At 34.2% G+C, this 72,089-nt stretch overlaps 3 protein-coding genes across 6 annotated transcripts; 1 reads left to right on the top strand and 2 right to left on the bottom strand.

Annotated features, from left to right (window-relative positions):
- Positions 1-84: 84 nt before the first annotated feature.
- On the bottom strand, positions 85-18,938 carry LOC111061850 (phenoloxidase-activating factor 2). Of its 2 annotated transcripts, none has more exons than XM_039425787.1 (6): positions 18,604-18,938; positions 12,953-13,173; positions 9,424-9,756; positions 6,303-6,571; positions 2,670-2,833; positions 85-1,058 (listed from the first exon to the last, which is right to left on the bottom strand). In XM_039425787.1, exons 2-6 carry the CDS (start codon positions 13,162-13,164, stop codon positions 864-866), a joined length of 1,173 nt encoding a protein of 390 aa, XP_039281721.1. In that variant the 5' UTR covers positions 13,165-13,173; positions 18,604-18,938; the 3' UTR covers positions 85-863. The 2 variants fall into 2 exon arrangements, with proteins under 2 accessions (XP_039281721.1, XP_039281722.1); XM_039425788.1 differs by having other exon boundaries at positions 18,443-18,615.
- Positions 18,939-30,936: 11,998 nt separating this feature from the next.
- On the top strand, positions 30,937-38,427 carry LOC120350847. Of its 2 annotated transcripts, none has more exons than XM_039425784.1 (3): positions 30,937-31,080; positions 33,390-33,549; positions 38,273-38,427. In XM_039425784.1, exons 1-3 carry the CDS (start codon positions 31,063-31,065, stop codon positions 38,401-38,403), a joined length of 309 nt encoding a protein of 102 aa, XP_039281718.1. In that variant the 5' UTR covers positions 30,937-31,062; the 3' UTR covers positions 38,404-38,427. The 2 variants fall into 2 exon arrangements, 1 of the variants encoding a protein (XP_039281718.1); XR_005571053.1 differs by lacking the exon at positions 30,937-31,080 and adding an exon at positions 31,332-31,799 and having other exon boundaries at positions 38,273-38,368.
- A 4,789-nt stretch (positions 38,428-43,216) lies between these two features.
- LOC111061867 (phenoloxidase-activating factor 2) lies at positions 43,217-59,795 on the bottom strand. Of its 2 annotated transcripts, none has more exons than XM_022349564.2 (6): positions 59,325-59,795; positions 52,816-53,340; positions 50,576-50,866; positions 48,814-49,082; positions 45,082-45,245; positions 43,217-43,902 (listed from the first exon to the last, which is right to left on the bottom strand). In XM_022349564.2, exons 2-6 carry the CDS (start codon positions 53,337-53,339, stop codon positions 43,699-43,701), a joined length of 1,452 nt encoding a protein of 483 aa, XP_022205256.2. In that variant the 5' UTR covers position 53,340; positions 59,325-59,795; the 3' UTR covers positions 43,217-43,698. The 2 variants fall into 2 exon arrangements, with proteins under 2 accessions (XP_022205256.2, XP_039281717.1); XM_039425783.1 differs by lacking the exon at positions 59,325-59,795 and adding an exon at positions 56,369-56,462.
- Positions 59,796-72,089: the final 12,294 nt, after the last annotated feature.

Below are 72,089 nucleotides of genomic sequence, written 5' to 3'. Positions count from 1 at the left end.
AAGCGAAGCGGGCTATAGTTGCTGTATATTTAAATAAATTGTGATATTTGCTCACATATACTGACGATCATAGTACAAATTGTGTTTTTTTTATTCTCCACTTCAGTCTTTAACACTGCAAACTTGTGTTGTCCTTCAATGAAACATAGAAAATTTAGTACAGGACAATAATATCGGGATGAGACTGTAAGAACTACTACCAGCGTCACATATAGTTTCATGAAAATGAACTACTTGGACTATCGGCTTGAGTTACCAATAAAATTTGGAATATAAACGCCCTATATCATGGAATATCTACTCATGTTATCTTTCCTCTTTGATTCTACATAATTAAACACATTCAATAACTTTTGAGATGGCCTCAAGATGTGAAATTGAATAATTTCTTCAATTCAAGACTACTGTGACTGTGTACCTTACTCCTAGAGACTGTAATATGGCATGATGATAATAATAGAAACATTGATTTACATTTTTTATTCATAAAAGCTTACTATACTGTACATACTATTAGAGTAAAAACAACAGACATTAGACCAAAATAGTCAAGAGATTATTTAAATAGATCATTCGATTCACGTACAATTTCAAGTTAAAAACTCATCAACCAGAGTTTTAAAGTTCTCTGATCAATAAAAAAATTTAATTGTAAGAAATATTTAATATGTCAACCCAAAAAAAAATCATGGGTCATATATTCATCTTTAAAATAGTTTCTAAAAGCTTAGCAAGATACATTTAAATAATTTAAAAACACAGATCAATTAAAATATCTTATTTCGACATTATCTTAATAAATTATAATATTTTTGTACAATTACATTAAACCTACTCTGACTTTTCCTGGAAAAGCGAGTCATTTAAAACGTATAAGCTACAGTATTCAAGTTCAAATTGCTCATTTGCAAATTGATCCATTCCCTAAATCCAGGTACATTGACATATACTCCGGGAACAGTGGTACTGCATCCGATACCCCAGGCCACTATGCCCACTTGCTGATATCTGTCTCTGGTGCCCGGGATTGGACAAACTAGGGGGCTTCCACCATCACCCTGCAACATATTTCCAACATGTTTACTCATTTTTCCAAAGTTTTCCAATAGCATAAGGTATATCAATAGAGAAATATCAATGTTTATAGCACTTGTTCAGTTCAGTATTATATTCTTATAATCCCTCATATTTGCTGGAAGAATGGAAGGAACAAGGAAAAGAGGCCGCCCTAGAACACGCAGGCTTCAGGGTATGGAGAAATATTTATCGTGCTTGGGAATGAGAAATTGGAAGAGGCGGGCATGCCAGCGAGATGATTGGAGGCGAATTGTCGAGGAGGCCAAGGTCCACACAGGGCTGCAGCGCTTCGTAAGTAAGTAGTCCCTCATATTTTCTCGAATTCTGTGGTTTGGAGCCCAACTAAGATCGTTACAATCATCTTAAGTTCTTCATTGACAAGGTGTGATGACACTAAAATTGGGAAAGATGACACTAACTAGGTATAGTACCAATAAAAAATCAATTGTATACTTATAATAACTTCAAAGTGAAAAAAACACTCACATATTTTGGTGTGGCGACTCACGTTTCGTGCTAACGACACTAAAGTTTTTATAAGGTTATGAGGGTGAGTATTTGGTCAGAGTGCGGGTGGAGGGGAGTTTTGGCGGTTGATGGAGGAGGATTTAAATGAGTTTGTCAAACAGAGTGTGGGAGGAAAAGTTGATTTGAACAAACTCGTTCAAATCCTCCTCCATCAACCGCCAAAACTCCCCTCCACCCCCACTCTGACCAAATACTAACCGCATAACCTTATGAATACTTTAGTTTCTGTTTGGCTTGAGATGGGAAACACCAGCACGAAACGGTCATCCCCACACCAAAGAATGTGAGTGTTTTTTTCACTTTTAAGTTATATAAGAATAGGTACAATAGTAATAATTCCAGTGAAAACAAGATGGATAACCAACAACAACAATTCAATGTTCATTTTAATAACTAGCATATAAATATAAATTACCATTAGTTATAATATGGTAAGGTTACAATTTTTAAAAAGTTATTGTAAGTCCCTCAAAAACTTGCTATGAATTTTATATTTTCCAGTTGATTGATACAGACCGGTTTGTTAAACCGGTTTTATCTGAAATTTCTATTTCATCAGATCCAATTACAAAATCAGTACCGTACTAATCAATTTAGTTAAAATCATTAAATTTGAGTTTGAATTAATTATTCATTTTTCATATATAATTATTCGTTCTTAAATACTTCTTAGAATTTTGACAAATTTCAATAGATTACTCAAATCAAATCAAATTTATTTATTCATTTAAAATACAATGAAATTTACATACAAAATAGTGAGTGTGAGATATTCATTTTGTGAATTTTCTATGGATAAAACTTTAGGTTGGTACTGAATAATTTTTCTATAAGTATGCTATTTACGTGAAAATCTTTATACTCGAATTAACGAAGCAGTTTCAAAAACTTTCATCAACTTGAGTCCTGATACAGCACATCAAAACTAGTCCACCTCCTATTATAATGAATACTGTTAGCCTATATATAGAGGATAGTAACAATAGCAATATCTAATTATTGTGCTTTGAAATGAAAGTAACATTTTAGGAGGATTCCGAACTATTTGAAAGTTGGAAAATGACCTTGCAAGTATCCTTGCCGGTGACGCCACCAGCACAGACGAAGCTGTAATGCAGCCTGAATTTGGCTCCCAGCCGCGTTTTCCGCAGCTCCTCCTCGCACCTTTGGTGAGGCACCATCGGCAGATCCACCTTTTTAAGTATTGTCTGGTATTCACCGCCACTATCTGTAAAACAAATCCATCATCAATAAATCATCCATCTCAAACTCATCATAAAATAGGCGTATATGAGTCGTATAGTTTCAAAACGTGTTTTATTGTTTACCAAAAATCAAAATGGAGTTTTTGATGCCAGCGCATTCTTTAGTCAATTTCTCATCTATTAATGTGGATATTTTGTTCCAAAAATCTTCTTGTATTAAAAACGGGCTTTGAAAATCGATGTTTATTCCAAAAAAGGTCTTATCCTCTGCAAGTTTGTTCCAAAATATGTCTTCTCCAAGTTCATTCCAAAACGTTTCTAAATCAACCAAAAATGGCTACTTCAGTGAACAGTTCATTCCAAATCAAGTCTCATCCATATCTTATTGTTGCTCTATGAAAATATAGTTGAGAATATTGTTTTATTTCCTTGTCGGTTGGTAAACCTCATAGTTTCAATTATTGTGCAATCGTTTCCTAAACTGTATGTAGTAGTAAGTTAAAGTAATACTCTTTTGCTTTATTGGGCCAGTTCAATTGCAGCCATCTAAATGGCACTTTGAAATAAACCATTCAAAGAGAATTATCCTCACACGGAATGATAAATTGAAAAAATTGTTGGTGAGGGGTGAGAGTCTTTATCGAAGTGACATTGGACAGTCAAAATCTTTATTGAAGTCAAGAATGACAACAAATGATATTCAACTCAATGCTCTGCCTGATGGCAATCCTGTGAAAGTTGCCAAAATAAATTATGTACATAAGCTTGAAGCACTTTGGTGAAAAATGGAGAGAGATTCCACATCTCTCCTTTTATGAGGACGTTTGCTGCCTGCTGGATCTGCCACAGAAAATGGAGATGACCAAGGGCTCATGAATGAGTTATGTTGTGAAGAAGACAGCATTGATGATCGAGTTGTTAGAGAACTCAGGGTCTGAGTCGTGAACACATTTTTTCTTGTATAATGATATGAATGAATGAGATCCAATTCAGCTACTTTCATTACTTCCACTTTTTACTCTTCAGGTTTTACTTATAAGGACTTCAACTTTTTATGCTTAAAAATAACTTTTCTAGTACCTTTTATTATTTTCATGCATTGTTCAATATTCATAACATTTTACTTATACGGTACTCAACTTTACACTTTTGATACTCATTATTGTATCTTAAATGTGAAATAAAATACATTCTCTATAACAAACATCTTGTATTGAACTCAATATAACAAACTAGACTGTTTTTAACAACATAATATTGTATTAACTTGATATGTGAATCATCATCTGGTATATGGCACTCATCATGATGTTTTCTATAATAAAAATGTTGAATTTTTTATGAAAATCTTAGTTTTTATTACAGTCCACTTTTCAAACAAAGTCTTCTCCAAATTAGTGAGTCTGTTCCATAAAATGTCTTATCCATGCAAATTTGTTCAAAAATAGGTCTATTCCAAAGTTTGTTCCAGAACGTTCCTTATTCATTCTTTAATTCAAATTTAAGTGCAAATATGTTGAAATATGTTGTTGAAATATGGTGCAGGGCTAATGAACTTCTAGTTAATGTCTCAAAGAAAAGCTTCATTAACTTTTCGATCAGAGAGCAACAAGAACACGCATCACTTCAATTTAGAATGTGTGATGCTGCTGTTGAACGGGTGGAGAACACTAAGTTTCTTGGCGTATTCATTGATCAGTGCCTGACCTGGAGACCACATGTAGAGATCCTTATAAAGAAATTAAATTCAGCCATTTACACTCTTCACAAATTGGTTAGGATGTCTGATGAGAAAGTTGTTACCATGGCTTACCATGGCTACTTTGAACCCCTTTTAGTTTATGGTATAGTTGCATGGGGAGCTTCAATCCATGGACGTCGTGTCTTCCTCACCCAAAAGAGAGCCATCAGAGTGATGTTTCGTAAACCGCCACGCCATCCTTGCAGGGACTTATTCGCGACAGCGGGCATTCTTCCGGTTCCCTGCCTGTACATTTATTTTTTGGCGAGTATGGCACTGAAATGGAGAAGTGGCTGGACGACTGGTGCAGACATTCACTCTCACAACACACGCAACAGGGAGATCGTGAGACTGGATGCCCACAGAACCACGTTTTTTGAGGCGAGCCCACAGCATATGGCCAAAAAAGTGTATAATGCTATTCCAATTGAAATTCGAGAACTGAATTCTGAAATAGTTTTCAAGAAAAAATTGAAATTGTGGTTAAGTGAGAGATGTTTTTATGACATTGGTGAACTTTTGACTCAGTAATTTATTATTAGAATATTGTGATTAAGTAAAAACTTGAAATTTAAATTAACTGTATGATCTTTACTTTTCAGGTAATGGAGACTTTTGATTCCACTGTTTTTAGTTTATTCAACTACAATAATTCCATCTGTGATATTAACATTGTTTTTAATTATATAGACTATATTGCATTTATATTGAGGTGAAATTTGTAATGTATTTAAGATGTGTATTGTTTTGATGAAATGTTTATGACCTGTGTTAATATTGTATTACATACGATGCATAACATTAAAATAAAATTGAATTGAATTGAATTGAATTGAAGTGGATCAAACTTTGCAATACTCCAAAAGTCAACATTCTGAACTGTTCATAATTAGAAATACTTTCTTAGGAATACCATAATTTCTGCCAAGCAATAGTGGTAATACGTCAAAACGTTTTTTGTCATTCCTGAAAAATTTGAAAAAGTGGAGAAGACACATTTTGGAACTATACGACTCATATAGTATATTGTCCCATGTGCCACATCAGTATGCACATCAGTATTACTTCCTCTAATACAAATGACTATAAAAATTTGATTATATGAGTATAATACAAACTGGATATATAAAAATGAACTATTTTGCTATGACGTTGTATCAGGATATTGATGTGAATTAGAAAAATGTAATTGAAAAAATTGCTGCGATGAAGAAAAGTAAGCAAAATAAAAATTTGTTTTTGTAATAAAATGAAATTTATCCTGTTAGCAAGGTATTTTCAGATTGATTGATTTAAAATAATATTTTAATGTAATTCACCATAGTTATGCATAGGCCTAATTTACTAGGTTTCTTATACTGTCAAATAAATCATTCAGTTGATCCGAAATAACTGAATACAATAAATTAATCAAAATATGCTTTCTATTTACAATATCTCTTGTAGGGAAAATAGTTTCGTACGATTTAAATAAAAAACGATTGAATGAAATGCTCTTACCATACTGATAAAAAGCAATAATTATTTATCTTTGTGAGTTAAACGCTCAATGTACTTTGTCTATAGGCAATTAAGTATTTATTGTAGAATTTACTTGAGAAAATAACAGTTATTTATTGATATGAGTGAATTTTTTTCACTCTCAATTACAAATTGATAGTAGAAATATATTTTTATCAAGAGAAGTTGAAAAAACATCCTAAAAATCTGAAGTACCGTATATACTAGTATATATTATTATTAGTACTGACCATATCTATCCTTGCCCCACCCCGTAGCAATACACTCCTGGTCGTCGAAAACTGTGCTCTGATGAGGCAGGCAAACAGTGTTTATGTTTTCGGCCATAGTGAAAGGCTCACTTAGAACAACCAATGCCACATCATTGTAGAGTCCTCCTGAATAGAAGTCTTTGTGGGCAATTATCTTCATCACTCCTTGCTGTTGGTGAGATATCAGTTCGCTCTGTCGTTGAGTGTCCCATTCCCCTGCTCTTACAACTAGTTTCTTTGGATCACGTCTGCAAACAAATAGATCGAAGATTAGGGAAAAGTTTAAATGTAAATTATTGTGGAATCCACCCTAATAGGCCACACCACATATTAAGCGTATTTTCGAGTGTTTTTTTTTGCGGAAACCAAATCAGCCAATCGGAGAGCTTCCTGCCATCCTGTCCTGCCGACTCTTAAAATAGAACGCTCTCTGAAGATGCTTGAAAAAACGCTTAATATGGTCTGGTCTTTATAAAGTAGAAATTTGGAGTATAATAAAGGTAGAGTTTTTTCCCTTGAACATGACATAGAGCAGCATTGATATTGATAATCATCAATGACTTATATCAAAATGGCATTCATAAATATTTTTAAATAGAGGAAAAGCAACTAATTATAGGATTGTGATCATTTTCATCCATCTAAATGCCAGCAAATTACAAATATATTGAATACCGTGTACATCATATTGATGGGCCTACTATTGGAACTTTTCCAAAATAATTGAGAAACACTATAATTCTACTGTATTATCAATTCCAATTTTATTCAGCTAATTTACTAACAGGACTGCAGTTTCAAGTTTGATCAACAGAGAACAGCATATGATATGTTAGTGGCTTCAGCATGCAACTGTAGTCCTGTAAGTGAAAAAATAAACTGGGCTTGAAAATACAAACGGTGTTTCTCTATTTTATAATTGAAATTATTTTCTAGATTATGTACTTTTTTGAAGTAATCTTTTAACATTGATAGAAATCGTTTGTAAAAAAATAATCCATTCGTAAACAGCATAAAATAAAACATATTGTACAACAGTATGAACAGTATATGCTACTTCAAAAAACGAGGTACAGTAGGTACACCTAGAAGAAACTGAAGTATGTAGGGAAAAGTTTAAAACTGCATATAATACAACATTATTATTATTATTATTATTCTGCTGGTATGCTTCTTCACAACCAGATGGTTGGTCTTTAGAGTGCTTACGGATCCAAGTCAAGTAAGCGCACTTTACTATTGAGTTTGTTGACTGATGAATATAGTTCGTATTATACATGTAACAATAACATACAGTTGTAATTTGTTGACTATTGACAATATTAATGTATTATTGAAGTTCATATTAAACAAATATTAGTCGCAGTTGTTTGTCCCACTATTTTTCACTTAGTTGGTATGATGGTGTTGTGTAATAGTCACTAGTTTTCCTCACTGTTGTTTTCCGTGATGTTCAGGACCCTTCTTGTTATTGAACAGGTGTCTAAAACAACTGATTTCTGTAGTTGAGTGTACAGGTCAGGTGAAAGATTCAGTTGCTCTATGGATTTGTGAAGTGATTTTGGAATTACGGCTGTTGATGATATTACAATGGGAACTATGTAGACTCGCTCCTGATGCCACATCTGCTTTATTTCGTCACACAGAAGTTGATATTAGTTGAAGTTATTATTATTATTATTATTATTATTATTTTATTATTATTATTATTATTATTATTATTTTATTATTATTATTATTTTTATCATTATGAGGAATAAATAAAATTCAAACTTTTAATCGTAAAAATGTAGAAAATGAAGTTCAAAACTGTAAAAATGTATTGTTTTTTATAAATTATTTCTTTATTATTTTAAATTAATGAACTAAACATTTCATTGAATAATTAAGGGTCTCATGTAAAAAAATATTGTAAAAAATAAATTTTGAAACTGCAAATAAATAATTGAGGAGCTGGGTAGAAAAACGACCCGAGGCCACTCGTGTCGTTTTTCCGCAACACGCTTCATCCTATCCGTCATTAAATTCTGAACAGATTGGTACATAAAATGTTGTTGTATCTTGAAAAATGAGTGAGTTGTGAACATTTTTTGTTTGTGTGGCAAACCTGAAATAATTAATTATTCAGCTGACAAGCTGTGAGCCAGCAGCCAGTGAAATCCTTATTTTGTTTCCTTACAAAAGAAGAAGCTGATTCATTGATTGATTGAACGTACTTTACTTATGTATATTACAGTATATAATGGCTTAGACACTTATATACAATAGCTTACAATACAGCAAAATTATAGATGAATTTACATAATATAGACTAAGAAAAATAATTATTGAACTGTATATGATAAGAAAAAAAAGCAATTTGGAATAACTATACAAGATAATATTGTAATGCATCTACATAAATTGGCGGAGCTTTGGACATATCAACATCCATTCTTCGGAAAGAATATTAAAAATATCCTCCCAACTAACTCTCTACCAAATGAATGGTATAAGAAGATCATTAATACATCCAAGGGAACTAATTATCCTCTAGATGATGGAAATAATGAAAGAAGACGCTCCTGAAAAAGAATCCGATGCTGAAAACATTGGGGTGTATGAAATTCCCGAAAATCAGAACAGTACCATGTAACATTCCAGAGTCTTGATTATGGGAAGAAACGTGTTCAAGAAGAAAATATCATCTTTAATTGTTCATTTCTAATTGACATTTTTTAGATCTTTATTACCTACTTATTAATTATCCAATATCATGAGCAATATATTATCATTATCACTACTCTTGATACGGGTTTTTCATCATTTTATTGAACCTCTGAACATGTAACAACCAGGGTTATGGAAAAACGACCTGAGATAATACACCTTATATCCATTAATATCAGTTAGCCTTGGATTACTGGCTAATTATGAATAATATCATTGAGAATAGTATAAAAAGATCAATAAAGTTCAAATACTTGCAAGAATATTGCATTCTGATGAAATAATGAAGATGTGTACTAAATATTTCAAACTCAATTCACGCAAAACTTGATTTCTTGACTCAGGTCCTTTTTCCACCCAACTCCTCAATTGTCAAACCAAATATCCTTACCTGATGGTACAATGCGCGGCTGTCAGCACGACCTGGGGGTGGATGAGGGAGCCCCCGCACTGGTAGACCATGACCCCCATCTCCTCCCGCAAGATGGCCACCATCCAGGGGAACTCGCCGAACAGCGTGTCGCCATCTTCGTCGTTCTTCACCCGCACGGCCACTCCGTTCTCGTTGCGAAACCCGCAGCCCCGCCATTGTTGTTGCGGCGGAGGTGGGGTGTTGACCGTCGGAGGAGGGGGGTTATACCCAGGTGGCGACGCAGTCTGCGGGTTGCGCGGGATGTTTTTCCAACAGCACACGTCTATTGGGTTTTCGCAGTCTGGTTTCGTTCTGAAACATATCAATATAATATTTAAATACTTCATTAGAAAGCGATTTTCACCGCAGTGAATTACTACATAAAATTATTGTCTTATAAGGTGCATCATCGTTTGTGCGTAAACTTCCGCAGTCGACGACGACAAGCATTGTTGACATTTCATATTATACAATTTTAAAGTGTGCTAGAACAGCTGATCAAATAACTTTTATTATTATTTGTGCTTATTATTCAAGAGTCAAACACTATCGAGGAATTTCTCTCCTTGACTGCACCTACAAAATTTTTTCAAAGATCATATATAACAGGATTAAAGTTCAACTGGATGAGGAACTTGGTGAATATCAAGGTGGCTTCAGACCATGGAGAAGCTGTTCAGAACAAATAATCACGCTCAAACTAATCATGGCGTACTACAGAAGACGAAATAAGCCTCTTTCAATTGCATTCATAGATTTTAAAAAAGCATACGACTGCATCCACAGAAGATCAATGTTAAAAATTTTGAGACACTTAGGACTCCATCCAAAACTTATAAAAATGATAGAGCTAACACTGACGAATACAACGTCCAAGATCAAATTCAGAGGGGAACTGTCCAGATCTTTTGTAGTAGAAACAGGTTTGAGGCAAGGAGATGGCCTGTCGCCACTGTTGTTCAATTGTGCCCTGGAATATATAATGAGAGAATGGTATAAGATTAATCCAAAAAATATCAAAGTTGGAACTTCTAGAGATAATATAAATTTGAACTGCTTGGGATTTGCTGATGACCTTGCACTGCTTGCTAACAATATTCAAGAAACAAAGAAACAAATAAATACACTACAGACTATTTCTCAGAAGATTGGCCTTAAAATATCTTTTGAAAAAACAGAACTCATGCTAACTGATCCACCTCTTGCAAAGAAAATCCGTATAGGAGATCAAGAAATAAAGATTGTAGACAGTTTCAAATACCTATCTAGGTGAAATCATAACCTACAATCTCAATGAGAATCGAACGTGGGACAGTAGACTGAATAAGTTGAGAAGAGCACAGTATGCCACAAAGAACACTTACAACAAGAAATCACTATCAATAGCCACAAAATTGAAGCATTACAAGACAGTCACTCAACCGGTAATAACTTACGCAAGTGAAACCATCTTTAAAACTACCAATACCATCGCAATAGACAAATTACTAAAAATCGAAAGAAGAATCATCAGAACCTGTATTAACAAGAACTATCAAGTAGATGGACACTGGAGATTAGCTTCCAACGAAACTGTTTACAAAGAAATTGAACCTGTCACAAGTACAATAAAAAAAAAGCGAATATCTTTCTTCGGTCACCTGATTAGAGCTTCGGAGGACAGACTAAGCAGAAGAATTATTGAAAAGTTGTGGAAAAGTAAAACAATATAAAATGGATTGACGAACTCAAGGAGGATATGAGAGAGTTGAATATAACATTCGAAGATTTGAAGAACAAGTCGGACAACATCAGAATCCTGAAGGACAAACAGACCAGACTGCAGATCAAAGTCAGACACAGAATGGGAAGAGTGATTTCGGACGAGGAAAGGAAATTAATTTCTGAACGAATGAAGAAATATTGGGCTGAGAGAGGACGGAGTAAAGGTGGAAGATACTGACTACAGTGGTCCAATGAAGGCCATAAAATTATAATAAATAAATAAATATTCAAGAGTCAAACACTGCGACCAGTCAATATAGACATAAAAAGGGGGTGTGCTTGCAATTTATATTGTAGTTCTGATTTCTTAATATATTATTTAGGTACATAAGAGAAGTCCAGAACCAATTTATTTCTTCATGCAAAATTTCCTTCTGCTAGATACAGAGTGATACCTGATCTCAGATTGTAGAGCGCAGAGCACAAAAATACGTACAGAGGGATTTTGAATTCTACATATAAATGGTAACAATCGGCAATCGTCGGAAGATATTGTTGATCAAAAACTAAAATTAATCAAAATTGATTTTTTTTCAAATTTCACTAATTTTTGAAGAATCATACTCATACTCATACTCATACTCATACTCAGTACTCATTGGAGGTAGAGAGTTCTAATGATCTCAGTTTATTCAGAATTTTATAATCTAAAAAAAAGCGAGAGCAAATTTTTCAGTCCGATTACGAGATTTGGCAGAAATAGCTAAAAACTGGAAAATTAACCGAAAATACGAGGTTTTTGGGCCACTCTGTATCTAGCAGAAGGAAATTTTGCATGAAAAAATTGGTTCTGGACTTCTCTTATGTACCTAAATAATATATTATTAAGAAATCAGAACTACAATATAAATTGCATGCACCAATGTACCTATATAGTGACTGGACTGTAATAATTTCAACATATATTGCCATTTAAAAGTTTAAAAAAGTATAAACTCAACATTCCCCATTAAAACATAATTGAACATAATCTTTCAGGTTATTATTCAGACAAATTGGAATCCACCCAATCTGAGATCCTAACCCTGTTGTTGTCGAGCATGGCATTTTCGCACAAACAAGAACCCAGTAGCTTAAGATGTGTGAGAGTATGGTTGTCTACTGGGCTGAATACAGTATAACAGTTGGAGGTAGCACATCTTTTACAGGTAATTGTTTCAAACTTCTAATACAGTATATAGCCGGAGGCTAAATTGAACAGTTGTAAGGTTTTAAAAAAGCTTTGAAACTTCCACTTCTGTTTGTAAAGAGATGCCATATTGTTCATTCGAAATTTATAGAATGGTTGTTAAATACAAATAATAATATCCCTCACCAACAAGGTGGATCAGCTTCCACTAGGTGCCTTGTTTAAGGTTTTTCCACCTCAAAAAAAGGTTTCAAAAAATGGATCTATAATCTAGAAAAACTCTATTATGTATTGTTAATGTCTTAAAGAATCATGTAAAATCTGGGCAATCTAATTTTTATGTGAATAAATTTCAATTTATTGTGACATGGCTATCCTTTTTGTATAATGTAGCCCATGTACAGTCTTGTCGGCCCAAATGCCTAGTCAAAACTTAAAACTTATAGGATACTTCAGTACTGTATAACTCGGCTAATATATTATAATAAATCTAGCTCAGATTACTTGAAATATTATAAATTTGAAATAATTCTATATTAAAAAAGAGATCTGTAGGCTAATTATTTCTTATTTATTAGGTAATGAATCCAATATTTGAGAAAATGCTCAACATACTTGACATCAATGACGCCTTCCCCATCATCAATAATTGTTCGATTTAGGGCGCATTGGTAATACGGCACACAAATGCATTCGTCTGGATTCATAGGCATCTCCGGTGGTGGGGGGAACACATCTTTCACCAGTCTATTGTAATCTGGCAAATTGTTCTGGCCTGACGTTGAGCAGAATAGAAGAATCGAGGCAACCAGGAATTTACGCACCATCACAGGAATCTATTAGAAACAAAGGAATTAAAATTTTAATAATTCTCTGATAAATTGAAACTGTTATCATATATGCTTTAGAATATTATTGATCAGATAATAAAATCAATATATTCTCGTAACCTATTTTATCTCTACTAGAGGTATCATAATTTCAAGAAAAATATTAGAAAAACTACTCACGGTATCGGTTCAAATTACCTGTCGTAGCCTACCTCCGGTACTTATAGTGATAAATGGGTCAATAAAAGTATCAAAGTAGAAAATACAACATATTGTGTGTTTTCAATTCATGTAGGCGTACAGTATTTCTCTATACTTGAAAAGTATTGCAGATTACCAGACAATATTACGATACAGTTGTAGCAAATCAATCTGGCCACTGAACACTTTGAAAAATTTAGAATTTGTAATAATATATTAGGATACACACAATAAACAGTAATAAACCATACTATTAAATGAATTGAAAAAAACAACTTATCCTTTTCCACTACCTACAATTATCATGAAAGACAACAATAAAACACAAAAAACAGCTCACATTTTTTTACATTAGGTATATACATGTATAGGTATCCTATCTAAGGATCACAAACCGAAAAATAGTGTACCTAGGCTATACCGGAAGTTCTCACGTCAACTTGAGACTTGAATGTTAGAATAAAAAACAAATTATTATAAAAAACAAATAATTTGAATCTAGACAATTATTGAAAATAGACAATAATGGATGATTTCAAGTGAATTAATAAGCACAACAACCTGAAATTTGTTAGACAGATAATGATACCTAACATTAGTATTACTATTTATGCTAAAGACAAAAAATATGATATTGTTGTACAGTAACCCCTTGTAGTTGTAGTTGTTCATACACCCTACATATTGCCTGTGTGTATGAAATGTCTCACTAACACCCATCGATAAGATAAGATTTATTTTTCAACCTAGTACAATGTACAATACCTACACAGTTAAATATCGCCATAACAAGATAAAACTACATTGCATTCCCTGATTTATAGTTAATAAGATTATTTGCAAATTCTAGACTATTTTATAACACTATTGTAACCTAAATGATCCATTTATACTGAATGTGACATGTAGGCTAATAATATAATTTTTTTAACTTTGTTGTAGTTAAGACACTGTGTTTCCGTACTTGTAAATATTTGATAAAACACTCACTTTTGTTGGAGTACCTATTGAGGAATGCATCTCACTCCTGAAGAGGAGCTTCATCGGCCTCCAGAAGCTCCTATTCAGGAGTGAAATGCATTCCACAATACTCCAAGAAAAGTGAGTGTTTTTTTTAAATATTTACAAGTAACACAATGTCTTTACTACAACAAAGTTATTATATAGTGTTTCGTCATGGAAAGCAACATCAATATAATTTTGTTGGCTAATCTCCTTTTAGAATACAACTTATTTCTCCCCAGTACCACTTCCACCAATCTTTTTGAACACTTTGTAGGCTGTGAAACATTTTCTTCTGATGAATAAAAAGTAATGTAGCACTCATAGTGCGAGGGTAAAGCTTTTAGGCAGCTGCAGAAGTTTGATGGGATTCGGATTAACTTGCTAGAAATTCTCGAATACAGTACGGTAGCCTACAGTACGGTACAGATCGAAAAAGCTAATCTGTGGAATTAAAATTGTAAAATAAATACACTCTCTGATATAGACTGATTTAAAAAAATCTGTATGTGCATCAATGAACATTATTTCAATGGAAAAGTTAAGCCTAGTACGATTTGGTTGCTGGCAAACAAAGACTATTTACTGTATAATAAGCATGTCTTGAGTGGATGCTGTTGGATGCTCGGCAACCAAGTGTTATTGGCTCATCCAAGCTCACTCTTGAAAATTATTTAAAAATACGGCTATAATTGCAATTAATAAATTTGATCCATCTGTGTGGAATTGGTTTAAAGCAACAAATCCTATTAACTGACTGAATAATTATTTCATAGAATAAAGCTTTGAAGATTGCTTCAGATAAACATCTATCAAAACTCCTCATATTAATTATATAGAGTACATAGGTACTGAAATAAGATGCCAAGAAGACAAGAGGATACGTTAGCCTATACATGCCTCACTCTCATTTCTGTTGTGAAACTCGTATGATTGGATCAATTAACTTCGCTCTCTTGTGGAAACTTGGAATTAATAATTTGATCACGTTGTCTTCACAATGTTTCTGGATTTGAATCAGGATTTATTCATCTTCGTGTCCCTTTTTCAATTTTTACTTGTTTTTCCTCCTCATCCTATCAATTTGTATATTTCACCTTACAGTTTTTATAGATTCCAGTCTCTTTCCAAATACCTTTGGCCTACAGCCTTTTCTAGATGGAAAAGTAGTCTCTATACAGCTCTAATATTTGAGGCTTATCAATAAAATATAAGATATTATCTGATTGAGATTGTTTGCAACTCAAGTGAATGATATTAGTTTGACACTATAACTTAGCTGCGAGTAATATAGAAATACTCAAATAGTAATAAGTTAAAGAAAATTACAATACCCTATATTATATTCATATGAATTCAATAATATTATTATCACAATATTCATTTATACGATTCCATGGAAAATGTCTGAACATATCTATCATTGACACGACGGCAAAAATAAAAAACCAAGTTCAAGTAAAGATCCTTTAAAATTAAAGCCTTTATAGAACTCAATTATGACAAATTTATATTTTTCATTCGTCTTGTGGGAATAATGAATTTCATTAAAATTCACATGAATTGATCACAAGTGTGCCAATAATTAGAGATGAAAAAAGTGAACCTTCAAGCCAAAAATGGATAAAAAGTTAAATCAGCGCACTGTGTAGTAAGACAAATTATTTAGGATTTATTGAGAAATCACAAGCGTTTTTAAAACGGCAAAAGAGGAGGCTGATTCATACCAAGAGCTAAAAACAATGTAGTAATATATGAGGAATAATAAAATAATAAGCTGAAGTTATATTATATTTTAGTTGTATACTTTTGATATTTTAGATTTTTGGGGTTAATAGTCGATTAATAGATAATTCGATATTGAAAAAGTACCGTGGATAGGCGTGGGAGGTAAAAATTTTAAACTTGTGAAACATTTCAAAATTATTCACAAGTACGGTAACTAAGCTACTCATACGTGTCATGTTATTTTCATACAATATATGACACATTGTACTTCCTTGATAAATTGCAGGTTCAGTTTTTTCAATTTTTAGGAGAGATTCCGAGTTGCATGTAAGTGATAATAATATTCATTGATCATTTTATTCATAAAATAGCCGGGGAATTACAGAAACGTCATTATTATTCAGTACTATCGCTGTACTCATCCCAATTTTACTTGGCGGTATGTGAAATGTAAATTTTATGTTACTTGTTGGAAGCGCATTAACAGAACAATATAATTTGGAATCACCGTGTGCGTGCTAATCACTATTCAAGGCAATTCAGTTGCACCAGACATGAATAATTAGTATTTTTAAGATACGGTCACTTGACTTCTCATGGAAATTCCAAGTTCTAAATAATTGTTCGCAGAAAAAAAACAACAAAAAAGTTATTCATTTTATTTCAAGTAGTCGTCCTGTTATCTTTAAATCGGACATCAGTTTACACATAAATTTCAATATTAGTAAGACTATTGGAATTTTTTCCTCCATGGAAAAGGTTTACTACAATAATATACATATTGTAATCGAATTAATAACTCGGGTTTTTACTGTTACTTGACAGTTTAATTGCATTCAATGCTTATCCTACTGAGAATAATAATTATTGATGATAACTTATTGATTTTCGTATTTGAGTTACAAGTAAAGTAATAAATTTACATTTTATGTTATATTTCACTGTCATCTTTCACTTCAAGAGCCATCAGAAAGGTAAAAAAAATTATTTTTAATTAATCAATGAAGTTTCTTAATTTATGCATTTATATTGTAAGGGCCCCTTTACAATATATTGTACAGTATTCAAGCATTTTATGTATTAACAATATCAAATTCAACTAGATCATATAAATATACTTTTATCCTGCTACTATTATTTTCTAGGTTCAAGTATTCTCCAAAATAATATTTTTAGCCTACTAATGACGAAATATTGTCGAAAATATAGTTCCTTCAAAGTGAAGACCTTCTTAGATTGTAGAGTGACAACTGCGGATATGTCCTGTTTGATATAAATAAGCTACAGTAGAACTCATTTGGACCGGACCCCATTCAGTTGATCAAATATTCGGATAATTGTATTTTCCCACTAAAAAACGGGAAATTGATGAAAGAAAAACTCTATTAGATATACCAGTATTATTAACTTAAATTATAACCGGTTAAATTCTTTACTTTATATATATAAAAATTTGCTAAAAGGGTGTTGATGCTTCTTGAATATGTACAAAATTCGCAGAAATTATAGTTGAAATTTTGCATACTCCCTTCTAAAAGTGATCCGGATGATTGGCGATTCGGATAATCGGAGTTCGGATAATTGAAGCTGTACTGTAGTTTAAAAAATTATTGTCCAATTGTAAAACTAACATTATATTAACATAGGATTATTTAGCCTAATCCTGTTGTAACAAAAAAATCATGTGCTAGAATTAACGATTTTCAATATTTATACTATCAACCCAGATTCATTCAAATCTGGATTTTTTAAACCAGAAATAATAATAATGTGTCATATCTTACAGTATATATTATCTCAAAGTTTCCATGTTAGATTGTGTGTGACTGAAAGTATATAAAAGCCTACCGGTACCTAATGTACAACAGTGAAAGTCTCTGTGAGATAAAAGTCTCTGAGCCAGTTGCAAAAAAGCTTGTTAAATTTTAATCGTGATTAATTTAACAATAACCAATCAGGTAACTTTCTTCCTGAAAAAACCTCCTCTTTTTGGTTCTTGTGAAATGAATCACTATAAAAACGGGCTTTTATGCAACCGAGCCTCGGTGTGCGGTAAAGAGAGTAAATCCTAATTAATTGGTCAGCTTCAGGTCATTAATGTTTAATTTAATATTAATCATACCAAATCGTTATGAAGGATCTGGGGAATATACTTATTCCAGCATACCTCCCTTTTTAATATTATAATAATCATAATATTGTAGCTCTCAAGTCAATCAATTCAAAGCGATATTCAACAACTTCGACATTAATAATAACAGCATTCCTTTGTTGAAGAACGAAATCGTAGGTGATATTTAAATGTTAAGATAGATAAAATTAAAAGCATTATGACAATGTTTACCTTCAATCGAAATCAATCAACATCTTCTTATTTTATGAAATAAAACTCACAGAACAGTAGAATTTCACCTAGTTATTTAACAAAATACCCACAGAAAAGTTTTTAAAGGACTCTAGAAGCGGAAAACGTCAAAATAACAATGATAGAAACAGCTGTCTTACCTTACTGATACTAATCTGAGGGTTGAGTCAGTTGGAACCGAGCACTGATAAGATAAGCACTTATAAGATATTGTTGAAAACAATCAATGACTCATCACAGGAGGTCGATTCCCGATTACAGTGATAGTAAATCATTCAAAAGTGGATGGTAAACTTTCATTTGTTGAAGAATAGCACAGATTTGCAGAACAAAGATGAATGGAATTCTAGTAGATTCATCAGAAGCACATCACAACACTGGTCAACCTTCATTAGTGAAGAGCTCCGCTACACTGAAGAGTGAAGACTGGTTTTAGTAGAGGATGACCCGCCTCCAATGCCTAATAACCGAATATCTTACTCAGTCAACGCCGAATAGGTTTTCCTTGCTTTCATGATTTCTCTTTTCTTCGTGTGTCCAATTCTCTCTATCTCTTTCTCCACAATTCCTCAATAATTATACTTCAATCATGATGTACATATATTGCCTTTAGTTGCATTTAGCTGTAATTTCAGTTAGTTACCGTACCTTTTTATCCACTATTATTCCATGACATCATACAATATTTGGTTTCACACATTCTTATACATTCTACCTATTACATTATCATCTTCATTTATATTTAAGATAGACCTCACAAGAATAAACTGTCTTCAAACTCCGTCGACACACAACACAATACGTACCGTATTTTATTATCGTAGGTAGTTCAAAAATTGCTTTCATCTTCATTTCCATCAATAAATTCTTCACGATTTGTGAAATTAATTGAATGATATATAGTTATTTATTGTGAATTAGTGTATAACACGCATTATCTATAAACACGTATTTCTCCAGGGCTACCGTACTCAATTTGTTAGTTGAAAAATCATAATACCATGGTCCCCTTTAAAAAACGTTTTTATATAAAATAGAAAACAACCACTTGAAAATAGAGTTAACTTCCGAAACTGGTTGTTTTTTCATTCTATATCAAAGAGTTTTTAAAATGGTACTATGGTATTATTTTTCATCTAACATGCATTACTTGTATCTATAGAAACAAATAGAATATTCAATCTAATTTCTCTCCAATTATTTTTATTCTAACTCCTCCTCCTGCTCTTCAAATCCCTCCTCTCCTTCGTCCACCTCCTCTTTTCTACTTCTACCTCTTTTTCTTCTTCAACTTCCTCATCCTCCCTGTCTTTCGACCCCCTATTTTTTCTTATCTTTCTCCAACTTAACTTCTCTTCTACCTCACCTCCTGTTATTCTTCTTCCACCTCCTCCTCTTCTTCTACCAACTCCTTCACCAACTCTACCTCCTCCTCCTCTTCTCCTTCATCATCCTCCACTTATTATTTTTCCTCCTCGTCTCCTTTCGCCAGCACCTCTTTATTTTATAGCCCCTCTTCTCCATCCTTTTCTTTTTCCTTTCTCTCTACCTCTCCACCTTCAACTCTAGTTCCTTCTCCTCTTCATCCTCCTTCCCTCTTTCTCTTCATCTTCTTCTTCTTCTCTTATCCCATTCTCACTCTTCCTCCTCACTCTCTCACACTCTTTTTTCTTTTCCTCCTTTCTCTACCACCCTCACCACCAACTCTAGTTCCTCCTCCTCTTTTTCCTCCTTTTCCTTTACTCCTCATCTTCTTCTTCTTCAGTTATCTCTTTCTCACTCTCTTTCCATTTTTAAATAAATCCTTAGTTGAATTAATCAAATTAACGTTTTGGTAGAGAGTTAGTGGGAAGGATACTTCGAATATTCTTTCCGAAGAATGGACATTGATATGTCCAAAGCTTCGCCAATTTATGTAGATGCATAACAATATTGCTATTGTATATAAGTGTATAAGCCAGTATATATTGTAATCTACATAAATAAAGTACTCAATCAATCAATCAATCTACCCCCCTCTCTCACTCTCACTCTCTTTCCCCCACTCTCTCACACTTCTCACACACACTCTCTCTCTCTCACTCTCTCTCTCCCGTCACTTTGGTTCGAATAGTCAATAGTAGTTTGCAAACAAAGAGAATTGTGAGGATTGTACACCGTGTTGTAGTGTTGTAGTGTTGTAGTGTGTGTGTGTGCAGCAAAGACTTGTAATCTTGGCCGCCGGCCTTGGTGAATATAATTCAGATGTGTTGAAGAGTTGTAGACAACGTGAGTCGTAAGATTCCATCAAGAATCGAAACATTGCAAATAATAATTATAAATATAACTGTATGTAATATATTATACAGTGTATAACCCTCCTTCTCTCGCATGGCCCCCACTATAGTTTTGCAATCCACTATTATACTCGATAACACTTAGGCCTACCAAATAGTCAAGGCAGTTCATCAAGGTCAAATTGTAGGGTTTCCTTTTAATTTAATGATTTTTTTATAGGTGATGTTCAATCCTACTTACCGTACTACTTCAGTTAAGCCTCGAAGGCCAATTATACTGAGAAACAATATCGCTGTGGATAGGTTTCAGCATGGAGGAACGAATACTACATATTCGTCTAGTACCTCTGATTTTAGTGAGAGGCTGTTGTGTGAAGAATAGCTATATACTGGCGAATTATCTTACATATGTATTAATAGTGTACACATGTCTACAAGTATAATATCACGAGCCTGACAGAAAGAAGTGATGAGATTATGAGAAAGTCCAGCAATAGACTTGTTTCCGTATATCTATATGAATGCTGAGTTTGAAATGCAATGAATGACAGAAGCAATAGGGTGGAAAAGGATGGGAAAGTCCACTTGATTTAGACCCACCCGGTCTAAAAATAACAAGTTCTTAAAATTCTATTCTCTATGTATATACCACCTCACCTTCTACTTTTCTGAATACCTACTAATTTTCATTGGGTACTTTGACCTTTCTGCTAAAAATAACCGATTCTTTGGAAATAGCTTTGTGGGATTCCCACACACACTAAATTTTGCTGTAAATAGTGAAAATTCTGATTAGAGGTCCGAAATTCTTCACTCGTTCAATAGAGTAAACGGTAGAAATTCTCAAGTGACATGAAATACTGCAAAAGTCCGTTACGTAAAGGTTACTTCGTAATTTCGAAGTCACCAAAGGTTAAAATATATTATAGAGACTCGATTGTGGTTATTTATATCCTTCTGCAAATAAACCAGAAATAGACTACAACCATGAGAGTTACTGTGATTAAGCTACGTACGCTGAATCGTGAAGTTACGCTGAACCTACCGAAGTAATTTCTCTTCATGACTTATTCCTGAATTATATTTTTAGGATTCTGAATTTCTTGAATTACAGTAAATTCTTTAGTATGAACCAATACGGATATCTGGAAGGTAGAGGGACCGAGGAAGCTATGAAAACTTTACTTTCCAAAGTGAATAGCAGTCTCAATGTAGGGTTGAAATGCTCCGCAATTTTCCTGGACATTTCCAAAGCCTATGACTCCATAGAACATGAGTTGCTTTTAGAGAAGTTAAAAAATAGCGATAAGGGGAGTGACAAGGGAATGGTTTGCAACTTACTTACGAAATAGATATCAACAAGTAAGGGCGGTAGATAATAAAATGAGCGATTCAGGCTTAGTGAAGTATGGCATACCCCAAGGGTCAGTTTCGTTTAGTTTCAGTTTCAGTTTTACTCTTCCTAATCTACGTGAACGACTTATGTAATGGAAATCTTTCGGGGGAAATCGTATCCTTCGCAAACGACACTGCAATTTCCTATAATGGCCAAGATAAATTGGCAATTCATGGTAGAATGCAAGAAGACATGAAGTGTATTCACTGGTGGTTTTGTAAAAATAGATTATTGCTAAACGCAGATAAGTCAAATTTAGTTCAGTTTCAGCGCAGAAACAACAGATTAAATAATACCTTACCAACACTAAAATACCATAGGTTCAGTTGTGAGGATAACTTGCTTTATTGCCTTTGTGAAATACCTAATAAAGGAAACAGATTGTGTCAAGTACCTTGGTTTACTAATAGATAGTAGGCTTTCTTGGTATGAGTATATTATTCACAAAATTAAAATTGAAATTAGAAATGTTAATTTCCATAAGAAACTTTTACTTTTTGAAGAATATATGTCCAAAATACTTTCTAGTCCATTTATATCACACTTTAGTAGAATCGAGGATGAATTATGGACTTATTTGTTATGGAAGTGCATACTACATCACAAATTTAAAGTCAATTATTGTAGCACAAAAGCATTTTATAAGATTAATCTGTGGCAGGTGAAGGACCGAGCACTCACTACCTCTTCTCAGGTCCCTTAATATACTAACAGTCAGACATTCTTTCTTGTTTAAAGCAGTTCTAGATACATTCAAAAATAAAAATCAATTGATAACACAGCCTCATATCTCATATCATAATGTTCGATACAGAAACAGAATTCAAATTGATGGTATTCAATTATTTCTATAATCTAAGGTCGATATTTACCTGTTTGTATCTAATTTGATATTGTTATCATATGCTTGAAAACGTGAATTCTATATGTAATTTTGTGTAATTATTGTGTCATAGCACTTTTAATTTACATGACTTTTTCTGTTAGGTGAATAATAATAATGATCACTCAGAGTGTGCTGCCCGCACAAATACCTGTTTAATTGCTTTATGATTTTATATTTTTTATGTTCAATACTTTTTCTCTAGTAATTCTTTTTCAAAATTTTACAGTTTTTAAATTTATGTGTACCTAATATACAAGTATGACTATATTTTCATTTGATTTTTACTTATTTAATTTCATTTTTTTTTCTATTGTGAATAAAAGTATGAAGAAGGGCCCCACACAGGATTACCTTGGGGGTTTCATTTAGACTTTGATATACAATGTATTGTGCATGCGAAGGTGTTTGCTAAACCAGTTAGGAGTGTTTTTTCTGAAATATTTTGTACAATGTTTATTGATTGGTCGAATGAATATTATTATATTATTATATTATTATTTTGGAGCGATAGAATTTGACAACATGAATATGAATTTACGAAGGAATCACCTTATATATAATAGAATTTAGAAGAAATAATATTCTTTATTCATTCATTTATACAATAAGTAAATTATTAAAATGATAAGGAGAGGAAAAATAATTAAGGTAACCTTGTGCTATTCCTCTCCAAAATTTAGATACGGTAACCCATAGTCCGAAATAGGTTAAGTCTTGGTCAATTCACAAAATTTTCAGTCCTCAAGTATTTTCACAAAGTAGATTTTCAAATTTAGGGTGCTTCAAAACTAAACATAGGAGAAATATTTCACATTATTATAACTAGAATATGAATATGAAGTAGAATATGAATGAATATATACTCCCAGGTACCGTATAGCCTTTATTGACGAATTTAAAGTCTCTTTTGTTTATGATTCCAACGTAGAAAGTTATTTATAAAAATGTGGCAACTTTAAATTTACAGTACCTATTTTGTCCATGTTAAGAATTTATCTTGTCTAATCAATATTTTTAATAGGTGAATTGATGGGTTTGAAAACCTTAGAGAAACAGTTTTTTTCACGCACAAACTTGTAGTTTATATTTAGATTGCTGAATATATAAACAAGTACCTACCTCAATAATCTTGTAACATTCTGAGAAGAATGAACCTTCTAGCCATCCATATATAATTTAATTATATCAATTAAGTATACCTTATTACTTGATGAATATAGTTACTCAATTAATGGGTGAATATATAGTAGCTGCCACTCACTGGACGTGTACTATTCATCACATATAGTGCACACTACTGTAGCACACCGCATTATGATAATAATTCATGTATGGCAGGAACTCAGCACTTCGTGTATTTCAGGTCTTCTGACTTTCATGGCTCATGATTGAGACATAATCGAACAATAGTTATCGTCTAGGTACCTGGTTCTGAAAATATTTTCTATGATCATTTAAATTAAAAAAAAATACATGATTCCATAATAAATTTTCTACTGTTGATTAATTATTACCGGTAGTTGTCTGTAAGGTAATGGCTTCAATTAGGACTGCGCCAAAGGCTAAAAAATCTCTTTACTGTTGATATTTTTTGAATTCGATTTCTATTACACTAGCAAGTTATGAAAATAAATTAGTTTTCTCAGAAATAATTTTTTCCGATCATTACTTTTTGAGATAGAGATATAAACGCCAAAAGTTTAAATTTTTGGGGCACATAATTTCAAATTAGGTGAGAGATATAAATTCATAGGAATTTTGAGGATAAATTGTCCATGGTATTTTTGATCGAATAAAACAGAAATTTCTTGAAAATAGCTATTTTTGAGAAAGTAGTAAATCCATTCACAAAAAATGACCAAAAATTACTCAAATAAAAGTCATTTTTTGTTAATGGAATAACTTTTTTTAAATTGATATATTCAGGAAATTTCTATTTTATTCAATCAACATGGAGAATTTATCCTCAAAATTTCATGAATTCAACTTTTACCTAATTTGAAATTATGTGTCCCACAAATTTAAACTTTAGGTGATCATATCTCAAAAAGTAATAATTAGTGGGAAATTTTTTTCCAGAAAAAAACATTTTTATTTTGATAGTTTGATAGAATACAAATCGAAAACAGAAGTGTTTTAGCCTGTCGCACAGGCTTCACTTAGATTTGATATGACACTGTTTTTGCGGAGATATAAGCCTGTATAGTCCAGGCGCTGGCTTACATTGAGCATACATGAGAGAGGCAGAGAATTTGACTTCGGATTATTGTTAGGGGGTCTTTAGTGTATATATGAAACTCGATGTCGTCACGTCCCAGGGTGAGGATTGGGGGAGGGGGGTAAGTTGTAAAAAACGCGCGCTTATAAAATCGCCTGTTCTGCAGTTACTATTCATAGTACAGCTTTGAATGTTTTCTCAATATTATGTACACATAACTGGCTTTCAATATGGTCCTTTACATTTTTGCGATAAACCGCATAGTTTTTCAGTAAAAAAATAAAATATGTTGAAAAATCCATTTTTTTATTATGGACTTTTTGTTATTTCACGAATATTTAGGTCGTTAGCCGACTTAGAGGTAAAAGCTCTCAATAAACGTTATAGGCAGTTTCTTCCTAAATCCAATGATATATATAGTTCGGGGGTTACGATCATAGATGCGGTGGTGGGAGGGGGATAAGTAGCACTGTTACACTGCGGCGCGGTCCTCCCCCATGATTAATGAGCGTAGTGACCTGTCTATCGCATCGCTCCTACTAGTCTATGCATTCAAATTATGTATTTCAGGAACGCTATCTTATGTATTTTCAGTCGCTGAACACGATTTTTCAACTCTCAAGCCTCAATAATTTATAATTCTCATCATAATACACAAATTATGGTCAAAATTACAAACTTCATCTCATTATCATTATTTATGTGTTTCTCAGTCAATCAAAAACTTTTATTTCATAAAGAGAGAATATTTATTTGATTTAGTACAATGATCACTTTGGAATTGCGAAAGTCAAGTGATGGAGTAAGTTAAACATATAATATACGTCTCATAATTGATATATAATCTATGTAAATTCACATAAATTATAGATATGATTATTTAAAAAAGAGAACTTGATGAATTTTAATTGTAGTAAGGCTAAAACCGCTATGTTACTGATTTTTCATTGTTTCATAGCGATTTTATGGCCTATTCATCGATAAATTGAATGTATACTGAAAGTAAATCATTTACATATAATATACGTCTCATAATTGACATATGATTTATGTAAATTCACGTGAATTATAATATATATGCTTATTCTAAAAGAGAACTTGATGAATTGCAATTGTAGTAAGGCTAAAACCGTTGTGTTAATGATTTTTCATTGTTTCATAGCGATTTTATGGCCTATTCGTCAATAAATTGAATGTTTACTGAAAGTAAATGATTTACATGGATTATACTTCCAGAATTGACCTATTATTTATGTATATTTACATACATATACATTCAAGTATTCAAAAAAGAACTTGATGAATTCTAGTTATAGTTGAGCAAAAAGAATTGGGCTACTGATTTTTGTTTTATTAAAAGTGATTTCATGGCCTATTTCTCAATAAATTGAATGTATACTGAAAGTAAATCATTTACATATAATATACGTCTTATAATTGACATATATTTTATGTAAATTCACGTGAATTATATATATGTTTATTTAAAAAAGAGAACTTGATGAATTTCAATTGTAGTAAGGCTAAAACCGTTGTGTTACGGTAATGATTTTTCATTGTTTCATAGCGATTTTATGGCCTTTTCGTCAATAAATTGAATGTATACTGAAAGTAAATGATTTACAAGGATTATACTTTCCAGAATTGACCTATTATTTATGTATATTTACGTACAATATACATTCAAGTATTCAAAAAAGAACTTGATGAATTCTAGTTATAGTTGAGCAAAAAAATTGGGCTACTGATTCTTGTTTGATTAAAATAAGTGATTTCATAGCCTATTTCTTAATAAATTGAATGTATACTGAAAGTATATCATTTACATATTATAAACGTCTCATAATTGACATATAATTTATGTAAATTTACATAAATTATAGATACGGTTATTTAAAAATAAGTTGTTGATGAATTTTAATTGTAGTGAGGCTAAAACCGCTATGTTTCTGATTTTTCATTGTTTCATAGCGATTTTATGGCCTATTCGTGTATAAATTGAATGTATACTGGAAGTAAACCATTTACATATAATATACGTTCATAATTGACATATGATTGATGTAAATTCACGTGAATTATTCATATGTTTATTTAAAAAAGAGAACTTGATGAATTTTAATTGTAGTAAGGCTAAAACCGCTATGTTACTGATTTTTCATTGTTTCATAGCGATTTTATGGCCTATTCGTCAATAAATTGAATGTATACGGTACTGAAAGTAAATGATTTACAAGGATTATACTTTCCAGAATTGACCTATTATTCTTGTATATTTACATAGAATATATGAGTACATTCAATATTCAAAAAAGAACTTGATGAATTCTAGTTATAGTTGAGCAAAAAGAATTGGACTACTGATATTTGTTCGATTAAAAGTGATTTCATGGCCTATTTCTCAATAAATTGAATGTATACAGAAAGTAAATCATTTACATATAATAAATGTCTCACAATTGACATATAATTTATGTGAATTATAGATACGGTTATTTATAATGAAATTCTTGATGAATTTTAATTGTACTGAGGCTAAAGCCGCTATGTTACTGATTTGTCATTGTTTCATAGCGATTTTATGGCCTATTTGTCAATAAATTGTATGTATACTGAAAGTGAATCTGAAAGTGAAAATGAATGACAAATCCTTAAAATTCTATTTTCAGTAACTTGCATTCAATTTCCGACATGTGTTTCAACCTCTATTGACTGTCTACCACCCTATCTTCTTCCTACCTGAATTGCCATTATTTTTAGTCTATTGATCTTTCTGCTGAAACTAAACAATTCCTTGAAAATTCCCGTCTGCTTCCTATACAAACTACATTTTGTATGTTGAAGTCTAGAGTAAACTTTGTTGTTGAGAGGTCCGAAATTCGTTAAATAGAGGTAAATAAGCAGCTAAAACTCTAAAATGTCATGGGACCAAGTAAAAATTCGTTGTGTAGAGGTAACTGCAGGTTCGTTATAGAGAGGTTCGACTGTATAGTCTATGTTCTATGTTCATATTCTAAGTTCATAGTTCTATGAGTCAGTTTACACTTTGTGTAGATTCAAAGAACAAAGAATGGAAGACAGTTGTAGAAAAGATAGTTGGAAAAGGTGGAAGAGTGAGTGAGAGGTTGTAGGCAGCGCGAGAGCAAGATGAGTGAGAGAGAAGACCAAGAAAGGAATTGCTTGGACAATGAACTTTGCCAGATGGTCCTTGCTGAAGTGACTTTTTCTATAGCTGTTGACAAGTTGGAGAGAAATACATAGGCTACAAGAAATACATTCTTCTAACACTCTGCACTGCTATAGCCTACACAAACTCTTCTTCCTGACTTTTTGTCTTGCCCAGCTACCATAGAACTTTATTATTATAACTTGAACGACCCAATATTATACTCCAATCCATTTATTACTATAGTCTGAACTTGAAGTTTCTTCATAGAGTCAGAACTTGGATACATCTACAATTGAAAAATTCACGTAAATTTTTATTGATGTTGATTTATGATGGTCAACAGTTGACCATTTATCAATGGTCATATCTTATATGACCATATTTATCAATGATCTTATCAATGACATATCTACGAGAGTATGAAACATTACAATTTCGACTATTGTACTTTGTTCCTTCAATCGAATCAAATTAGCCCACAATAACATCTCAATGAAACTTAAATTAAAAATTCAATGTTTCTTTGCACAAGTGAAAGAAAGCATCATTATCATCATTGTAATCAATTCTCACTCATTTCTCCTCTCTATTCACTTCTCCCTCTTACATTTCTCTTATTCTCTCTTCCACCTACTCCTTCATTATCAATTATTGCACTTTTCACATATTATTTCTTTTTCTTCATCTTCATCAGAACCGGTACTTGCTCAGTTCCCCTCACTGCCACTTTTTGTTTAATTCTCTCATTTCTCTTCCTCCTCTCTCCTACTCCTAAATTTTCCCGTGATACAATAGGCTACCCATCAGCTCCAAATTTAAAATAAATAATTTCATTTGAATAATCTGTTGTTCACTCTCAATTCTACCTATAGTATAGCGATCGATAAGTATGATAAGTTTAAAATAAAAATCCACCAATGCTCAATTCGAATTATGTCTATGGAAATTCTAATTAAGCACAATGGATTTATTGGAAACTTTATTCTTCTCATTCTCTTCCATACCTGTTGCCTCAGATACACGAGTCATTCACATTGATCAATTGCATTCATTGCATGAATTGCATTCATCACATTGATGCGTGGATGCATTTGATTCAATGATAGTCGGTTCAGAGGCGTCAAGTCGACTTCGTGTCAACATTTATGAGCTGTTGGACTACTTTAACATTGAATCAAATGCATCTACTTGACCAAATCGACTTGACTCGTGTATGTGAGCCCTTATGGGAAAGTCACATTAAGCTAAATTCACTCGCTGCGAGTATCAGAAGTTGCGACTACCATAGGATTTTTCTATAAAAATCTCAATATCGATATGAAAAACTATAAAAAATCAATTTTTAAATTTTCCAAGTCGCAGTGGTATTCGCAAACTGGTGATACTCGCAGCGAGTGACTGTTTCTTTTCTTGCAGAATTTTTCCCAACTAAAATAAAATTCACCTGAGAGAACATTCTCATCTTGGCAAAAGATTTGCGGAAAATAGCCTGGCGTGTAATTATTTCATGAACTGATTTTTTACAAAACGTTATTTCAAATATTGACATCAAAGAAAATTTCGTTTATTTTAGGTATGAGAGTAGTATTAGGTATAATCACGAATATTTTAGAAAACTTCAAAATTACTTATACAATACTATTCATAATTAGTTAATTAATATTACTTAAATGGCAGAGTACAGTATTAATTTAAATGTTATTATTACTTTCCTTACCTATGGTAATAGTGCCCTATTACCATAGGTAAGGAAAGTATTGCTTTCCGAAAAAAATTAAGGTATCCCTATTTCTAAATTTCTATACGTTTCGAGGTCCCCTGAGTCAAAAAAGTGGTTTTTGGGTATTGGTCTGTGTGTGTGGTGTGTGTGTGTGTGTGTGTGTGGTGTGTGTGTGTGTGTGGTGTGTGTGTGTGTGTGTGTTGTGTGTGTGTGTGTGTTGTGTGTGTGTGTGTGTGTGGTGTGTGTGTGTGTGTGTGTGTGTGTGTGTGTGTGTGTGTGTGTGTGTGTGTGTGTGGTGTGTGTGGTGTGTGTGTGTGTGGTGTGTGTGTGTGTGTGTGTGTGTGTGTGTGTATGAGTGTATGTGCATCTGTGTACACGATATCTCATCTCCCAATTAACGGAATGACTTGAAATTTAGAACTATATTACTATATTTGGAACTATATAGATACTATTTGTATCTATATACTTGTATGTTAATAATAGAGGTACAAAATTGAACTGTATGTCGAATTGTCCTATTTGTAATATTCGTGAGAGAGAAGATATAGAACATTTCTTAGTATGCTGTCCAATGTATAACTCTATTCGTTCCTACTTTCTTGGCGAATTCATCCAAAATGTTGTGTCAGATGCCGACAAAGTAATGGTACTTCTATCAAATTTGAGTGGGAGGAAAATAAATAGAGTATTCCTTTATCTAGTAAAAGCAATTGATATTCGCTTCTTGATTTGTAGTGTTGATACTTGAGTACGTGATTTCACAAGTGGGATTTCCTGTAACTCATATAAAATATGTGTGATGAATGCTATTGCATGCCCCAAGTAAAATAATCACATTTTGTTTTGGCTTGAAAAATTGAATGTCCATCCAAGTTTAGTGTAGTCTTATTGTATAAATCAAGTAATTCGTTCTAACTTAACTACCATCATTATGCTCATTAGAATGCCTGTAAGTTTATTCAATAGCTTGAAATCTTGTAGTTAAAATTATTAAGTAATGTACCTGTCCTAAAGTACCTGTACCAATCCAAAGTAGTACTATAATGTAATGTTAATGTTCCTGTAAATTTTGGTAATATGCTATGAAGTATTGTTTGATCTATAATTGTTATATTGCTGTGTTGTTCAAGTATTTATTCAAATTATAATTATTCCATTGATGTCTTGATTCAATATTTCATGTTATAAATTACCCAATCGCCATTTTCCTAACTCTCAGGTAGTAGTTTGAGGGGGTGAAGGTCTTTTTTTGAAGAAGACAACGATTTCTGGTCATTCGTTCGTCTTCACTGTTCACTCGTCTCTCCACAAAGCTTAGAATAGCATCGTGCTGATTTCTAGTTTGACTCCAGAAATTTATTGTAATAAGTGGTAGATAGGTTTCGATAGATAGACTTAGTGATAATTTTTTGAGTAAGAAATAGATTAGATAAATAGATAGGCTTCGTAATAGGTTTTTAAGTTTTGAAATAGGTTAGATAAACAGATAGGTTTAGTTATAGATTTTTGAGTTTAGTATTAGGTGACAGATAGGTTATATAGATATATAGGATAAATAAATAGGGGATTAATTAATAGGGAGTAGCTTAGGTAGTTCATATTATCGAGTTTCTGGCAGTAACGATAGCTGTTGACTGTTGTGTTTCTGCGGTGTCTGCGTCTGTTCAGGTGAGTGAGAATTACAATCATAATTGCATGTCTTGTTATTATAATGAATTCATTTATTTGATTAAATTAAGAAGAAACGGATTGTACAATTTTCATGTATTCAGATCCTGAAAGATTTAAAACTCGAAAATTTACGTAAGAATTTCTATTATCAAGCTATTTCTATCAACAAAAACTATATTAGAAAAAAGGCTCCTAATCAGATTGCGAATCAGTCTTGAATCTCAATATATTTTTTTTGAGTACCGTTCGGCAACTAAGGATCGGCCCAAAAGGTTTAGCAGATTTCTCCAGAAACACTCTATCCATTGAACTAATGTTGAATTGTGACATAGTAGGCTAATAATTCTATTTCCGAAAAATAGGCTAGCCTATCTCATTGTCATTCTATCTTTGAATGCCTTTTCATTATAAAGATATAAATTGTTTGTTAATTGAAGGATAGAATCTCCTTTACAATTATTTTCAACGAATTATGTTTAATACAGTTACCTATTGCATGTATTACATTTTCAACATCTAGTTTATTCTCGTGAAATTTTTTAATTGTCAAGTAACAGTGCAGCAATAATAAAAAAAATCATTTTTTGAATAACCGAATAAAACCGCTATCTTGAAATTAAGGATAGGATCTCTTTTACAATATATTATTATTCGCAATGAATGATGTTCGATACCGTTGCATATTTTAGTTTCAACAGCTGATTGGTTTTAGTGGAACTTTCAAATTGTCCACATTGAAAACACCAGTAGAGCAATAATAATCATTAGCCTATTTGATAACCGTAACCAATGTTTCTGTTCTTTTGTCAAAGATCACTCCACATAGACCTTTGATGATTCTCATTTAAATTCATATGTTAACTTAATATTACAAATCAAAGAGTTTTATAGAGGCTTCATGCAGGTTTAAAAATGATAATTTCATATCCAGTCTGATGTTTTGAAAATGTATTTTTCAAAATCCCTCTGCGGATAATCAATTATTTTTCTTTTTACAATTCAAGAGAAAAATGGCCTCTCTATCTTGAATAGTTTACGAGATACTTCTTTAAACAGAATTTGATAGAATTTGTAAACAAATTGAATAACAAAATAACATTCACTAATCACCTAAAACTGTAAAATAATGATCAACTTTGAAAACTCTGATATACTTCAATTTTGAATGGTATACCATGTCATGTCAACAGATCAGATATTTTGATAAAATTGATTGAAATTTCTAATTGATTAAGGCCCGCTGCAAAGTAGACCCACGCTAATTCACGAAAAGCAACCCACGCCGTGGGATGTTTTGTAAACCATTGTTATAGGATTATTCATAATCAATCAGCTGACAAGTGGATTATTCATTGCATGTATTATCACATGTCTGGAGAAGCCTAGCAGTGGTTTACAAAACATCCCACGGCGTGGTTGCTTTTCGTGGATTAGCGTGGGTGTACTTTTCGGCGGGCCTAAGAGCCACCCAGCAGCTGAGTGCATCTGCTGAAAAAATGAATGAAGTGTGAAGTAAGTCTTTTGAACCTTCTGAATAGTAATTTCTGTAATCTAAAATCCTTATCCATGACAATTTTTTTCTTGTAGGTGGTTTTCTTACAAAGGATAGGGGGAGGGAATGTGGAGGACGCGGTTCGGAGAGCACTAGTCCGACTGGTTACTAATGAAGTGGCCACAAACTTCAGCTGGGAAGGCAGGAAAGGGAAGAGGGCCTTAAACAGCCTTCTGATTATTAAAACCCTGGAGAGTAAGTGTGCTTAGTGTTTATAGTTGGCGTAACATGAGATCGGGATTAGGCTCTCCATCCAACAAATAGGCTAGCCGTGTTTTCAGATTTTGAATCCCAATCTTATGTTATGTGAACAATTATAATAGTGTGATAGCCTTTAAGTAAATAAGTAAAATCTCTGTAAGTGTTATTTTAACAAAATGTTAATAACTTAATCCTTATAGATTCTGTTAGATTGAACATAACTTATCATACACATGATGAACATATATATGTGCTTGTCAAGTCCCGTTCAATCTAATAGAATCTATAAGGATTAAGTTATTAAGTAGTTAAAAAAATTGATGTAAACGCGGCTTAAGATTCACATGGAAATGATATGCAAATCATATGTAAAGTTATTTATGGAATACAGGTCCCTACTCACTACAGGTCTGCATTTTATTGACCGAGCGAAGTGAGGTATAAGATTCAAGTCGACGGTTTGGAATTTCTCTTAATGTTTATATGTTTCGCATCTACGGCGATACGCGGTAATAGATTTTCATGAAATTTGACAGGTATGTTCGTTTTCTGATTGCGCGTCGACGTATATACAAGGTTTTTGGAAATTTTGCATTTCTAGGATAATATAAAAGAAAAAAGGAGCCTCCTGCATACGCCAATATTAGAGTAAAATCAGACTATAGAATTATTCATCATAAATCAGCTGTCCAGTGGACTATAATACTACCCATTCAAAAACATCGAATACGGTATCTTGAAAATGTATAGTCCATAAAGGTTGTAGACAGTTGCAGCCAGACCTGATAACAGCGCTCATACTCACATTCCGGGACGACACGTCACGGTACGATAGAACAAAAAGCTCTATGTTTTTTTTAGTATTTTTTCTAGACATTTTAAATTGATAAATTATTTATTAATTTTTGAAGAAAACATAACAGGTCAATGTAACTTACTGAGCGCGAGGTCTACTGTTCACAGAACTACTAGTATAAAAGGAAAAAGGAGCCTCCTTCATATTCCTCCTCCAATATTAGAGTAAAAATCAGACTATAGAATTATTCATCATAAATCAGCTGACAAGTGATTACACAGATGTGTGGAGAACCAGTCTATTGCTGAATTTCCATAAGGTCTATAGTTTCAATCAGGTACTTGTGCGTGAGGTCTACTGTTCACAGAACTACTAGTAATTTTGAATATGAATATAAATATTTTGATTTGCCAAAACAAACATGTTCACATTAACATATTCGGAACCAAAATGCAGACCTGTGGTAGCCTGTACACCATAAATTACTTTTCCTCCACCTACTATCAAAAGTCTCATTTTACACCCTGGAATCGAATACTAAAGTACTACTTTTCCTCCCATGGGACTAAAAATAATTCCCAGCGGGAAAAGTGATCACTTTTACTCCCAAGGGAGTAAAAATAAACCCATAAGATTAACATGGGAAGAAGTCCGACAACGCCGCGATTGAAGAATGAGGAATGTGGCAACACTGTCGTGGTCGGTAGAGGAAAAGTAAAAGAGCTCTATTTCGATCTTTGGAATATTTTAGCTCTAGGAAATAAGTAGCTCTATTTCGATTGTTAGGTTATGTTCAACCGTTGGTGGATATGAAAAAGTACACACCTCTAACGTCATTGGCATCTCTACGAGAGTGTTCATCTAAAGGTACGTTTTCATTTATGCGAACTTTTCCGCAGTCGACATCGGCAAGCATTGTTGACATTCATATTGTCCAAATTTCAAGTGTGCTAAAACAGCTGATTAAATAACTTTTTCATTATTTGTCTTTATAAAGAAATAAACATTTTCAATAATATCAAAATATTGCCATTTAAAAGTATAAAAAAGTATAAGCTCAACCTGCTCCATTAAAACATAATTTAACATAATCTTTTAAGTTATGTAGACAGATTGAAATCTACCCAATCTGAGATTCTCTCCCTGTCATGGTCGACGACGGCATTTACGCATAAACGAAAACCCACTTTAACAGAGACGACTGAGCGTGTCTGCACAGAAAACAAGATTGCAGGTTATGTTTTTTCTTGGTTACCTACTAAGATCTTCGAAATCCGCTACCGGTATTGTAGAAGTTATTTTCGTTTTTATAAAATGGAAAGTGAGAGTGATGAGGAGTTTGTTCTAACTCCGCCGAACATTCGACACGAAGCTGAAAATGTAACTGAAAATTTGCTTCCGGAAAAATCAAAGGAACTATACATCAAGCGATATGATTTATTCGTTGAATGGTGCAAGAAGAATTGTGGTGGAACAGTAAGAATTTCAGAAAACGTAATCCTTGTTTACCTCTCACAACAAGCACAGGTATGTAGCCCAAGTTATTTATGGACCATTTATTCAATGTTGAAAGCAACAATTATTGTGAAACACAACATAGACATCAGTAATTTTACGAAAGTGGGTGCTTTTCTGAAAAAGAAAAATGTAGGCTATCAACCTAAGAAGTCTAAAACATTCACCAAAGAGGAGGTAAATAAATTCCTGTTAAATGCTCCAGATGAACAATACTTATTGAAAAAAGTAGCCTTGATTTTTGGTATTTGTGGAGCTTGCCGAATGGGTGAATTGTGCAATATGACTGTTAGTGACATTGAGGACAAAGATTCAATTCTCATAGTTAATGTACCTGATTCTAAAACCAACAAGGGACGTGTTTTCACTGTGATCAATGGCACACAACGAGACATAGACTACTTATATTATTTCAGAAAGTATTTAAATTTAAGACCAAAGACAACAAAATCACCCCGGCTATTTTTAAGTTTTAAAAATGGGAGATGCTACAATCAAGCCATGGGGAAAATTCCCTGGGAAAAATACCCATGAGTATTGCACAATACTTACAACTTCCCAATCCTAACTTGTATACTGGACACGCTCTAAGGCGGACTTCAGCTACTTTGCTGGTTAATGCTGGAGGAACAATGACCCAGCTTAAAAGACATGGCGGATGGAAGAGTACTACTGTCGCCGAAGGCTATATTGAAGAATCAATTGGAAATAAAATAAAAACAGCAAACAGGATTTTGAACCAAACAACAAGCAACATTGATTTAAATCACACTTCATCTGGGCCTATGCCAGTGGCCACAACACACCAGCTTCAATCCAGTTCCAGCGATGTTGATGAAACTTCAACTAGGCCTATGCCAGTGGCTGCTACGCACCAGTTTCAATCCAGTTCCAGCGATGTTGATGAAACTTCAACTAGGCCTATGCCAGTGGCCACAACACACCAGTTTCAATCCAGTTCCAGCGATGTTGATGAAACTTCAACTAGGCCTATGCCAGTGGCCACAACACACCAGCTTCAATCCAGTTCCAGCGATGTTGATCACACTTCAACTAGGCCTATGCCAGTGGCTGCAACGCACCAGTTTCAATCCAGTTCTGTTCTATCAACCCTGAACACGGTCTTTCAAAATTGTGATGGGTGCACAATAACAATAAACAATTACTATCAGAAGTAGGCTTTTACACTATCAACAATCATCTCTATCAACAATCATCATCTATACTATAAACTATAAACTATCTATACGGTATATAATAGTTAATACGCGACATGGAATTTTGTGACTCATAAGGAAACTATAAACTATCAACTAGCAACTATCAACAAATTATTATCAGAGGTGAGCTAAATTTTGTTTTTAAAAAAATAGTGTGAAAGCGTGAAGATGTAGTAAAATTATTCATTGTTATAGGTATTGGTGTAGGTGGAGGAAAAATGTTGTGTGCATCACGGGACTAAAGTACTTATTCTCCCTCAGGGAAATTGTCGCCCTCGGCTACGCCATCGGGCGACAACAGTTTCCCTCAGGGAGAAAAAGTTGCACTTTAGTCCCTAGATGCACAAATAACTATTACATGATATAAGTCAGCTGTTGTCTTGGTGAACGTGATATTTTTGAGCTCAAAATTTATGTGTTTTTATACAATTATTTTGTAAATTTGAAGTTTGTTTTATGTTTTTACTGAAGTTTTATTATTAATCTATTTAAATTTAAAATTGTTTGTTTTATTCTGAATTGTATATTCAGATTGATGATTAAGGGCTGGTTTCCAAGCTCGGAATTTAGCTAAGTTCTAGACTTTAAACAGCTGGAGTAAGAAAATTGGCTTTCCGAAACGGGCCGTAGTCGTAGTCATTATCAAAGTCACATTATTAAATAAAATTTCAACAAACTAGAAAATTGAACCCAAAATACAATAAAGAGAAAATAGTGTAAAGTTTCAGCTATTTTTAATTATTTAGAAATGTTTAATTTCGTCTGAAAAAACGTTTTCAATTATAGAAATGAGAAAATAAAAACTGCGACTACGCCCCGTTTTGCAAAGCTAATTTTCTGACTCTAGCTGTTTAAAGTCTAGAACTTAGCTAAATTCCGAGCTTGGAAACCGGCCCTTAGTGTATAAATAATTGAAATGGACATAACCTACATAATATTTGGACAATTTCAGACGAAATTAGGAAATTGAAGAAGTTTTGGGCAATAGCCTGTTTTTCTTTTCCGACTCTGTATTGTTTACTCTATCCAATAAATAAATAAATTAATTAGGTAATTACTGATGATATTTTGCAGTAGCCACACAACAATTATAAAAACCTCTCCATTTTCATACATGTTAGAATGAATGTGCGCGATCCAATGAAAGCTGTGTATAGTAGTAACACATTGTAAAATTCTGTTTCAGAAGTTGTTGCTGCGTCGCATACAGACTTTACCAGCAAGCTGTTTGAAATACGGGTGAAGGAGTGGTTCCGGCAGTCTGGAACCAGAATTTATAATCTAAAAAAATCTACAAAAAATAATACGTTTCACTGAATTTATTATTTCAATATTATGTACACATAACTGGCTTTCAATATGGTCCTTTACATTTTTGCGATAAACCGCATAGTTTTTCAGTAAAAAAATAAAATATGTTGAAAAATCCATTTTTTTATTATGGACTTTTTGTTATTTCACGAATATTTAGGTCGTTAGCCGACTTAGAGGTAAAAGCTCTCAATAAACGTTATAGGCAGTTTCTTCCTAAATCCAATGATATATATAGTTCGGGGGTTACGATCATAGATGCGGTGGTGGGAGGGGGATAAGTAGCACTGTTACACTGCGGCGCGGTCCTCCCCCATGATTAATGAGCGTAGTGACCTGTCTATCGCATCGCTCCTACTAGTCTATGCATTCAAATTATGTATTTCAGGAACGCTATCTTATGTATTTTCAGTCGCTGAACACGATTTTTCAACTCTCAAGCCTCAATAATTTATAATTCTCATCATAATACACAAATTATGGTCAAAATTACAAACTTCATCTCATTATCATTATTTATGTGTTTCTCAGTCAATCAAAAACTTTTATTTCATAAAGAGAGAATATTTATTTGATTTAGTACAATGATCACTTTGGAATTGCGAAAGTCAAGTGATGGAGTAAGTTAAACAAATAATATAGGCTACCCCATATAGAGCACCGTGTGACAGGAGTAAAATATTTTCTTAATATAAATTTACAGTTGAAGCACAAATAATGTCAATTACTCACTTGTGATATGACTAAATATTTTATTACAAAGGAAATACAACTCTGAAGCTGCGTTTACACCAAAAAGGTGTTAATAACTTAATCTTTATAGATTCTATTAGATTGAACATAACTTATCATAAACATGACGAACATATGTGTTTGTCAAGTTCCATTCAATCTAATAGAATCTATAAAGATTAAGTTATATCAACTGATTTCTGTAACTTATATCTACGAATAGATAGGTACTTTTCATCTGGCTGAGATTGTCTAGGGGTGGTACTTGAATGGAAGTGGAATAGGAGATATCTTCGTTGAATCTGAAATATTTGGAGAGAATACTGTTGGAAATCTATTGAGGGGAGATCAGTATAATTAACGTGTGAGAGCAAGCAATCAAATCAATGAAATAACTACAAGAAGGACTCATGAACGGTTCAAATATGAGAGATTGTCAAAGTATATTTGAAAGAAGTCAGGAGCTATTTGTGGAGTTTTTTTTAGAATCACAATGCAAATCAATAACTACTTGAAATTTATGACTGATAATTGTAACATAGTTTAAATTATCTTAAATTGTATTCGTGCTCATAAGGAAGGACTCTGGTATTTCACATAGAAACTGTACGAGAAAAGATCCCATACTTTTTTCATTCAATCACACAAACTATGTTATGGAGTCTGTGGTATATCTAGAAAATATGAAAAAAATATCCACAGCGAAGTAAAAAATCATTCCCAATAAGGAAACATTAACTCTATACAGTCAATACATTGACTCTCTGTCAAAAGGAAACCTTGAAAATTTAGTAATGTGACAACCGATCATGCTTTGGATCAAACCCTCATTCGATCATCTAAAACTTATAGGTGAGTGATAGCTAGTTCTTCAAAGGCTTTACTAAAATTGCTGCTACTATATAAATAAATCTTCCATCAAAGATATTCTGTTCAAGAATGTTGACATCATTATGGATATCACTGGAGATTGTGAAGAAAGTCATCGAATAGAGTGAAACAAGAATAATGGGAGATGAGAGTGATTTCCAGAAGCATAACCTTCTCACGAGAACATTACATTTTTCTTCAAGACTCTGATGGACAATAGAATCTGCATAATGTTATCCATGGTCTGGAAGCAAGTGAAGGAGTGTGTGATTCTCTTTTGAATGTAGAAAGAAATAGTTATTCGGTCTCCAACGATTGTTATCTGAACATAGTTGTGGCAAATTGTAAGAGTGTATTTTCACCTATAAAAAGAAACAGAGTTCTGTCATTCTTCACGATGCAATCAAACAAAAAATCCTAGTCTTAGTTCATTCTAGAACAAAAAGATGTGATATCTGTATTTGCACTAGGTAGCTGTTTAAAGATAATTCGGTATTGAAGTTTTAGTGCAGCATACATTTCTACAATAACTGCAATCTCTGTCAACATCTGATGGATATTTAAAAAAACGCTTAATCTCACTTGGCCCATGAAATTGTAAGTGAAACTAGTTGTGGATTTGACTAAATCCCTAAATATCGTTGACAAATTCGCATAATGATAACATGGCACTCCTGAATTCAACCCCTACTTCACTTTTCAAAACTTTCAATCAATGCAACATTATGGGAACTTTGTGATGAGAAGAGCTATGAAAATTCTCAATGAAGATGGAGTGATACAGGTGGACATAGTTTTTCATGTCTATGGTCTAAATTCAAAGGTAGTGAATATACTAGAAGCAGCATAGTAAAAGAATCACTCCAATAATATGCTCTCCAAACCATCGAGACTTGATTTCTAAATCTGTGGCAGAGATTCATTAATGTGACATGCAAGAATCTATAAAGAAATAATCCATACGTTAGCTACGTGCAGGAATACATTCATTTATTTGTGGATAGAAATATAAATCATTTAGCTAAATATGTTTGGGAAAGAATAACAGGCATGGCCCAAAACTATTCTATTCCCAAATTTTGATACTGAATAGCTTGTTACCATTTCAAAACAGTCTGAACGGGAATACCATAATGGATGAATCAATCAAAAGTTAGTGAAATACCATTATGGTAATACTGTTAGAAATAATTTGAATGAATATTTAAATTTTCATTTCATTTTGATTTGACACATATCTATTGGATATAATAATTATATATTATCTATAATTATAATTATCTATAGTATATTGGTTATAATTTCTCGAAAGTTCACGACAAACTGAAGATTCATGAAAGATTAACATTTTCATACTAAACATAATTATTATGATAATGAATGAATGATGAATTCCATTTCCACCATAAAGAACTAAGAAAACCCACAAACATTTTTTGGAAATTAACAGATCATTATATCAAGTAAGCGTGGCCAGTGTGTAATTAATAATTTAGCCTGCAGCTCATCACAATAAATTCATTTGAAATAAAAACAATAATACATAAACACATATGAATATTATCATTATTCTATCTTAATATATTTCTTGAAACCCAAGTCACGTTTATTAGATATAGTCATTTCTTAGTTTCCTTCCAGAATAAGATGAAGTTTGTAATTTTGACCATAATTTGTATATTATGATGAGAATTAACAATTATTGAGGCTTGAGAGTTGAGAAATCGTGTTCAACGACCGAAAATACATAAGATAGCTTTCCTGAAATACGTAATTTGAATGCATAGACTAGTAGGAGCGATGCGATAGACAGGTCACTACGTGCATTAAGCATGGGGGAGGACCGCGCCGCAGCGTAACAGTGCTACTTATCCCCCTCCCACCGCAGCATCTATGATCGTAACTTTTTGTGTAGTTGAGAAGTTGATATTGTGGTAATTATTCATATTATTCTTAGTCTTTTTCATTCAATATGATCGTAACCCCCAAACTATATATATCATTGGATTCAGAAAGAAACTGCCTACCTATAACGTTTATTGGGAACTTTTGCCTCTAAGTCAGCTAACGAATTAAATATCCGTGAAATAACAAAAAGTCCATAATAAAAAAATGGATTTTTCAACATATTTTATTTTTTTACTGAAAAACTATGCGGTTTATCGCAAAAATGTAAAGGACCATATTGAAAGCCAGTTATGTGTACATAATATTGAGAAAACATTCAAAGCTGTACTATGAATAGTAACTGCAGAACAGGCGATTTTATAAGCGCGCGTTTTTTACAACTTACCCCCCTCTAATCTGTCGACCACCCTGGGACGTGACGACAGCGAGTTTCATATACACTAAAGACCCCCTAACAATAATTAGAAGTCAAATTCTCTGCCTCTCTCAGGTATGCTCAATGTAAGCCAGCGCCTGGACTATGTATATATTGTCATTGAGCCTAAAATGTAATTTATGCAGAAAATCATGTAACTAAATAAAGTACTGATCTAATTTTTGTCGATGGCTTTATTGGGTATTACAACCTTACTGTACTCTGCCGAATTGAGCAAGTATTTTGCACATATAACTCAACATCTTATATAAACTGTGCCTTGCAGGTACCGTATTCTTCCGCAAGTTTGTAATTGAATTTGACACTTCACGGTTTTCATCCACCTTGATTTCTCCCGTGTGTCAGGATCAATCAGACATATTTAATAACTGAGAAGCAAGGTCATTTTAAAATAATAATTGAATCTCCAAATATGAAATTGATTAATATCAAACCAATCAAACATGATACTCATTAAACCTTGACGTATGACCTACATTTCAATCAATCAATAATTGGTATATAAGGACAGGATAGAGTTGACATCAACAATAGAGCTATATTTTCATTCGATCTATCAACTGCTGGATGATGAATCAGTTTTTATGAAAGCTGTGGAGAGGTAAACACTATGGACTTGACTATTTTTAATAAAAGGCAACTTGATATTCATTCCTCAATTCATTTCCTCAACTGGATTCTCATTAAATCACTGCTTTAATTGCATGAGGAATCTACAGGGGAAAAGCCTGGATCATAATCAAGTTGTGAAATTTCACGAGCAGACAGTGTATAATAAGGTGACATATGTGTGGGAGGTAAATGCTATAATTTATAAAAGTAAGAAACCTCTACCTTATAACACATTAGTGGGTGAATAATATTGGATTACACTTAGGTTCACAGTTTATTTATAAAAATTATAAATTCAACACAATTCATAGAATGAGACCATACAAACACTATGATAACCGCATTTTCATCTCTCAACTAATTGCAATTGATTAACAGTACAATGTTAAATGACTCTAAGAATATTCCGAATTATATCAATGTAATGAGATATAATGCAACGAAAAGTAATGATATCAATGATAACAACTCTAAAATTGATGTTTGAAATCCAGCGAATATAAATAATATTTTATTCATTGGTTTTTAAGGGAGAAGACCTTCTTAAGGCCATTTACACATCGCTTTTCGAGTAGCCTAATGCGAGTCATACTCCATGTTATTTATTTGTTTTCTGCTGCAAAAAGAAAAAACTTTCACACGGGAAGCGGTGCTTACGAAACGCCTGATCAAGAAACAATATTATCAAGATTACCAGCAATTAAATGGATGAGGCTATGAATAACACTCCATTCAATTTAATTTCACAAGGAATTGTTATAATCGTAATCTGATTGCAGATTAAAATTGTTCATGTGTGAATCGATCCAGTGGCGGAAGCGACCGACATTCACGTAAACTCCAGGGTTTGAGTTGCCGCAGCCAATACCCCAGGCCACTATACCACTCTGGTAGTATTTGCCCAACTTTCCAGGCACTGGACACACTAGCGGGCTTCCACCGTCACCCTGTACATAACAAACAATAAATTATGACAAAAGGGTAAGAATAAAACCACATATTCTATGTAGTATTTACTTGAAATACTCTAAAGAATAATGTATCTGCATATATTTCTGAAACTTTTATTAAAAAGTGACATTTTTGCAACAATATTATTCCCTCTCAAGTAGCCTATATACTGCAATTCGTTGTTAATTTAATCGTATTTCAAGTTAGTTTAGTGAATTAGACTTGCAGCAGTCTCTGATGGAGTTCAATCAGAAATTGATGAATGCACAAGAGAGTAGGCCTACCTATTGTGTGTATTATTAGAAAGAGAGTGAAAAAGAAATAAATTTTAACCAAACATATTTTGTAGACAACATCATTTTTACTTAATGTACACTGGATTAATAACGACTAGCAATGTATTTTTGATACTTTTACTGTTGATAAAAATGAAATGAAATAAGCCTTGTTTGATCACAACTTGAAGATGGTGACCAGCCGTCACCATCAAATTGGCAATTAAAGTATGAGAAAAAGTAATGATGAACCAAATATATTCTTGGAATGGTTTCGAAACAATTATTGTAAAAAATATTTAATGGAAGATGATTTTTTTATGTATTATTTATCTTACTGTGTAGTTCTAGTGGTATAATGTTATTCTGTTATAATTATTATTTTGATATGATACAGCTCCTTTCCTGGATTTAAAAAAGAGTTATGAAAAAACATAACTATTTTTTATCATAAAATTCTAAATTTCATATCCTCTGGGATCAGGTTTATTTAATCCCAATTAGAGATAAGAAGAAGAGTTGTATTTCGAGAACTTTTATAATAAAATTGCACATTTTGTTGCTTTCGTCATTTCAAATTTTGAAATTGATTCGACTAAATCTATTTTCGGTATGCCTATATACTAATGATTCGAGTTCTAGTAAAGTGTCACTTAAATCGTAATGGCTTGTATCAATTAAAGGTTCCTAAGGAATTTCTAGAGAAATTGGTTTCAAAGAATAAACCTTCAAAATTATTTGTACATCTCAATTGAAATTGATTCGTCAATTACATAAGCTTACTATGATCAATTATTATATTCTCAACACAACATTAACATTCGTTCTATGAATGATTTCAAATATTGAATTTGAATATCATTGATTTGATTGTATAAGTAATTTAATAATTTGACAAACCTTGCATGTATCTCTACCAGGAATGCCTCCTGCGCATACGAAGCTCTCATGCAGCTTGAAGTACTGCCCAAGACGTGTTGTTCTCAACTTATCTTGACAGGTTTGGTGCTCAACCATTGGAAGCTCAACTTTCTTCAATATCACTTGATACTGACCCTCTTTTTCTGCAACATAAAATTCAAGTCACTAACACTTGATTGTTTATTTATCCATTCAACATTTTTTAATTAACTTTTAAACTTGATTATATGAAATAATTATTCCTTATAATTTATTATAAATTACCAATGGAAACTAATTTATGTTCAATTATTTCTCATCATTATGATTATTCCCTTTTTCAAATTTTCTCTCTGAATAAATTTGGTTTCAGATTTCGCTTGAAATACAGAGCATAGTTATAATTCCTCATTTTTTTGGTAGATTTCCTCGCAATTTTATGTAGGCTAAATAAAACATAACTTTTATCTAGAGAAATTTATAGAACTTTTATTTGGAGCTTGAATTCAACAGCAGGTTTCACTAATTAAACAAAAAGCAATTATCGGAAAAATATTCTATTTCTTATATTTTACATCTCTTAAACTCAATTGTGCAATATCAATATCATAGAGAATCAAGATCAAGCCTCTCTAGAATATTATTGGATTTGGAAACTTCAGAATGTCATAAGAGTAGAAAGGTAATAGATTACCTAAATAAATATATGTTTTACTTTGCAATCAGTTGTTTTGTTTTACTCATTATCTGTTTTATTTCATCAATTTAATAAATTATTAATAAATCCTAAATCATAATCTAATATTAGAGTATCCTTTTTTATTGGAGTATGCATTTTGCATTGCAAATTTTCTATTTTTGGTTTTATCTCGGCATATCTTTTATTTATCATTTTTTAAATTATTTCATCTGATGGGCTACCTTAGCAGAAAAAAAATGAATGTGAATGGGCCAGAAAAGTGAATGGGCTAGTCTCTGGGTCTTTCAGGATAAATTCAGGAGTACGATAGGGCAATGGGCTCTCGCCAATTGTCTTCAATTAGTCATCGAGGAAGCACTCCAAAAAATTGCGAATAGGGATGAAGGCATAAAAATTGGATCTGGAATCAACACACTAGCGTTTGCTGATGACGTGGTAATTTTCGCAGAAAAAAAGATGACCTAAGTCAATTAGCAAAAGTGTTCATGGAGGAAGCAGGGAAAGTTGGACTGAAAGTAAATAATACAAAAACGAAATATATGTACATTTCACAAGAAATCGAGATAACAGAGACCAAGGTTCTCTCCAAGTGAACGGTCAGTACTTTGAAAAAGTAGACACTTTCAAGTTTTTAGGCGTTGTCATTTTTGAACAAAACACAGAAGTAACAGAAATACAGAATAGGCTAAACCTAGCAAACAGATGCTTCTATGCATGCAACAAACTCATGTCCTCAAAATTGTTATCTCGTACTACGAAAATTAAAATCTATAAAACAATATATCAGTCCAATATTGCTCTACGGTGCTGAGACATAGAAGTTAGATAGAAGGGAGGAAAGGAAATTGGTTGTATTTGAGAAAAAGGTCATTAGAAAAATCTATGGACCTATAAATGAGGGAGGAGAGAGGAGAAAGAGACACAACAGAGAACTTCGTGACCTTTATAGGGAGCCAGATGAATTATGCGAGTTCAAGTGTAGAAGGATCAGATGGGCTGCTGTTTTGAGAAGGAAAGAGGACAGCAATCTCAATCAAGTGTTGAAAAGAAATCCAGAAGGACGGCGACCAAGAGGAAGACCACGACGGAAATGGTGGAGTCAAGTGAAGGCCGATATGGAGAGAATTGGAGCAACCGAGGAGGACGCGGAGAATCGAGAGAGGTGGAGGAGCTTTGTTGGTGCGGCTAAATATCTACTTAGATATAATAAGAACAATATCAAAATCATGAAGTACCTTTTATTTTTAAAAAACTAAAAATAAAGGGTAATTCTAGATTTTTATATTGTTTTTATTATTTTGTTAAAAAGTAGCCCATGTGAGTGAAGTGTTTCTACTTAGATAAATATGGACATGGTAGTAAGTAGGCCTACGGTAAGTAAGTAAGTTTATTTATAGAGTGGAGCGGCCTCACTCTTCTGGGTATTTTTAGTTGTTTTATTAGGAGTAGTAGGCCTACACCCCAATCGGGCTTATTATGCCTAGGGGTCTCTACTTTTATTTCACATTTTTATATATTTCTTTGTTATTTTGTATAATGCTTGTTTGTAAAATAAATGAATTGATTGATTGTTTATTTTATGAAAATCACGAATCTGCAAGGAAATCAATCATTACAAAGCCAGTGTGTCAGTGATTTAACTTCTATAAGAACGCAATTTTAGATTGATTACAATGGTGACGAAGTAATAGGTGGAACATTAGGCATATCCATGTTTGCTGAGAACTCTCCTGCAACCGTGATAGTAAGCACATTCATCCCATACCTAAGGACCTAACTGATCATCCATATATCTAAATAAATATGTTTGATTGTGAGTAGATCTTTCATAATCATTATCCTCTTATTACTCATCCAGAAACCTGTAAAGTAGAGTTTTTACCAAACATCCAGAGAAAAAAAAATCAAGAAAGCGCCACCTTTGGACTACGAAATACCCAGAACCCAAAAATACTTGACTGCGACACTTTCAGTCAGCGTCACTCTTCGAAGCTGACCCGCTGAGACTGTTCTGAGAGAGTCTCAAGTTGGCGCGAGCATCATGCTTCAATTCTGGACCATTTTACATTCTACTGTTATAATCTTACTCAGTTAAAATCACACTCTCCTACACTCCCAAAATCTTACTCAATACTAGAAGTCAAAGTGATTCTAAGATTCAATATGAGACTTTTTTGATTTTTTGAAGTGAGGTGAATATATTTTGGAGGCTCTTGTGTTATTGATAAGAATAAAGATAGGTTCAATACAGGAGAGTTGTTCCACTCATACAACATCAGATATAGACAAAACCTCAGAGACGACATTCATCGAGCTAGTATGTATGTGAGGGGGGTAAAGAGTGCAGGAATTCGGCTTTATAATTTATTGCCAACACGCGTTAAGGCTCTCAACGGTGAGAAGTTTGGAATTAAGGTGAGGGAGGAGTTGTTGCAGGTTTGTCCTTATTCCAGTGAGGAATTTTTTTGCATTATGAAATGCAAAGATTGACGACTTAGAATATAATTGACAAATCCGTATACCACTTTCATAGGTGGCCAGTGGGATGAAAAATGAAATAAAAAAAAACAATGGTGGAACCTTCCCGCAAGGGACTGAAGTGATAAGAATTTACTTTTTACTCTAGGACACAATAAATCTAATGAACCATTTAGTCTATAAATCTAATGGTCCTTTAAATTCAATAAGTCTCCTGAAAACCGAGTCCTAATAATATAATAAATAATCAACAATTTATTATAATCAGATGATGTTTGACAAGTTACATTAAATCTGATAGAGTTCATAAGGGCGTCCAAAAGTCGATGTGTGTGTAACTGGCTTTGTATTCTTCACGGAAGAGCTATCGTTCGAACTTCTGATCTCCTATTCACCGAGAATACATAATATAATAATTATATATATAATAATAATTATTATTTTTAAGAGTTACCAAAGAAGATAATAGAGCCAATAAACAATTTCTATACCAATAAAAGTCATAAGAGAAAATAAGTAGAATAATATGATGCTTCTATTATGTTGTCACTGACCAAACTTGTCCTTGCCCCAGCCGCTAGCCAGGCAGCTCTGGCTGTCGCTGAGCTCATCCTGCTGCGGGAGACAGATGATGTCCACATTGTCAGTGTACTGGAAGGGGTGGTCGAGGTAGAGCAGAGCCACATCGTTGAACAGGCCTCCGCGGTAGTACTTCTCGTGGATGACGATGCTCTTCACCACCTGTTGCTGGTGTGGGTACAGCTCGTTCTTCGTCTGCGTGTCCCACTCGCCGGCGCGAGCGAACATTGTGTCGGCTGCCTGGCTGAAAAGTCACAAGTATTTTGTCAAAACTTCATATAAATAAATATTACAGAGTATCAGGTTACTTACAGTAAACGATGAGCTTTAAAACAGTAAATTTGACAAACACAACTGTATATTGCAATATATTATTGAAAAGTCTGAACTATTTATTCTACAATTTAACAGAGAAAATACTATTAAAAAGTTGATAATAATTACACTAGCCTATAAGGGTAGTTATTCGCCTTTTTTTGAGAGTTCGGTCTCTGAAGGCGTCTGATATAAAATAATTGAAATTTGGATAATCTAGATTTGAATTGATTTAGAAACTAAACATTATAATGTACTTCACAATAAGAAAGTTTTTATGTCATTTTCTTTTTGTTATATCTAAATTGTTGTCTGTTTCTTTTAACCACGAACTCGAGCAATGGTGTATAACATGTCTCTAGTGTGCTTAGAATAAAAGAAAAGTAGGCCTACCATATACTTAATTATGTGTACGGCTGTAGTTTTAGACTGGATCCACTACTGCCATAGTTGCGCTTACCATACCTTTATGCATTTCATTTGCCTGTCCCCAAATATTCACTGTCACCCTTTATTATCCTCAGCTAGGCCTGGTTTACACGATTCCAAACAGTGAACGTTTTCAATTATACTGATTTACCAGAGACATGTAACTTGAATGTAAGGACACGTTTGCTGGTACACCGTACATTTATAGCTACATACAGACTTGATCGCCACGAACACGTGCATTTCACTTTTCATCAGCTGATGCTACGCTTATTACCTTGCTGTTTCTGTGAAAATACAGATATAATCAGCTGATAAGAAAAAAAATGCGCGTGTTCGTGGCGCTCAACTCTGTACGCATCTAATGGCGTGTAGGCTACAAGTTTTTGACAATCTCCAATAACAGGAAAATCTGGAGTAATAACTGGAATCGTGAAAACCAGGCATATACCCTTACTTATTATCCATCGACCACATTTATTTCACATTATCTACTATTTTACAATTATTATTAGTTTTACACTATCTACGTAGTTACACATCTCCTATTGAAATATGAATACTTTACATGGATGGCCTATATAACTTTGATTATAATAAATTGTTGGTTATTTATTTTATTATTGGGATTCGGTTTCCAGGACTTATCAAATTTAATGGACCATTAGATTTAAAGGTTAAATGGTTCATTAGTTTTATTGTGTCCTAGAGTAAAAAGTAAATTCCTATCACTTAGTCACTTGCGGGAAGGTTCCACCTCGCCTGAATTATAGTAAATGGGCCTTACGAGTGTCATACTTCATTCAGCCAGGGGCGACAGTGTAACTTGCCCATTCGATAACACGGGAGTGATCTACTCAAAAACTTTTGGTAGTGATGAGCGGGTTTGAACCCGGGATCTCTAGGATGCTACGCAAGCACTCTATCCACTAGACCACGGATCACTCCTGTGTCCTAGAAACTGGGCCAATTGTAATAAATCATTAAACTCACTCAATGACACAGTGAGCAGCGGTGAGCACGACCTGCGGATGAATGAGCGAGCCACCGCACTTGTAGACAAAGTGCTCATTGTCCTTCTGGAGGATGCCGATCATCCAGGGGAACTCGCCGAACTGGGCCTCGTTGTGCTCGTCGCCCTTAATGCGCATGCCCACGCCATACTCGTTGCGGTGGCCGCAGTTGTCCTGACGGCCGACAGGTGGCGGCACGTTCACGCTCTTCTTGTCCAGCGGCGCTTTGCAGCAGACCTGCAGCGAGTCGACGCATTGCTCCGGCTTCTCCCTAACAACCACCGAACGCAAATATTGTCACAAACACATCACAAGTTATTCGTAGTTTGTAGTTGACGGGACCAAGCGTTCACTATGAATTATGGAGGGTAAGAATTATAGAGGCAATGGAGTGGAGAAGAATGATGAGCGGGGATGAGGAGGAGGAGGAGGCTAATCAAGGAGGTTGATAAGAAAACATTATGAACTATGGATTGCTTAATATTTTCTAAGCAAAGAACAATAATTTATTATAGATGAAAAGTAAGTATAAAACCCATAAATCAAAATTATTTTAAAAACATCAAAACATAAAAATAAAACGTTGGTAGATTGAATCATGCATAGGTTGGAATGAATAGGTGAGTATAATCTAAATTCAAACTTAGATTAAATTAAACACAAGAATAAGTTTTAAATTGAGAATATTGACAAAATTGTTAAATGAAAAATGCTCAGAATTCAATCAACTTATTTCTTTAATATTCTCATTTATTTCTAAAATACCTAGGTTATAATTTTAATAATTCCTAATAATACTGGACTGACTACTTTGTCAATAGAAAATGATTTTGTCTATTTTTCCGGTGATTTTGTCTATGTGATTTCCGGTTGATGACTCATGCCTGGAGAATCAGTTAGCGATACACTGCAATTATTTTCCCCTTCCATGATGTATGAAAAACAGATACTACGAATTATAGAGAGTTATCGCAGTCAGAGCTACGAATTATAGAGGTCGAAGATAGGCCAGCGCTCGATTTTACCACGAATTACCGAGAGGACCGAAATACATTGCTTTATTACGAATTATGGAGGTCCATAATTCCAGTAATTTCATTACTGGAGAATCCCGCCAGTGAATAGGCGCATGAGCGTTTGAACAACTCATCAAATCACCCTCGCACTTTCCTTTACCCACGCACAAGCAAAAAGCTCTCATTTGGGCATCAACAACAATAAAAAGAGAACCATTTTCATTTCTATGCAAATCATCAAAAGTTACACAGTTCAATGCACATTACCGTACCGCACAAAGGCACAAATTATTAAATATTTGGGGATCTGGATTATCAAATCACGAATTTACATTACCACTGCCTATAGTAATTCTGACATATTTACCAATATGGAGTGAACTATAAAGCTCTATTGAACCACGTTGTAATATTATATCTTTTTATAATCGATAATATAATGAGGTACAAATATATATTACGGTACGTACAAACTAGTTGAAGGTTTTAAGCCATGAATAATACAATAATATATTATATTGTAATATTATAGGCCTATGGATTTCAAAATCATGAGACAGTTCTCCAGCCCAGGGGTCGCTCACTATATAGTGAGGTCCACGCTATAATTGCGCAGTATTTGATTAACATTGGCGATTAACATTGATTTAATATTATAAACGGTGGCCTCAGAATTCTCTCAAGCTACTATTACGTACAAACTAGTTGAAGGTTTTAAGTCATGAATAATAATGTACTAACAATAATCTCATATGATATCTTATATATGATAGGTAGTTATATATATAGGTAGTTGTATAGAAGAGAATAATTGCACTTTTGTTGCTGCTTTTTGAAACTATAGAGTCCGAGAGATATTACTTTTTACAAGGCTCTCTCGCGGACAGAGAGGCCCGATGCTCTTTACTCCACTAATCACTCCCACTACCTAACCGCATTCTCCCTTCTTTTGAGTCCAGATTTGTGGTCCAGATTGAGTCCACATTTTCGCCCAGCATGCTTACTCATCTTCAGCTCCACTTCTCAATCCATCCTACTATCTGTGGAAGGAGAAATCGGTTTCCCCTCTTCACATTGAAAGTAATATCTCTCAGGTCGCAACTGTGGTAATTATTAAGAATTTAGGGAGACAATATTATTTACCCTATATTATGTATTGATTGATTGATAAACTGATTGAGAATTATGAATAAATTATGCTCACCTGATATCTATGATATTGGCACCATCGGTGACGATAGTTCCATTGTCGCACAAAAAGTAGGGCACACAGGTGCACTGGGACGCCCCGCCGTCAAAATCAGAATCCGACCCTATCACTCCACCATTTGAATTACTGGAATCACCACCGCCGTTATTGAAATCTCCTCCGCCGCCATTTTGATTACTGAAATCTCCTCCGCCGCCGTTCTGATTACTGAAATCTCCTCCGCCGCCATTTTGATTACTGAAATCTCCTCCGCCGCCGTTCTGGTTACTGAAATCTCCTCCCCCGCCATTTTGATTACTGAAATCTCCTCCGCCGCCATTTTGATTATTGAAATCTCCTCCGCCGCCATTTTGATTATTGAAATCTCCTCCGCCACCATTGTTGTAGTTGCCGGTGTTGCCTGGTGGCGGGCCAAACACATCAGTGGAGAGCTTGTCAATGTTTGGAGCCTGTGGCCGGGGGCGGGGCACCGCTAGTGCTGTAGCTGCCAGCACAACCAATAAGGAAAGTCGCAGCATCCTGCCGGCAACAAAACCACAAACAAATTTTTAAAAAAAGTTTAGTTTCATAACTTGTATGCTGCAAAATTACATTGCATCGACAGGAAAACAAGGGTGCTAATTATTGTAAAAACATTATCATGGTAGTTGATATTTACAATCTCTGATCAGTAAAATTATATAGTAATGAAAGGAAAACTGAGAAGGAAATGTTTTGAACAAATTTTGATGTGAGCAATTGAACGATTCAGTTGAAATTATTGTTGGATGAGTTCATTGTGAGTATTTTTGTAATCAATGTGTCCTTCTTTGGGTTTTGTCAGAGGAATAATAAAGAAATAAATGGCGGAGAAGTGATCAAGGTTACACTACTATTTGAGATTGTGAGAGGTCCCACCTTTAGTGGGATTCAAAGCCACAGCTAGGCAGCGCTAGCAGACTGAAGGGTGGAACGTCTTACACCTGACACTCCTAGTTAGCCTGGATTTTTTATATTGAAAATATTTTTAATTGAAAATTCTACAGCATATTTTTGGTTGGATTAATCAATAGATGAATAAATGAACTTCATTCTCACATGGGAATGTTGTACCAATCACTTTAGAACTTGAGTGATCCCTTCTTTAGAGAGAGGCTCATTTTAACTTTCTCTAGACATTTAAAAAAAAATATTCCTTTTCACATTATTCGAATTGAATTCATTCTATTTAGTAGAAACAATATACATTATTATATTTTATATAATACATCAAAAATATATTATATTATATTATATATTTAATAATGTATTAAAAATATATTTAATTATTCAGAATTATTTTTAGAAATAGGAAAATCGTTGTTGGAGTTGTTTTAGTACCATTGGAATACTTCTAATAACATGTGATATGCGTGTATAGTTTCAATGAGAGTATTGAAATCAATTTCATAAAAAATAGATTTGAAAATCAAACTCATCTATTAAAGTCCAGGCAACGAATGCTCAAATAAAGGTATAGAGGGAAAAGTTTGGAACACAATTTTCAACTTCACGGCTCTTTTAAGGATGGTAAGAGGATTAACATATCAAAAGTCCTCACCCCTACCCCCTGTGCTAAAGGGGTGGGGTGGTTTGAAAGTACCATTATTTCATTTTTCGCATATATCTCGGAAACTATGCATCTTATGAACATTTATATTCCATGCAAAATTGAAGCTCACAAAATTACCAACAAGTTTGGTACAGCATCAAATTATCTTCAATGTAATGTATATGTTCACTATTTTATGCATTTCCCTACGACTGTTGCAGCAGTTTTAGTGTTGAGAGTGAAATGCTCTATTTAGCAACAATAGATCAGTTGACAATGGAATTTGGAGGGAATGTTTGGAACACAATTTTCGACTTTGCAGCTTTGTTGAGACTAGTTTGGAGGTGAGCATATCAAAAATCCCAACCCCTACATTATGTGCTGAAGGGATGAGGGTGGTTTGAAGGTTGCATTTTCCACTTATTACTTACGTGCTTATATCTTGGGAGCAATGTATTTTAACTACATAAAAATAAAGCTTAATAAATTCCCTACAAGTTTTGTTTGGTAGATATTCTAGATAAATCGGATACTTTTCGAGATATTTATGTTCTAAAGTGATGTATTTTCGGAAAACCAGATTTTCCTAAATTTTTTCGCTCTTTCAAGTCTTATAACTTTTCAACAATCGATGAGACAAGAATGTGCTGATTACGAGATTGTGGAGCATTAAATTATCTTTCATTTCATGTATAATTCAACTATTCCATGCATTCCCATACGACTGTTCCAGCAGTTTTAGTTTTGAGTGTCAAATATCAAGATTTGCAATAAGTAACTTTTTCGAATATCACACTATTTTATCATCATAAATTGGCAGTGTGCTTCAGTATGAACATTCATATTGAGTATCTATTGGAACGTCTGCGGAACTAAACACAGGGGGTGTTTCTAAACTTTCTACCAAACTAAGACACTCAAAACTAAAACTGCTGGAACAGTCGTATGGGAATGCATGAAATAGTTGAATTATACATGAAATGAAAGATAATTTAATGCTCCACAATCTCGTAATCAGCACATTCTTGTCTCATCAATTGTTGAAAAGTTATAAGACTTGGAAGAGCGAAAAATATAGGAAAATCTGGTTTTCCGAAAATACATCACTTTAGAACATAAATATCTCGAAAAGTATCCGATTTATCTAGAATATCTACCAAACAAAACTTGTAGGGAATTTATTAAGATTCATTTTTATGTAGTTAATTATGTCGATAGAATACATTGCTCCCAAGATATAAGCACGTAAGTAATAAGTGGAAAATGCAACCTTCAAACCACCCTCATCCCTTCACCACATGATGTAGGGGTTGGGATTTTTGATATGCTCACCTCCAAACTAGTCTCAACAAAGCTGCTAAGTCGAAAATTGTGTTCCAAACATTTCCTCCAAATTCCATTGTCAACTGATCTATTGTTGCTGAATAGAAAAATTCTCTCTCAACACTAAAACTGCTGTCGTAGGGAAATGCGTAAAACAGTGAACATATACATCAAATTGAAGATAATTTGATGCTCTATCAGCTCATATTCAGCACGGATTTTTTTCATTAATCGTTCAAAAATTGGAAGGCCGAAAAGATGAAAAAATTGGAGGCAAAAGTGTTCAAAAAATTTATCACCTTCAAGAGCGGATATCTCAGAAACTGTGAGAGATGTGGAAAATATGTTGAGGACAAAACTTGTTGGTAATTTTGTGAGCTTCAATTTTGAATGGAATATAAATGTTCATAAGATGCATAGTTTCCGAGATATATGCGAAAAATGAAAAAATGGTACTTTCAAACCACCCCCACCCCTTTAGCACAGGGGGTAGGGGTGAGGACTTTTGATATGTTAATCCTCTTACTATCCTCAAAAGAGCTGTGGAGTTGAAAATTGTGTTCCAAACTTTTCCCTCTATAACCTTTCGTTGATTGGACTATTATTTAAATTTTCTAAATAAAACACCATAAATGAAGTAATGAACAGTCATACCCAACTATTTATTTACAAAATGAACTGATGCTAATAACGATTATAATAAATTATTGGTGGTGAATCGTGACTCGAGTGGAAGCCACTCTGCAGCAAACTGGTTTATGTTGGGCACTTGTCTTGTTAGTTTGGCATGCGATTGTGTTTCAGCAAAAATAGAAGCAGAATTTTCCTGATAGCCTCTTGCCTTGCATCATGACCTCAAATTGCTATTATTTCTTACATACTGCACTCGGATACTTTTCTAACAGTCTAACACATGAACTACAAATCTATTAATACTCGGTGATATATATTTTTGTCAACAGTGAATATTTTGCCATTGACCTCATTAAATTATCATTTATGATTTGAGCCTGTACCAATTACATCGCCTGTACAATTATTTATAGATAAATAGATTGATGTTTCTATTAATTTTTATGCACTGTAGAACTTCTGTCATTGATAATAACACAAAGAATATAAATCAAACTGCGATTTCGGAAGAATATGAATACAATTACGTGTTCCGACTTTTGCTTGAGCAAAAGACTGAAGCTAAACTTGAGCGTCTGGACCAGGCTTTATTCAAGATTTTACGATACAAAGCTATTACTTCAACAGCTTTATTACAAAGATGTTTACACAGAACACTATATAAAAACATCATTTAAAATCTTGTTTTATGAACATTCTTGGTTGTAAATCAATTGACAATGAATATTGGTCACTATGATTATAGAGTTTAATATAGAAGTTAATCAGTAATCATTTTTTTACAGATAGGAATTTTCCTAATATTTTTTCTTGTTTTATTTTAGATTAAATTAACAGTCTGTGATAATGAAATGTATTGCTTTCATAGCCCACATGGGTTTTTTGCGTAGAAAATGAAATAGAAGCGTGGGTGATTGATAAGATGATCAAACGTTCATTGTCACCGACGGGATTCGAACCCACGACCAGGAAGTGCCTTAGTCCACTCGACAAACTTTGCCGGTCAAGTAGGCTATTCAATAAATGAATCATATAATATTATATTGATACAATATCAAAAGATGTAAGATATGTCATATAATATTTTCATTAAAAGGGAACTTGAGCTTCAGTTTCAAGAGACTCCTCTCTCTAGAGCTCTAAAGATATAGAGAATTAAGAACATTCAAAAATAATGAAGTAAAATTATTAGAATTAATGCATATTTGGAATTAATGTATTCTCAACTAGAGATTGAATGTGCCATCGTGAATATGATAGCTTATTGCAATATCAGGATGAGCTCTTTCCGCCCTGAATACTTTCGTACCTCATAAGAGTATTCAGATTATAGAATCCTATAATTATTGACTTCAGATTTATAAGTTCGGATCTTCATTGGAATCAATCTATTCGATCTCAAATCATGAACTCTCTTGGTCAATCTTTTACTGCAAACTTAATATACAGAGTGAGTCATATGTACCTCCAATAAGTTGGAGACTGTTGTAGATATAATAGGCCTAATGTTACATTCAGGATAGGTTATTGGTCGAATACTCTACATTTTTATGTACAACTGAATTTCAACACCTTATTGAGGGGTGACATAGGAGTTGTAACTGGAATATTTTGAATGTAAACACCTATTGTGTGGTACATCATTTTAAAGGCTTTTTTGAAACAAGAAATATGGCGTCATTATAAATGTAATATGATACTTGTATCCAAAATGGCGGCTAATTGAAGTTTTAGTTTCTAAAGAAATTATCGGATACAAGTATTTCAGAAAATCTTTATTGATTTTATCTTTCTTGTATTAAAGAGGCATTTAAAATGATGTACCACACAATGGGTTTTTACATTGAAAATATTTGATTTATATCCCCTCATTTCTTCAATAACTAATACTTTAATCAGCCACCATTTTGGATACAAGTATCATAGAACATTTTTATTGATCACATATTTCTTGTTTCAAAAAGGCCTTTAAAACGATGTACCACACAATGGGTGTTTACATATCAAATATTCGAGTTGCAACCTTTCCATCCCCTTATGAGGGGTTGAAATTCAGTTGTACGTCAAAAGGTAGAGTATTTTACCAATAACTTATCCTGAAAGTTACTGACAGTAACTGACACTAACTCAGTATCCTGACTGACAGTAACTGACACTAACTCAGTATCCTGACAGTATTATATCAATATTCTCTAACTTATTAAATGATTTTCATACATATGACTCACTCTATATATAATATATGAATTCAGTCAATTCAATATTCAATTCCACTTTGATTATTAAAAATATCTACAACTCCAATTACTGAGCTAACTGTAATTGATTTTGATGAGCTCCAAAAATTGACATTTATGAGTTAAAAACTCGCTTCCTAGTGGTTCGAACCACAACTAAAGCCGTAGTACACTCATTCATCCTTATTATCATCCGTCTCATTAACCAAGCACAAGCCTAGAGCTCATGTGTGCATCATTCTCAGCAAAAAAAATTAACCTCTCAATTGATTTAGAGGAGTGGCCATTCCAATTGGTCAGTATATACACAACTTACCACATTCAATATAATTATTGTGCATACTATCTGGAAGTATAAAGCTACCATATTTTTGTTATAAGAAATCGTATAATTTATTATCATCCAATTATTCACAAGAATAAGCAGATGGATAAAGTAATAGGATACCGTACCGGAAAATAGTATCTAATATTATACATCGTATTACAGTAATGTAACCATATTATATATTTCTACACTTTTATCTCAAACGCCAACATATAATTTTTGGATGATCTATCAAAATTAGGAGAAGTATCAGTTTTAGGCTGTGCCTGTTGCTCTTCTTCCAATATATTACTTCTATGATAAAGAAAAATTAATGAATAGATTATATATTATATTTATAAGTTTTCTATCAGTCTCAATCAGCAAATAAATATAAAAAAACTATAGTTCGTCGCAACGTTTCCACACCTACCTGCTTGCTGTGTTCTCCAGGACACTCCTTATGTAAACCTAAACTCGAGTTTAATTATCCAGCGCAAGCCACCAGCAGATCTGCATTGAGGATTAGCACAGTGCTGGCATCACAAGAAACCACACTGACAGCGTCCAACCACTGAGCAGATCTGGATCTGGTGGGATTTGAACCGAACCAGAAGAAGTCCCCCCTCCCACTCAATCACTAACACTAGCACCGGCGAAAAGGACGGAGCAGATCAAGTGAAGACCAAGTTGATGATGATAATCGTCGGTTCTTCTTTGGTGACGTCATAAGCTTTGAGGAAAACCTGTGGTGCTCTAACCTTGTTGCTTCCTATCAACAGAGTTCGCTCTTCTTCACTCAATCCCCTCCCAACCCCCGCCACCTTCTTGCAATCTTGAATTTGCAAGAACAAGAAGCACAGCAGTGCGGTCGCTGCTTGTTTACAATATAATGTGGACCTTCACTCCTCCCACCACCCAACCGACGCCACTTCATCAACAGAGAAGCCTCTATCATCATTTACATGACCCCGGTGACCGAGCGATTTCACCAATTTTTCGTATTATCATTATCAATCTTTTCTCCAATCATTCATCTTCTTCATAGTATTCTTCTCCTCAGTCTTCAACTTGAGCAAATCTTATTATTTTTTCTCTTCAATATTATAATTTTCTTGTTTTTAATCTATTCTCCTGTTTTCTTCTTGTTGTTCTTCATCATCTTTTCCTTTTTTCTTCTTCTTTTTCATTCCCTTCAACTTCATCTGTAGTCCTGACCTCACCTCTTCAAACATGTTGACCAGGCGAACCGCATTAATATGCACAAAGTGAACCGACCGGTTTATTGAAATGAGTTTGGCGCTGATTGAAACATTAAAAAAAACGTCCATTGTTGTAATGTAGATCAATAAAAAAATTTATCCCTGGAGTTCTCATGTGGAATACATTGGTGTTATTGGAATTAAGAGAAAGGTAACAAATTCAAGTGTAAGAAATTGAGGGATCAATATTATTTCAAGTGGAAAAATCACTAAAATTTTGTGTAGAGGAGTATGTAACTAATGTCAGTGTTTGAGCAATGGGATGGAATGATGAACTAATAATAATAATAAAAGCTTTATGAGTTCATCTAAATATTAATAACTAATATAATTGCAAAAGAGATAGTGACATCGATAATGTTATGACAAAATTTCTTCAAATTCTAGATTATAAATAACAAACTGATGTTGTTATATTGTCAATATAAGATAATTTATCAAATGAACAACCCAATCATCCTTGCAATAATTCAATTGGCCGAGAACAAGTAGAAGTATAGGAACAAAAATAATGGTTCTATTGTTCACTTATAGGCTTTGCTCACAAGACTGCAGACGAAAATAATAACACTGAATCCTAATGCGGAACTATTGTAACATGTTTTTTGAACGATTTTTTTATAAAAAAATCACAAATTGAGAACTTCAACAGTTTTTTCTTAGAAGTAATTTCTGCAGAAACATGACTGATGTACTTTATTTTCTTCAGCTGAAATCGTGCTGCATACTCTATGATTTTTTCACAACAGGATAAATTTATTCAAACGTCCGGTTTAACCAGTTTTATTGCAAGGCTCCTCTTCTATTCCAAATAACCTGACCACTTAATACACACTGATCCTAGCAGAAAAATAATATTAGAATTACAGCCGTTAATGTAACTATATAATGCGTCATTCAATTACGCTGAAAATCATTTAGTGCCAGTTTTTATATACATGTACTGAGAAGAATAACAACAATTAATTTATCATAAATCATTGTCCTTCGCTTTTAACGATTCGTTATTGCTAGGCACTCGTGATCATCAAGGACGATACACCTGATAATTATGTGTGTATAGAAAAGTATCTTGTGCAAAAATAGACAACCAAGTGCATCAGTTCCTCTTTCGGTTCAAATCTTGCAAACGATTGTCTTATTCGTATTTGGTCTAAAAAACTAATGAAGCTCTACACACATTAAAATAAAAGTTTCTACCATACATATCTTGAAGTTTTAGTTGTAATCAGTTGTTTTCATTAGTTGTAATCAGTGAGTATAGAATAAGACTATACTCACTGTTCTATACTAGCTAAACTACTGTTCTATACTCACTCTTCTATACTAGTTCTATACTAGCTGGTTGTAATGAATACGAGTACTCAGCACCCCTTCTGGATGGAAGTCCACTTGTTGGCCAGGACTACAAACTTTATTTTTTAAGGTGTATACACAATACCTTCCCATATAAAATGAATAATACCTTTCATAAGCACATTCAAAGGCTAAGCCACGTGAAGCGTTTTTCCATGCGTTTTTGCACTTGCGGTGGACGAGTCAACGGGGCAGGAAGCTCTCCGATTGGCTGATTATCTGCTGATTCCTGAACATCAACCTAATCAGCTGTTAATGAGCCAATCGGAGAGCTTCCTGCCCGACCGACTCGTTCGTCGCCAGTGCAAAAAACATATGAATAAACGCTTTATTAATGTGACTTGGTTATGACCTCAAATGTGCTTATGGGAGGTACTGTATAGTAAGTATTGTCCATGTATGCCTGTTACATAAATAAGGCATCTTAACTCTCATGAATTTCTGCTTTTCTATCCTCACCTTTCTTATCGACTTTCTTTCTCCTTCGTCTCTTCACATTCATTCCCTTTTTCTCACTCACTCCAACTCTCTCATGTTCTTTATTCTAAACTTCTCTCTCACTCATCTCTCTTCCATTTTGTGCTTCTCAAACAATTATTCATCCAATCACCTTACTCTATCGCAGTTCTATATTGAGATTCACTCCAAACTGTCAGCATTGGCTGAATGGGCATCATTGATATTATTCATGAGGAATGCTGACAGTTTGAAGTGGTAGTACTGACACACGATACCACAAAACGTTTGCTATTTATTTATAAGCGGCTGCTCCGTCGGCCGAACAAGAACGATACAGTAGTGCGCGGAAAAACAAACAAAGATGGCGACCAAGAACGAGAGGAGAGCTATCATAAAAAATGAAGTGTCATAAAACAAGTGAATGGTAGCAGCTTACTGCAGGAGAATGCACACCAACAAAGAAGCCACAAGGAAAGGGGAAAGTAGATGTGTATAACAACAGAGAGGGAAAAGCAAATGTGTGTGAAGGTAGAGAGGGAAAAGTAAATGTGTATGAAAGCAGAGAGGAGATGAATGATGCCGTTTCCGGTGAGGTGAAGACTGAAGAGAGAAAGGAAAAATTTGAAAGGAAGACAAATTAATATAATATATGAAGGCAGAGGAAAGAGAATAGAGATAAAGCTGCATGTAGCTAAGAGCAACGAAAGGAGGGCAAGTAAATATTGAAATGGAATAGTTGCAGCTTGGATGGTGAGGGGGGAGGAGTTAGTTGCCCACGGGTGGAATAGGGGTATTGTAGCGCTAAGAAAAGTCAATGCTATCACAAGTAGTATAGGACACTGTTTTGTTGGCAAATCAATAATAAAAAACCATGTTGCCCAGGTTTTATTGCCAGGGGGATGTTTGGCTAGAAGAGGGGGATGCGGATAACTAAGAACGGGTATTGTTCTGAGGGGGGAAGGAGGGGTTAGCTTTCAAACGACATGTGACAGTTGAGGGGGGGTAGTTGGGTTCAGTCTCCCCCCACTTCTCTCTCACAGATCTGCTGCTGAACCAATGCCTGGTACTTGGGGTTTAAAGTTTATGAGACATCACTCCTTGGCCTACTGGTGAATGCGATTTTTATTCTTGAATGATCCAGCAGCTACTACAGTGTGACTAAGATGGACCCCAGAACCGGATCAACCTGCCTTACCCAACACTAGTAGAGGAGACCGTATATATTTTTCGGGAACGCGCCAACTAGTCTCCCCGACAGTAAAGCTCCTTTTAAAACCATATCATTTATCATTGCCATATACTGTAGACTACGATAGGTATGGATTGAAACTTGGAATTAATTTTAAATCGATAATATAATAGTCGGTGTTTGGCAAAGATGAACTCCAAACAATATTGTGATTGTGATGTCTAAATGCGATGGCAATCGAAACCATAAGATTCTAGCAAATAAAAGATTCTATGACTGTTCCCCAGTTTTATTTGGATGTTCATATCATGAGAGTGGTTGGTTTCTGAAGGTCAAATACAAAACAATCTTCATTTCCCACACTTTATCGATCCCCAATAATTAATTCTCTAATTGATCACTAATATTTTCATATAGGCTGCTTGTAAGTTTAGTGTTTCTTTCTTCAACAAAAGAGATGTGTCAAATCTTCTGATTCGTTATAGCCTAGAGGACATACAAAGTAAAAATCCTTTCTTCCTTTTCCCTTTTTCCTTCGTCCTGGTACCCCCAGGAGAAGGGAGTTCATTGCACAAAAATATAAACAAGAATAATTATAAGAATAGTCATACAAAATTATCAGGTCTTATTATAAACCGAATCAGTTTTAAATAGATAACAACTTATCAATCCTCCATTTCTGCGATAAAAATAAACACCGGACGAATTATCTTCTCCTTCTATAGACCCTCTATTGAAGGTTTGACTGGAAATAATAAAAGAGATATAGACTGATTAAATGTTTTCATTGAGGGCGGATTAAGGACTCCAGATCCTGGAGTTGACTTGAATTCAGAAAGAGAAATAGTTTTTTTTTTAATGTTATGTTTGCGTGACAACATCAACAAGCTTTCCATCTGATAATCGAATTCATAGAATGTGTACAACAGTATCTGTGACTGTACTACTTCCCTGCCCGCTTCAAGCTGGTTTCAATATTCAAAAGGGTATTAATTGTCGGGGAGCTTAGTTGTCTGGTGCGATTATGACAACCAGACCCCTCATAGGCCTATCCAGCAGGGGATTTACTGTCGGGGAGACTAGTTGTCGTGAGCATGTGAGGAGCTTAGTTGTCGCCGATAACTAGGCTCCTTCGTTCTAGTGGGGGATTTAATGTCGGGGAGACTAGTTGACGGAAATGGTTTATTTTGCCAGGGGATTTACTGATGCCTGTGATCAAAATAGAGAGGAGACTAGTTGTTGGGGAGACAGGTTGGCGGCGACCCTATTTTTGTTGGCGGCGACCCTATTTTTTGCTAGATGGTGCTGACAGAAGCTCCACTTATCCATATTGTCCATGGGCAATGGGTAACTTGTTCCAGTTGTCCATGGTTGCCCCTCTAAGCTGATTCCAGTTTGGATTCGTACCAGGCAGATCAACGGCTGATTTCGTTCTCCGGCGAATTCGCTGTCGAGAGACTCGGTACAGGCCTATTCATTGACATTGCCGGTGCCTTTGACAACTTGAACTGGGGGGGGTTCTCGTTGACAGGTTGACGGATGTCGGTGTACCACAGCATCTCATTGCAATCCTGCGCAGTTACCTGGAAGGGAGAAGTGTTGAACTACACCTTAAAACCTTCTCTGTTTCTAAGCCAGTGACCAAAGGCTGCCCCCAGGGGTCGGTTCTCGGTCCCTTACTTTGGAATCTGGTGATGGACACCTTCCTGAGGATTGACTTTGGTGATAGCACACAGGCAATTGCCTACACAGATGATGGTCTGGTCTTGATACCAGGGAACTCTCAGAGGGAACTGGAGGAGAGATTGGCCGAAGTCTTGTGAAAGATATCTGACTGGTGCGATGATAACAGGTTAAGCTTGAGCTGCAGGGCAAAGATGGTCGCCGTCTGCTTCGCTGAGAGTACTGCACTCCGGAGCATGTCGCTCGCCACATGGCAACAGCTTTGGGATGACTCAACACAGGGAGAGAATACTCATGCTTTCTTCCCCCGTGTCAGTGAAACATCTGTCTGCGAGGGGAGAGATCATGATCTAGTGCAATTCCTTACTGGACACGGCGCCTTCAATAGCAGGCTTGCAGACCTCGGTCTGGTGGAAGATGGCCTCTGCACCATGTGTGGTGTGCCAGATACCACCATGCATGCCCTGAGGAGCTGCCGGAGAAATACTCTGGCATGGCAGCAACTCCTGAGCACTCTGGGTTGGAAAACCTTCCCAGAGGCTATAAATCTGTGGCATTTGGTGACCCCAAGGGCCATTGGTCCTTTTAGGGTCTTTTGTAAGGAATCTGCACAGGTAAGACTGGTGGAGTGAACCGGCAACAGAGGTGTGGGAGGAAGGAAGCTGAGCTTTGCTCACTAGGCGAATTTGCACAGTAACCAGAAAAGGGAATAGGCTGCGGCCCCCATCTCCGGAAGTAGTCTGCTTAACATGGGGCAGGTGAAGCTGTGCAGTCCAGACTGGGATCAAGGCTTTGTCCTCCGTCTCTGGAAGTAGTCTCCCCACCCTTCCATGTATACCTCGGGACCAACCCAGGATGGTTGAATCTACTTGGTTAGATTAATTTATGGGCAAACATCCGCTCCTGGAAGTAGCTGCTAAACATCTGGCAATAAGTGAAATTGGTTCCCTTTGTCGGTTCATCATGAAACGGCAAGTCTCTCAAACCCTGTGTACATCTCCGCTCCTCCGATTGTGAATATTTTGATTGTATAGCCATCTATGTTATGTTTTGAATCTGTGACTGCTAAGGCGACATCCGGGCTAAATCTGTGATGGGGAGGGGTCTCTTTGCCAGAGTGAGATCCCCCCGACTACACACAGTTTGTGTGCTGGGTCAGAGTCTTGGTGGTAGCGTCCGAGGCGGTTGAGCCCCATCTGGGGTTCCTCAGCCGAGGAAACCTTGATCCTTGACTCTGGCTCAAGCTATATGTTACTGACAAGAGACCGCTTGGCCTGTTGGAGGTCACAGGCTCTCTTTGAGTGGCTGTGGCCAAAGACTTGTTAGGCGGTCTTGCCATTGACAAGAGTGCGTTGAGCCAGTCTCCTTGGTGAATAGCGTCCGAGGCAGATTAAGCCCCATGATAGGGTTCCTTCGCCGAGGAGACCTAAAGTAGCCAGGTGATGGCTGGCTCGTGTATATATGTTCTGACAAAGGGGCGGTTCAGCTCTCTGGAAGTGGCAGGGGTTCCTTTTAGGTGGTCCTGTCGTGGAAGGTTTGCTGGTCGGCCCAGCCAAGAACTGACATCTGTATTGTGATGTGGTAAATTGTAAATCCTTTATAGATGGTGCGGTATTTTTGATATTTATAAGAGCAGTTGCTAAAGTCCCTAATTTGTGAATAAATTCGCAAATAGTTAAGGCCGTCTGGCTTGCAAAATTCCTTAGAACTTACAATGCCAGTTCTTGAAGCTCTCTGGATCCTCATATGAAATAACTGGAATCTTATTAATATAATTATCAATATGTTTTTTCTGGCAGACTAGTATGACTATCATCAAAGGATGATAAGTACTGAATGCTCTTAATAAGATCAATATTGATTGATTCAATAATTTCATATGCTGCCGAATATTTTTTCTTGGTACCAAGACAGCTCAAACTGTTGAGATGAATTAGGATAAAATAAACTTCTATGATTTTGTATGCTGACATAAAACACAAAATATATTCCCATAAAACAATATATATAAAATATTCTTATATCTATAATTTTCAATACATATAAATTCTTCAACAGTTAAACAATTATCACAGGGTTTACTAGCATTCACTGTTGTGAGCTTTAAAATTTATAAATTTGTATTCAATACTAATACATGGACTTCAAGTCAATTCCGAATTCTACAATTTAAAACATGTTCGGCCTGCAGATTTAATAGGACATGCTTTGATTAATTAGCGAATAATAATTATTAAATAAATTTTTTAAAAATAATCTTAGGGTTTTTAATGAGTCCGTGCCATGCATGGAAGTAAGCTTCCTACATATATCAAATAAATTCATGAAACGTTCTTGTAAACTATATGATAATACTCAACACATTGCGAATTTTCCTTGACTTAAATTTATTTATATAGCGCTTTGACTAATTCCCCAACTCTAATAAAAAGGCCTTTATAAAATGAGCTCGTTTGATCTAACACTCACATTAATGATGTTCTTGACGGTCTTGTAGAATGAATTAACTATTTCCAATAATCAATTATGCAGGTCCTTTTTATCTCGGCTGGGCTCAAGTGTGGTCCAGATTTCTTATAGTTTTCTTTCCATATTACAGATATATTTATGGGAATTGATTACAATTACGAACTCTTCAACAACACTGAGTTCACAGATAAATAAACATTAATTACAAATAGTTCACATTTAAAAAAGGAATTGGCTTGATAATTTTTAAAATTTGAAGGAAGAAAGAACCCTAATTTCCATGTGCATCCTTTCAGAACGAGATCACAAGCCAGAAGAAAGTAGTTTTCAGAAAAATTTTATCTCTTCCTTGAACGATTTGTAAGCTTCTTTCTGATTGGCTTCTAATTTAACAAACTCAATACAATTGGTTGCTTCAGATTCAGGGTTTCTTCCACTTAGTTTTCATATAAATATATGGAGTGATTGTCTTAAACTATTCTGATAAATAAATTGCAATATACGATGCTATCATGTAACATATATTTAATTTTTTATATGAGTTTTGTATACTCTTGATTTTTGTACTTTTTTAGATTGTAATAAATATTTATGCAGCAATAATAGTTGTCCCTATTTATTTACATAAATCTTCCTCAGTATATATAATACATCTTTTGTGAGTAAACTTTATAATTCAACTTGTACTGGTTGATCGAACAATCAGCTGATTCGTTAGGTATTGATTCAAATAACTATCGATTTATTCTAGATCAATTGATTCATTTAAAAGTGTAAACAAATAATTCTAACCTCAAATGTACATGCAAACTTTTATTTTTTATGATCTGTCAATAATAAATAAGCCACTTTATAATTTTTAACTCTGCCAATGGATCCTCATTATTGTTGAATCACAATTATGCATGTTTTTTCTTATCATTTTAGATAATACGATTACTCTTTTATCACTAACAACATTCGATTTTACTTGAGTGGTTCTTTGACTAGGTTATCTTTCTTTTCCATTTTATAATTCTATTAAAGTTCAATAGTTCATTTCAAAAATATTTTGTGGTGCTAAAATACCACGTGACAGTATGTGCAGCGTTGGCCTTCGGCAGTGTGCGTCTGAGGCCAGTGAGCCCCATAAGGGGTTCCCGTGCTAAGGAGACCGGCTGTCGGGGGTCGACAAAGCCTATATATGTCTTAGTGTAGTATGTCAACGCTCGTGCTAAGCAAAGTGTCCCAAGCATGCAGGGGCATGGTCGCAAAGCAAGGGCAGGTAGGGATGCCCCCAATGCGTGGTATGTCGGGTTGTTGAGGTAAGCCTGGTGTATTGTGCAGGCTCCCAATGCTGGCAACAGCTCCTGCTCTTGTGTCTGTGGCATGGGGAAAATATGTTAAATAGTACCCATGCCCAGCACCGAGCAACTTTTCCAGGCCCAGTGGTTGGGGAGCGTGCCTTCTCGGGGCCCCCGCTGGACGTGGCTCTTTACTCCCCTAAAAAGGAGTACTTGAGCCTAGACTAAATTGCCTAGATCCGACCACAATCAAATGCGTGATTCCCAGTGTGGTGGCTAGCTGGATCAGTGGATAAAAATCAATAATGGTCTTACACAGGCGAAACTCATCGGTGAACCAGTCCTGTGTAACTCCCCACGTCTTCTCCAAGAGGGAGATAGGAAGGGCTGTGGAATGTGTCCAACGCCACAGTCGTATGTCAGTCTTGGATTCGGTGCAAATCCGGGCGAGAGTGGCACATGATCCTGGGAGGCGATGAGGTCTGCCTGGTGGGCCTCATGGCCCGTTCCTGTCTGATGACTCTGGGAGAGGGCGAGATAATACCATCAGCCAAACATACCAGGTGCAGCTCTTGTGCCCTATAGAAGACTTACGGCAGCAGCAGGACTTGGTGATCTGATGTGTCAGTAGTCAGGCAAGCGTAATGACGAGCATTGAGTCACATATCTTTTTGTGACTCTGCAATAAGGGGGTTATATATGTCTAAGACATGGGAAAACCCTCCTGGTCTGTTTAGCTGGTTTGCCAGCTTACAGTACCAAACCCCAACTCCCGAAAAGCGTGTCCATGGTACTGATTGGTGGGTCTTGAAGCCTACCAAAGGTTGATAGCGCTGATCGGTTGAGGCTTCACGCAGTCTGTAAAGTTGGTGTCGATTATAGCAGGAGATATATTATAGAGCCATCGATATTACAATACCGATCATATTCGTCATCAACATACATGATATACCAGATATAATATTATTAAAATGATTGATTGCATATGCATTATGCCATAATGCAAAATGATGGGACAAATAAAAAATTGTAGAAGAAGAAGAAGAGGAAGAAGAAGAAGAAGAAGAAGAAGAAGAAGAAGAAAAAGAGGAAGAAGAATTTCAAAGTGGCATGCTATTGATAATATTATCACCATTTCATCAATAAGATCGGATTAATTATCAATATTCCAATTATTTATATGAATATATTGTTGACATGTAACCTGGAGCTTCCTTGATAGAGTTCTCTCTCGAGTTGTTATCTGAACCTGAACGAGCTGTCACCTGCTAGTGCAGTTACTCAATACGGTACAAGAAAATTCCTATCTTTGATAAAAATTCCTAATCAAGCAAATTCTTTGGTTCCAAAAGAACAAGGTATTCATTGGTGTTTGTCACTAATTCTTTGGTGTTTGTTTCTTTGGGTAATGACTCTCATATAAATATTTCATCCAATATTGAACGATTGAATGAAATAATGAGTAGATGGATAGGATTCATAATGAATACTTTTATATAATTCGAACCTCAATTCCGTAAGGAGACAAAATTTTGGAATTCAAGGGACCACGGGAAATATTCTTGAGAGTTATCATAACTGCAAGTTCAAATGATCTAGAGAGAGGTAGGAATCATATCACAGAATACTAGGCTAAACACCATACACCACCATCCCAGAAACTAGACAACTCAATGACAGGTGAATTCCTTTCACTATTCCACTTTTGCTTGCTTATGTTTGATTGCAGGCATGTCCTTCTAATCAGAGAAACAACCAATCACAAAGTGATGGAAGCGACATGAAGTAAGAAGACAAAAAAGGGGTTTAAAATCTGATTAGTTTAAATTTTAGCATGTCTGTTCAGTTCTTATCAATGGATTTCATCACATTGGTTCCATCACATGGATTTCATCTTGATATTCTACAATGATTTGTTGCTTCTCCGCAGTCTCCATCACCTCCTTTGACAGTTATCATCCTCAATCTAATCTCAAATGAATAAATTATGTCTTCATAAATGAGATTCACTCACACTATTCCTTGGAAAATAGTCTCAAGACTTCTCATTCAACCAATTCTGACAGTTTAAAGTGAATGAATATCACTATAGCAATGTCAACTATCACTCATGTAAGTTCTCAACATGCTATAAGAGTCTATTATACATTATACTATTTTTTCACTTTTGGAATGATGAGTTTTGTTTTAAAAACTTTGAAGTGAGTGTATCAGAAACACATTTCATTGATTCCAAATATATTCTCTGTAGGATATATCCTATATGAAGAATTGGAGAACTGAGCCTAGTGAGAAGTGAGTGGGTAGCAGATACAGTAATACAGCGAGGATGAACTGCGTTCGAGGCAGTTCGTGTCAGAATGTAATTACTGCCGCAGTCTCTGACACTGAATCTTTGAGAATGTAATTTCAGCTCTTTTAATGTGACACGTGACCTTGGCAAGGTTACTTACTTCTCAGACGAGATGGAACTTGAATGAATGACTTCTCAATTCAGCAACAGAGCTGTTTCCAGATGAAATTCATCATTACAAATCAATCAATGCCATGATAATATGTATACTTGAAACAACAATACAATAAAAAGTGTTTCTATTTTGTATGATTATTGTCAATTTAGTATCATTCACATTTTCTGTCCCATCGTACCGTGACGTTACGTCCCAGAATGTGAGTGTGAGAGCTGTTGTCAGGTCTGGCTGCAACTGTTTACAACGTTGATGGAAAGATACAATTTTCAAGATGTTCGATGTTCTTGAACAGGGTAGTTGACCGAGCGAAGTGAGGTCTAAGATTCAAGTCGACAGTTTGGCATTTCTCTAAATGTTTAAATGCTTAAATGTATAAATGTTTAAATGTTTAAATGTTTAAATGTTTAAATGTTTAAATGTTTAAATGTTTAATGTTTAAATGTTTAAATGTTTTAAATGTTTAAATGTTTAAATGTTTAAATGTTTAAATGTTTAATGTTAAATGTTTAAATGTTTAAATGTTAATGTTTAAATGTTTAAATGTTTAAATGTTAAATGTTTAAATGTTTTAATGTTTAAATGTTAAATGTTTAAATGTTTAAATGTTTAAATGTTTAAATGTTTAAATGTTTAAATGTTTAAATGTTTAAATGTTTATGTTTAAATGTTTAAATGTTTAAATGTTTAAATGTTTAATGTTTAAATGTTTAAATGTTAAATGTTTAAATGTTTAAATGTTTAAATGTTTAATGTTTAAATGTTTAAATGTTTAAATGTTTAATGTTTAAATGTTTAATGTTTAAATGTTTAAATGTTTAAATGTTTAAATGTTTAAATGTTTAAATGTTTAATGTTTAAATGTTTAAATGTTTAAATGTTTAAATGTTTAAATGTTTAAATTTTAAATGTTTAAATGTTTAAATGTTTAAATGTTTAATGTTTAATGTTTAAATGTTTAAATGTTAAATGTTTAAATGTTGAATGTTTAAATGTTAAATGTTTAAATGTTTAAATGTTTAAATGTTT

This window comes from Nilaparvata lugens, chromosome 4 (assembly GCF_014356525.2).
Source record: "Nilaparvata lugens isolate BPH chromosome 4, ASM1435652v1, whole genome shotgun sequence".
Lineage (NCBI taxonomy): Eukaryota > Metazoa > Arthropoda > Insecta > Hemiptera > Delphacidae > Nilaparvata > Nilaparvata lugens.
Note: the sequence above shows the minus strand (reverse complement) of the source record. Positions and strands in the feature narration are given on the sequence as shown.

Bases quoted from the DNA above. Each gene is read 5' to 3' on its own strand.
- LOC111061850 (XM_039425787.1), bottom strand. From the start codon at position 13,164: ATGGTGCGTAAATTCCTGGTTGCCTCGATTCTTCTATTCTGCTCAACG. The intron at 9,757-12,952 runs GTATGTTGAGCA...GATATGTTTCAG, and splicing joins GAAGGCGTCATTGATGTCAA to AACGAAACCAGACTGCGAAA. The intron at 2,834-6,302 runs GTCAGTACTAAT...TTTGTTTTACAG, and splicing joins GTGGGGCAAGGATAGATATG to ATAGTGGCGGTGAATACCAG.
- LOC120350847 (XM_039425784.1), top strand. The intron at 33,550-38,272 runs GTAAGTGTGCTT...ATTCTGTTTCAG, and splicing joins GATTATTAAAACCCTGGAGA to AAGTTGTTGCTGCGTCGCAT.
- LOC111061867 (XM_022349564.2), bottom strand. From the start codon at position 53,339: ATGCTGCGACTTTCCTTATTGGTTGTGCTGGCAGCTACAGCACTAGCG. The intron at 50,867-52,815 runs GTGAGCATAATT...GGTGGTTGTTAG, and splicing joins GCCAATATCATAGATATCAG to GGAGAAGCCGGAGCAATGCG. The intron at 45,246-48,813 runs GTCAGTGACAAC...TTTATGTTGCAG, and splicing joins CTGGGGCAAGGACAAGTTTG to AAAAAGAGGGTCAGTATCAA.